Source organism: Entelurus aequoreus, linkage group LG13, assembly GCF_033978785.1.
Source record: "Entelurus aequoreus isolate RoL-2023_Sb linkage group LG13, RoL_Eaeq_v1.1, whole genome shotgun sequence".
NCBI classification, from domain to species: Eukaryota; Metazoa; Chordata; class Actinopteri; order Syngnathiformes; family Syngnathidae; genus Entelurus; species Entelurus aequoreus.
In genome coordinates this window covers 23992444-24064532 of record NC_084743.1, presented here as the reverse complement: position 1 = coordinate 24064532, position 72089 = coordinate 23992444, and the positions used below count along the sequence as shown (strand labels likewise).

The following is a 72089-nucleotide window of genomic DNA, read 5'->3' as shown; positions in this document are numbered from 1 at the left end:
ACTGTAAGAGGTTACAGGTCGACACGTTTCTCCTCAATTAAGCCAAATTGAATCCTGTCTCTGTTTATTTCCTTGCTTTTTGTGTGTTTTAACAGATGTCATCGATGTTTGAACCTGACATCTTCTTTCTTCAGCATTGTCCACATGTTTAAGTCAGGACTTTGGGAAGGCCATTCTAAAACCTTAATTCTAGCCTGATTTAGCCATTCTTTTACCACTTTTGACGTGTGTTTTGGGGTCATTGTCCTATTGGAACAATCAACTGCGCCCAAGACCCAACCTCCGGGCTGATGATTTTAGGTTGTCTTGAAGAATTTGGAGGTAATCGTCCTTTTTCATTGTCCCATTTACTCTCTGTAAAGCACCAGTTCCATTGGCAGCAAAACAGGCCCAGGGAATAATACTACCATCACCTTTTCTCCTCCAAACATATCGCTGGGTATTGTGGCCAAACAGCTCCATTTTTGTTTCATCTGACATCACATGGACAAAGATAAGACCTTATGGAGGAAAGTTCTGTGGTCCGTGTCAGAAAACCAACACATTTAGCTGAACTGCACCAATTTTGTCAAGAGGAGTGGTCAAAAATTCAAGCAGAAGCTTGCCAGAAGCTTGTGGATGGCTACCAAAAGCGCCTTATTGCAGTGAAACTTGCCAAGGGACATGTAACCAAATATTAACATCGCTGTATGTATACTTTTGACCCAGCAGATTCATAAAATACCCAAACTTCATGAATGTTTTTTGTGACTAATAAGTATGTGCTCCAATCACTCTATCACAAAAAAATATTGGAAACTCAAGACAGCCATGACACAAATATATGTAAACTTTTGATCACAACTGTATATATATAACTAAGTGCTTGACAAGTGTGCATGCTAACTTTATTTTTGTAATTTTGCAGCCATATGGCTTAGATATACAGCTTGTTAACTGTTAGCATGCTATCTTTAGCGTTTCAGTTCGGCTTGGGCATTTAAGCGTTCACACACAATTTCTACTGAAACCATGTATTCTACTTTTTTAATATACAGTACCTCTCAAACCAGGTGTTCTTTAATGATGCAATATTTTCATGGTTTGCCTGTAGATTCCAGGATGGCCACCAATTAAACGAGGGCATTATAGCTTTACCGAACGCATTTTTCTTTAGTGAATTGGGTTTTTTTCATCCAGTGAAGGAAAAAAAAGATCACCATTCAACAGCTATGTTTTATAAAGGTCTCTAAGAAATCCATAACATTGTAAATAGTTGTCTGACTAATTACAAGGCTTTCGATAAGATCAACCAACAAAAACAAACACATTTTATATCTGCAATTAAAGCCTTTCGTGGTAAACAAGGCGGTTTCTTGAACCTACATTGGCGGATGGATAAAATAAAACAGAAGGAGCTGTGTCCCTGTTGGAGAAGCAGCTGGAGGACAAACTCGAGACAATATGACAAGAAGCAACCCCTGCAGGGCTGAAAGCTGTTTACGCTGCAGCCACATAGGGAGATATGAGTTTCATGTCTGATTTGTATCCACATATGACATGATTTGACTGATTAAATACAATTGTATATCCACTGAAATGGACCATACAGGAAATAGAGACGGCAAACATTGGTTCTTTAAAGGGAGCCCAATCTTGAGGAGCCGTTCCTAGAGACTGACTTGTCATTAGTTTTTTGTTACTGTTTAAAGGCCTACTGAAATGCGATTTTCTTATTTAAACGGGGATAGCAGGTCCATTCTATGTGTCATACTTGATCATTTCGCGATATTGCCATATTTTTGCTGAAAGGATTTAGTAGAAAACATCGACGATAAAGTTCGTAACTTTTGGTCGCTGATAAAAAAAGCCTTGCCTGTACCGGAAGTAGCAGACGATATGCGCGTGACGTCACAGGTTGTGGAGCTCTTCACATCTGCACATTGTTTACAATCATGGCCACCTGCAGCGAGAGCGATTCGGACCGAGAAAGTGACGATTTCCCCATTAATTTGAGCGAGGATGAAAGATTTGTGGATGAGGAAAGTGAGAGTGAAGGATTAGAGGGCAGTGGAAGCAATTCAGATAGGGAAGATGCTGTGAGAGGCGGGTGGGACCTGATATTCAGCTGGGCATGACTAAAACAGTAAATAAACACAAGACATACGCATATATACTCTATTAGCCACAACACAACCAGGCTTATATTTAATATGCCACAAATTAATCCCGCATAACAAACACCTCCCCCCTCCCGTCCATATAACCCACCAATACAACTCGAAAAACCCGCACAACACACTCAATCCCACAGCCCAAAGTACCGTTCACCTCCGTAAAGTTCATACAGCACATATATTTCCCCAAAGTTACGTACGTGACATGCACATAGCGGCATGCACGTACGGGCAAGCGATCAAATATTTGGAAGCCAAAGCTGCGTACTCACGGTAGCGCGTCTGCAATCCAACCCAAAGTCCTCCTGGTAGTGTTGCTGCACCCGGCCGCTAATACACCGATCCCACCTACAGCTTTCTTCTTTGCTGTCTTCATTGTTCATTAAACAAATTGCAAAAGATTTACCAACACAGATGTCCAGAATACTGTGGAATTTTGCGATGAAAACAAACGACTTAATAGCTGGCCACAATGGTGTCCCAAAATGTCCGCTACAATCCGTGACGTCACGCGCAAACGTCATCATACCGAGACGTTTTCAGCAGAATATTCCGTGGGAAATTTAAAATTGCACTTTACTAATCTAACCCGGCCGTATTGGCATGTGTTGCAATGTTAAGATTTCATCATTGATATATAAACTATTAGACTGCGTGGTCGGTAGTAGTGGGTTTCAGTAGGCCTTTAACGGAATGAAGCGAGCGTTGTTGGCAATAGCCAATTTGCTAACATGATGACGAGTGTCTGTGTTAGTATTATTAACTTACAATGGCTTTATTTTTGTATTGTTTCAGTTTTACAAATTCCTCAGTAAATTCATCAAAATGTCACTATGAAGTTATTGAGTCTGTTCAGCTGATTGGAGAGCAACTTCCGCAGCTAGTGGGTCCATGAGGATGACTTCTGTTTTGTTTGATCAGCCGTTTTACTGCCTTGTTACAGGCACTGTTTGGAAACAATCGAGTAATTAAAATTTACATTTACAAAATATTTGTTTGTAAATAACTCATTTCACAACCTATATATCTGTGGCTTCTAATATGCGGACAAATATGTTTTTTCCCTAAAATTAAATTGATGCAGCTTGTATCCGTCACAGGGAATGTTTGGGGTTTCTGGCTCAGAGTTTTTTCTTGCCTGTGTCACGAACAAGCTTGCTTGTGCAGGTTTTTTTGCTTTATTCAATTGACCAGTTTTGTTCTCGACCTGATCCGTATGTGAAGTGCCTTGTGACAAAGTCTGGGTCTAGGTGTTTAGAACAACATGACTCAGGTAAAACAAAGTACTCATCCAAATATTTTTCTAAGTACTCATCCAAATATTTTTCTTTAAGAGCCTTAACATCAAATAGACCAAACTATGGAATACGAACATACAAATTCAGATATCATCAAACAGTATCACTTTAACTGAAACTCTAAATTAAATATTAATAACATAAAATATTACCTTAATTTCCTGGCTACGGAGCGCACTTAATTATAATCTGCACCCACCTAATTTTTGGACAGATTTGCACATAGTGTATATTGTAGATTGTCACTGAAGGCATCACAACTATGAATGAACACATGTGGAGTTAAGTTCTTAACAAAAGAAGGTGAAATAACTGAAAAAAATGTTTATTTTCTAGTTTTTTTCAAAATAGCCACCCTTTGCTGTTATTACTGCTTTGCACACTCTTGGCATTCTCTCAATGAGCTTCAAGCACACCTGTGAAGTGAAAACCATTTCAGGTGACTACCTCTTGAAGTTCATCGAGAGAATGCCAAAAGTGTGCGAAAAAGTTATGAAAATAAAGAAAACGCATTGAATGAGAAGGTGTGTCCAAAATGTTGGCCTGTACTGTGCTTTGAAGTGGAACACACTCTACTTCCGGCTTTTTCTTTCGCTCCACGCCCCCCACATTGCGACCCGCGCTGCGCAGAGGATTCTGGGAGATATTGTTTATTTTCAGACCTGCCAAAGTAAAAGAGTCAGAAAAAACATACAAACCAATATTTTCTTTGATACCGTCACACGTTTAAGCATTATTTAGAACATCTTGAATTTTTTTGCGGTATTTACAAAACTGTTACATCCATAACATATTAAATATTGTTATGAACGCGTCTGTAACTACTGTATTTTTCGGACTATATGGCGCACTTAAAATCTTTTCAGTTTCTCAAAAATCAACAGTGCGCCTTATAACCCGGTGCACCTAATGTACGGAATAGTTTTGGTTGTGCTTGCCGACCTCGAAGCTATTTTATTTGGAACATGGTGAAATGATGCGTGTGACCAGTAGATGGCAGTCACATATAAGAGATACGTGTAGAGTGCAATATGACTCTAGGAAACACCAACATTTTATATGTTGCATTGAAAATTTAGAACTCAAAACTCGATAGTGCGCTTTATAACCCCGGTGCGTTTAATGTACGGAATAATTCTGGTTTTGCTGACCAACGACCTCGAAGCAATTTTATTTGGTACATGGTGTGATTATAAGTGTGACCAGTAGATGGCAGTCAAACATAGGAGATATGTGTAGACTGCAATATGATGGCAATATGACTCAAGTATACAACACCAACATTTTATATGTTCCATTGAAAATATAGAACATTACACACGGCGCTCTAAAATCTATCAAAATGTTTTATTACGACTTTGGTAAGCTATGAAGCCGCACCGCTTGGTGGATTGTTCTGTGCTTCAACATACGAGTATTATTATGGTGTGTGTATAAGGTAAGTCATATTATCTGCTGTTTTGTTTCGCAATATTATGCAAACGCAACGTTTTTTACCTTCTGGTACCTGCTGATCTGTATTTGGGATCTGCATAATTCCTGAAAATTTGCGCGCCTCCACCTTTGTAGTCCGTGGCAACTTTTTCTTTATCTTCTTGTTATGGGACATTCATCCTCCGCTGTTGCCATTTCTAATATAAAGTAGTGTAAAGTTCTTACCTATATCTGTCAGTAAACTCGCCATGAAAGCGCTAAAATATACCGGTGTTGTGAGTTTACATTATTCACCCAAGGAACTTTAGTTATTAGAGAGTTCCGGTCGGACGGTTTTTCAAGATGATCTGTAAAACATAATCTATGCAACATTTTGACCAAAGAACCACCATTAAATGTTATGAAGACCACGAGGTAGTATTTTCAATCTACAAAAAAATAAAATAAAATGACCCCTTTTATGCGCCTTATAATTCGGTGTGCCTTTTGTATGAGAAAAAAACTGAATAGACCCACTCATCGGCAGTGCACCTTATAATCCGGTGCGCCCTATGGTCCGGAAAATACGGCATTTGCGTGTACATAAAACAAAATACAGTGACGTTCACAATCATGCCCACTAGAAGAGTCATTAAACGTGATCTTCATATTTCTCTTCCTCACTGAAACCTCAGAAGTCTTCTTGCTCGGTGTCGGTGACCCCAAATTGCTTCATCCGTCAGCGTCGTTTCCACTTTCACTTCCATCTCGAGGCAAATCTGCCTCTGAGCTTGTTCCCTCTTCAACACGCCGCGGTCCAGCCTTTCGAAACCCGTTAATGAGTTTTTTGACATTGCCCACGCGGGCAGGATCCATCGGCAGACGTGCGCAAAAGTTTTACCGCGCATTTGGACAGTTTTGTGAATGCCTTCATCTGCTTGTCATCTATGCATCCCACTCTACATTAAAGGCCTACTGAAATGATTTTTTTTTTATTCGAACGGGGATAGCAGATCCATTCTATGTGTCATACTTGATCATTTCGCGATATTGCCATATTTTTGCTGAAAGGATTTAGTAGAGAACAACGACGATAAAGTTCGCAACTTTTGGTCGCTGATAAAAAAAGCCTTGCCTTTACCGGAAGTAGCGTGACGTCAGAGGTTGAAAGGCTCCTCACATTTCCCTATCGTTTACAATGCAGCTAGAGCGATTCGGACCGAGAAAGCGACGATTACCCCATTAATTTGAGCGAAGATGAAAGATTTGTGGATAAGGAACGTGAGAGTGAAGGACTAGAGTGTAGTGCAGGACGTATCTTTTTTCGCTCTGAACGTAACTTAGGTACGAGGGTTCATTGGATTCCACACTTTCTCCTTTTTCTATTGTGGATCACGGATTTGTATTTTAAACCACCTCGGATACTATATCCTCTTGAAAATGAGAGTCGAGAACGCAAAATGGACATTCACTGTGACGTTTATCTCCACGACAATACATCGGCGAAGCTCTTTAGCTACTGAGCTAAAGTGATAGCATCGGGCTCAAATGCAGATAGAAACAAGATAAATAAACCCCTGACAACAATACTATTAAACCATGGACATGTAAATACACGGTTAATAATTTCCAGCTTGGCAAAGCTTAACAATGCTGTTGCTAACGACGCCATTGAAGCTAATTTAGCTACGGGACGGCGGTGGTGGCGGGCGTTGTAGCTTTCGACGACACCCTGGCCGCCATCAGAGTCGGCAAGAAACATATATTTCCCCAAAGTTACGTACGTGACATGCACATAGCGAGACGCACGTACGGGCGAGCGATCAAATGTTTGGAAGCCAAAGCTGTACTCACGGTAGTGCGTCTGCTATCCAACTCAAAGTCCTCCTGGTTGTGTTGCTGTAGTCCGCCGCTAATACACCGATCACACTTACAGCTTTCTTTTTTGCAGTCTCCTTTGTAATTAAACAAATTGTAAAAGATTCACCAACACAGATGTCCAGAATACTGTGGAATTTTGGGATGAAAACAGAGCTTTTTTGTATTGGATTCAATGGGTCTGAATACTTCCGTATCAACCATTGACGTCACGCGCATACGTCATCATATCTAGACGTTTTCAACCGGAAGTGTGGCGGGAAATTTAAAATTGCACTTTATAAGTTAACCCGGCCGTATTGGCATGTGTTGCAATGTTAAGATTTCATCATTGATATATAAACTATCAGCCTGTGCGGTCGGTAGTAGTGGCTTTCAGTAGGCCTTTAAGTGCAACTCTTTGCATGATTCACACTGATGTCAAGTGGCTCTAGATCAGGGGTGTCAAACTAATTTCCATTGAGGGCCACATCGCAGTAATGGCCGATTTCAGAGGGCCGTTTTTTAAAATTAACCTGTGATTAATCATGATTAATCGAAATGCGTATGCATTTGATTATTAGAGGGTTTTTTTTAATGTATAATTTGCTTTGAAATCATAAAAAATTAGTTTTTTTATCTCACAAAAATAGTTTTACAATACAGTATATAATATAATTGGCATGATCAGATAATATTAAACTTTAAAATATGCATTTTTTTTCTGTCAAAATTGAAAGAACGAATGCTTTTAGTAAAAAAAAAAAAATAGATGTATTTTGAAACCCATTAATACATAACATGTAATGGTGGTTATTTGGTCAAAATGTTGTATAGATCAGTGGTTCTCAACTTTTTTTGAGTGATGTACCCCTTGCGAACATTTTTTTAATTCAAGTACCCCCTAATCAGAGCAAAGCATTTTTGGTTGAAAAAAAGAGATAAAGAAGTAAAATACAGCACTATGTCATCAGTTTCTGATTTATTAAATTGTGCAAAACATTGCAAAATATTGCTCATTTGTAGTGGTCTTCCTTGAACAATTTGGAAAAAAAGATATAAAAATAACAAAAAAATTGTTGAAAAATAAACAAGTGATTCAAGTATAAATAAATATTTGTACACATAGAAGTAATCATCAACTTAAAGTGCCCTCTTTGGGGATTGTAATAGAGATCCATCTGGATTCATGAATTTCATTCTAAACATTTTTTAACAAAAAAATAAATCTTTGACATCAATATTTATGGAACATGTCCACACAAATCTAGCTGTCAACACTGAATATTGCATTGTTGCATTTCTTTTCACAGTTCTTTTTGACAGACATTTTAGTGAGGGTCAAACCATCATGGCATGGGGGAAACTCTGGGTTTATGGTAATGAAGTATTATTCAATAAATATATTTATAAAGGATTTTTGAATTCTTGCTATTTTTAGAATATTTAAAAAAAAATCTCCCGTACCCCTTGGCATACCTTCAAGTACCCCCAGGGGTACGCGTACCCCCATTTGAGAACCACTGGCATAGATTATGTTTTACAGATCATCTTCAAGCCGCTTTCTGACAGTCGCTTCAGTATGAGCCGTTTTGTGGGTGGTCTTATATACGTGGCTCACCTTCGGCAGCGTCTTCTCCCCGTCATCTTTGTTGTAGCGGTGTAGCGTGCAAGGACGGGAGTGGAAGAAGTGTGAAAACATGGAGCTAACTGTTTTAATGACATTCAATCAATAAAGGAGCAGCGTCTCCTCATCCGGAAACAACAAGACCGGCAATGTGTCCTGTGAAAAAAACGTCTAAAGTTCCTTGGGTGAATAATGTAAACTCACTGCACCAGTATGTTTTAGCGCTTCCATGGTTTACCGACAGATATAAGTAATAACTTAACACTACTTTATATCAGAAAAGGCAACATCGGAGGATGAATGTCCCATAACAAGAAGATAGAGAAAAATAAGAAGCTTATCGACTACGGACTACAAAGGCGGATACGCACACATTTTCAGGATTCCTACAGAAACCAAATACAGATCAGCAGGTACCAGAAGGTAAGAAAAGTTGCTTTTGCATAATATTGCGAAAGAAAACGGCAGATAATATGTCTTACCTTATACACACACACCATAATAATACTCGTATGTTTAATGCGCCGACAATCCATCAAAGTGGTGCGGCTTCATAGCTTACCAAAGTCGTACTAAAACATTTTGATAGATTTTGGAGCGTCGTGTGTAATGTTCTATATTTTCAATGGAACATATAAAATGTTGGTGTTGTTTACTTGAGTCATATTGCCATCATATTGCAGTCTACACGTATCTCCTATGTTTGACTGCCATCTACTGGTCACACTTATCATCACACCACGTACCAAATAAAATTGCTTCGAGGTCTGTTATGATCCGCTACCGGGATCATGTTCACTTTGGTTTTTGGAGTCCCTCAGTTCCTGTTTTTGTGCACCCCTGGGGTTGTTTTCTGTTTCCATGGGTGCTTATTGTTTCCACCTGTCTCTGATTGGTTTGGGAAGCTCACCTGTTCCCGAGCACTAATCAGTAGCACTATTTATTACTGCCTTTTCCGGTCAATCAGTCTGGCTTCCTAATTTGCTACACACAACAGTTGACGACTTTTGATTCCTGCTACCTATATACTAGCTTCCACGCTAGGCTCTGTTTGTTGCTAGCTTCCACGTTAGCCCCTTTGGTTTTTGCCTTCTGTGCTTTGGGCACGTTTTTGTTTGTTCCAGTCTAATTTATTTCTTAAATATATCATTTCCTACCTGCACGCTCTGTCCGAAGTCCGTCTGCATCCTGGGAGAACAAACCCTGCATCACCATGCGACCCGGTCATCACAAGGTTGGCGGTAAGCAAAACCAGAATTATTCCGTACATTAAACGCACCATGGTTATAAGGCGCACTGTCGGGTTTTGAGTAAAAAAATGATTTTAAGAGCGCCTTATAGTCCGGAAAATACAGTAATAATATCTTGCTGTTTTGTTGTATCACTATGTCGGCTGATATTTTTGCACACCTGTAAATAACTCTGAACATAAACTGTAGTAGCATTGGAGGAGCAGAGGAAGCACTATCATATCCTAGCTCTATTTCATCCACATCTGACCAGCGGTTTTATCGGACAGTAACATTTGTCTTGTGTGATGATGCAGGATCTTTCTCATGAGTTTTGTCTAAGAGGACTTCTGTCTGTGTGACTGAAAGTAGAGAGGCTACACACTCAGGGTATGCAAGGTGTAGAGTATAATGGTTGGCCACGAGGTGTAGAGCATCCTCTGTATCCTTGTCTTTTGGAAAGGTAGTTATCAGCACATCTCCTACTGCGAGGAGGAAGTTGGACAGAATCAATCAGGACTGGACAGAAGAGAAGGTGCTTCTTCATGTAGCGATTAGGGTTTTCTTTTTCCTTTAACACATAACATCACCATTCAACAGGATCATTTACCGTATTTTAGGGACCGAAGGGCGCACCGGATTATATAGGCGCACTGCCGATGAGCGTGTCTATTACACGCGCACATTTTTAAGATTTATGCAGATCTCAAATACACATCAGGAGGTACCAATAGGTAAGAAAAGTCGGTTTTGCATGTAAAGTCGGTATTGTGGCCAAACAGCTACATTTTTGTTTCATCTGACCACAGAACTTTCCTCCAGAAGGTCTTATCTTCGTCCATGTGATGTCAGATGAAACAAAAATTGAGCTGTTTGGCCACAATACCCAGAAATATTTTTGGAGGAGAAATGGTGAGGCCTTTAATCCCAGGAACACCATTCCTACCGTGAAGCATGGTGGTGGTAGTATTATGCTCTGGGCCTGTTTTTTCTACCAATGGAACTAGTGCTTTACAGAGAGTAAATGGGACAATGAAAAAGGAGGATTACCTCCAAATTCTTCAGGACAACTTAAAATCATCAGCCCGAAGGTTGGGTCTTGGGCGCAGTTGGGTGTTCCAACAGGACAATGACCCAAACACACGTCAAAAGTGGTAAAGGAATCAGTTTAGAATTAAGGTTTTAGAATGGCCTTCCCAAAGTCCTGACTTAAACGTGTGGACAATGCTGAAGAAACAAGTCCATGTCAGAAAACCAACAAATTTAGCTGAACTGCACCAATTTTGTCAAGAGGAGTGGTCAAAAATTCAACCAGAAGCTTGTGGATGGCTACTGTTGCGTTTGACCAGATGTTCCTCCAAGTGGGATGTAAAACGCTGGTCAGTCCCAAGTTCCTTAATGACATGTCAACTGAACTCAAAAGGTACCACCAAGCACAGAATAGGTATTTTGTATTTTTACTGTCAAATATTTGAGAATAGAGACCAGCCTCGAAAAACACATACGAATGCGCAGCCCAAGTTGATCTGGCATTCCACAGGCAAAAAGCAACTCTTTTCACACAAAGAAAGCCCCCATTCCCCCCCCCGCCCCCCTCCTCCCAACACTGATAAGAAGAGAGACTTGGGGGTTGTGTTCACATTCCTGATGGTTTACGACCCTGCTAACCAGGCAATCTGAAGACAAAGAGAAACTAGTATACAGAGTAAAATTAAGGAAAAAAATATGAGCTGATTCAAACATGATTATGAATAAAGAAATAGCTCTTAAACATATGCATTATCCACACTACCAAAAGCTCCTTATTGCAGTGCAACTTGCCAAGTTACATGTAACCAAATATTAACATTGCTGTATGTATATTTTTGACCCAGCAGATTTGGTCACATTTTCAGTAGACCCATAAAAAATTCATAAAAGAACCAAACTTCATGAATGTTTTTTGTGACCAACAAGTATGTGCTCCAATCACTCTATCACAAAAAAATAAGAGATGTAGAAACTCAAGACAGCCATGACATTTTGTTCTTTACAAGTGTATGTAAACGTTTGACCACGACTGAATAAACAGTTTTAAACTTAGGATATATATGTATATGTATAATACATATATAACAAAACATGCAAAATATTGGGTTTTTTTTCTATTTACCGTATTTTTCGGAGTATAAGTCGCACCGGAGTATAAGTCGCACCTGCCGAGAATGCATAATAAAGAAGGAAAAAAACATATATAAGTCGCACTGGAGTATAAGTCGCATTTTTTGGGGACATTTATTTGATAAAACCCAACACCAAGAATAGACATTTGAAAGGCAATTTAAAATAAATAAAGAATAGTGAACAACAGGCTGAATAAGTGTACGTTATATGACGCATAAATAACCAACTGAGAACGTGCCTGGTATGTTAATGTTACATATTATGGTAATTGTCATTCAAATAACTATAACATATAGAACATGCTATATGTTTACCAAACAATCTGTCACTCCTAATCGCTAAATCCGATGAAATCTTATACGTCTAGTCTCTTACGTGAATGAGTTAAATAATATTATTTGATATTTTACGGTAATGTGTTAATAATTTCACACATAAGTCGCTACTGAGTATAAGTCGCACCCCCGGCCAAACTATGAAAAAAACTGCTACATATAGTCTGAAAATGACGGTATATTTTTTATTTTTTTTAAATCTTGGTCCAAACAGTGCAGTGTGTATATAAGAACTTTTTTTTTTAAACACATTCAACGATACCGGGATTATTATGATAACCGCAATAATATTGGTCACAATTAGCGCGATATGAAATTCTCATCAGGTATATAGCTGTGTTTTACGAACCAGGCACTTAATGTTAGACCAATTTATTAACAAGTATTATACACTGACACCTGAGATATATTTCTTAAAATAAGACAACTACTCTGCAATACCCGCACATGTTGTTTCTCGTAGTAAGTAATATACCTCTAGTATCAGTTATATTCAAAAATAATAAAATACAAAAAAACGTCAATATTTCAACAAAAGTATGATGCATTAAAAGGCCTACTGAAACCCACTACTACCAACCACGCAGTCTGATAGTTTATATATCAATGATGAAATCTTAACATTGCAACACATGCCAATACGGCCGGGTTAACTTATAAAGTGCAATTTTAAATTTCCCGCTAAACTTCCGGTTGAAAATGTCTATGTATGATGACGTATGCGCGTGACGTCACTAGATAAACGGAAGTATTGATACACCATTGAATCCAATACAAAAAAGCTTTGTTTTCATATCAAAATTCCACAGTATTCTGGACATCTGTGTTGGTGAATCTTTTGCAATTTGTTTAATGAACAATGAAGACTGCAAAGAAGAAAGTTGTAGGTGGGATCAGTGTATTAGCGGCTGGCTGCAGCAACACAACCAGGATGACTTTGACTTGGATAACAGACGCGCTAGCCGACACTGGCCGCCGACCGCACGGATGATCGGGTGAAGTCCTTCGTCCTTCCGTCGATCGCTGGAACGCAGGTGAGCACGGGTGTTGATGAGCAGATGAGGGCTGGCTGGCGTAGGTGGAGCGCTAATGTTTTTATAATAGCTCTGTGAGGTCCCGTTGCTAAGTTAGCTTCCATGGCGTCGTTAGCAACAGCATTTTTAAGCTTCGCCAAGCTGGAAATTATTAACCGTGTAATTACATGTCCACGGTTTAATAGTATTGTTGATCTTCTGTCTATCCTTCCAGTCAGTGGTTTATTTATTTTGTTTCTATCTGCATTTGAGCCCAATGCTATCACGTTAGCTCAGTAGCTAAAGAGCTTCACCGATGTATTGTCGTGGAGATAAAAGTCACTGTGAATGTCCATTTCGTGTTCTCGACTCTCATTTTCCAGAGGATATAGTATCCGAGGTGGTTTAAAATACAAATCCGTGAACCACAATAGAAAAATGAGAAAGTGTGGAATCCAATGAACCCTTGTACCTAAGTTACGGTCAGAGCGAAAAAAATATACGTCCTGCACTGCATTCTAGTCCTTCACTCTTACGTGACTCATCCACAAATCTTTCATCCTCGCTCAAATTAATGGGGTAATCGTCGCTTTCTCGGTCCGAATCTCTCTCGCTGCATTGTAAACAATGGGGAAATGTGAGCAGCCCTCCAGCCTGTGACGTCACGCTACTTCCGGTAGGGGCAAGACTTTTTTTTTTCAGCGACCAAAAGTTGCAAACTTTATCGTCGCCGTTCTCTACTAAATCCTTTCAGCAAAAATATGGCAATATCGCGAAATTATCAAGTATGACACATAGAATGGATCTGCTATCCCCGTTTAAATAAAAAAAATTCATTTCAGTAGGCCTGCATTAAAACTACTCTGACGAGTACAAGTTATCTAAAAAGTTGCTTCAGTAAATGTAACAATGTTAATTTAGCGCACTACTAAGTAATTCTGGTGTTATGTTATACTGACGTTCATTTTTTGCATGGTAGAGCTATATTTGTAAAGTTTAGACCAAAAACGAACGGAGGACATAAACAAAATTACTATAATTACTGCAGTCTTCTTAGTCATGATAAAGTCAATTGTGAATTGCAGACCCGAGTTGTTTTTCTTTCATTTTATAATTGCGACATATTGTGGCTTTAAAGAGTTAAATGAAAACAGATGATAAAATGTAAACAGCCACAGGTTAAGCTCCAGCTTACCCCAGCTTTTCCCTAAATCTGGCCTTTGATCTTTTTAATGTAACATATTTATGCATGCCGCTGTGGAAGGTTAGTTCTGGGAGCAGTACACAGCTTATTAGACTTTCCATAAGCAAGCACTTTTAGTCTGGAAAAAATTAGGAAAGTTAATCATACAGAAAAAGCGAGGCGGAATTGCCCTGTCGACTGGTGTTGTTAAACTGCCAACAGTACTTTGTGTTCCTCCCACAAAGCCCGGGATATAACAATGGAGGGGTCCCTGATGGGCATAAGCTAATGTGGCTTCTTGCAAACGTCTGATCTGAATTGCATCATGTACTTTAAATGAGGCTACTCTTTGCTTTGGTTGAGTATTTCAGAGCAACTGTAGGAATTACACAAGCTGAATTCACTGAAAACATAGTTGTGGATGTAATGAAGATGTAAACTTTAGAATATGATATGATTTGTTACTGTTTAGTCATGGCTTGTGTTCTGTAAGGCTCACGACAATGGTTAACTTTTGTTTAATCAACTGAGCCGTGAGTTGCACAGTGGTACCTCAACTTAAGATCAATCAATCAATCAATCAATCAAAGTTTATTTATATAGCCCTTAATCACAAGTGTCTCAAAGGGCTGCACAAGCCACAACGACATCCTCGGCTCAGAAAACAGAGAGTTTTGAGAAAACATCTGTCTCTTGGCTAATTGGTATGCTTTTATTTGCAAACAAAAATTTCACGTACAGATACCCGCGCCATAGAAAATATCTGGTCTTACTCGCAAGCATTTGTTTAAAGCCATGATCGATAATTATCAATCGACCTGTCAGAATAATTGTATCTAAGCTATCACAATACTTTGTGTTTCAATGAGTTCCCGGCGAGAAGACAAAAGCTGTCTTTGAACCTACCAAGACTTGTAAAACTCCACTGTGTAGAGGGGTAAGCAACATGAAGGTGTTCTGTTTCTTTCATGTATTGTAATCAACAGAAAAATATTGTTTGACCCAAGAACTACACAAGCGGAGAGGAAGCAGGGCCTGACTCCCCTCAAGGCGACCTTTTCTGTGAACTGTTTTACGACCTCTTCTTTAAACTGTTTCACGGCCTTTTCTTTTGAACTGTTGTAATCAAAGGCGATGGCTGTTTACGACCAATGTCCCTTAGAAACAGCTGTTGCCATGTAATCAGGGAAAGTCCAAATAAAAGAGGTGGTGTAAAATCTTTCGCCAGAGCGTGTTGAGACTTGTACAGTGTCCAGGCGTCTCTCCACAATTTGAGCCAAATGTAATTCTGTCTTTGTTTAATTCTTTGCTTCTTGTCTTGTTTAATGGATGTCATCAGTGTTTGAACTTAACAGACCTAACTTTGTTTTTCAACCCTTGAAAGGAAGACATTGAGTGTGAAGGTGATAGTGATTTAAGATACAAGTGTTTTGAGTTAAGAGCTCACTTCTATTCGATTCACCAAATTATTTCAAACACAACAAACCATCTACACCAGTGGTTTTCAAACTTTTCTCACCGGTTACCATCTCAGAAAACACTTGGCTCTCCAAGTACCACCATAATGACCGACATTTAAAGACAAAAAGACGAGGCATAGGTATATTTTATATTTTTGGCCACCGTAACATTACACACAGTTAGATCAGTAACACTGGGTTTGAATATAAGAAAATAAAACATTGTACCTAAATGATGCATCAAATAAAATTAATTGCACATAAAAGTTAAGAGGAATTGTCCTAAAATAAATATCCAATTACAGTTTTTAAAGATTAAATGAAAATGTATATTACAAGTTGAATACAAATATACTGTACTTAAATTTTAGGTTAAAAAAATAAAGTACCGTATTTTCCGGACTGTAAGGCGGACTTAAAATCTTTTTTTTTCTCTCAAAACTCGACAGTGCGCCTTATAACCCCGGTGCCCCTAATGTACGGAATAATTCTGGTTTTGCTTACCAACCTTAAAGCAATTTTATTTGGTACATGGTGTAGTGATAATTCTGACCAGTAGATTGCAGTCACACATAAGAGACACATGTAGACTGCACTATTATGGCAATATGCAATATGACTCAAGTAAACAACACCAACATTTTATATGTTCCATTGAAAATATAGAACATTACCCACGCTCAAAAATATATCAAAATGTTTTAGTACGACTTTGGTAAGCTATGAAGCCGTACCACTTGATGTGCTTCAACATACGAGTATTATTATGGTGTGTGTATAAGGTAAGACATTATCTGGCGTTTTGTTTCGCAATTTTATGCAAAAGCAACTTTTTTTACCTTCTGGTGCCTGCTGATCTGTAGTTGGGATCTGCATAAGTCCTGAAAAATTACACGCGTCCGCCTTTGTAGTCCGTGCCGACACCGTAGTCGATAAGCTTCTTCTTTTTCTCTATCTTCTTGTTATGGGACATTCATCCTCCACTGCTGCCATTTCTTATATAAAGTAGTGTAAAGTTTGTACGTATATCTGTCAGTAAACTCGCCATGAAAGTGCTAAAACATACCGGTCTAGTGAGTTTACATTATTCACCCAAGGAACTTTAGTTATTAGAGAGTTCCGGTCGGACAGTTTTTCACGGGACACATTTCCGGTGTTGTTGTTTCCGGATGAGGAGATCGTGTTCCGTTATTGATTGAAGTAAAGTCTCAATGTCATTAAAACAGTTAGCTCCATCTTTTGACACTTCTTCCACTCCCGTCCTCGCACGCTACACAGCTACAACAAAGATGACGGGGAAAAGACGTTGCCGAAGGTGGGCCACGTAAATAATCCGGAAGCGACTGTCAAAAAGCGGCTTGAAGATGATCTGTAAAACATAATCGATGCAAAATTTTGACCAAAGAACCACCATTACATGTTATGTAGACCAGTGGTCCCCAACCACCGGGCCGTGGCCCGGTACCGGTCCGCGGACCAATTGGTACCGGGCCGCGCAGGAAATAAAAAAAATAAAAAATAAAAAAAATATATATATTTTTTTATTAAATCAACATAAAAAACACAATATATTACATATATTATACATTATATATCAATATAGATCAATACAGTCTGCAGGGATACAGTCCGTAAGCACACATGATTGTATTTCTTTATGAAAAATAAATAAATAAAATAAAATAAAAATTCCCCCCACCCCCGCCCGGTCCGTGGGACAAATTTTCAAGCGTTGACCGGTCCCTAGCTACAAAAAGGTTGGGGACCACTGATGTAGACCACAAGGAAGAAAAAATATGACTCCTTTAATGCGCCCTATAATCTGGTGCACTTTATATATGGGTGCGCCCTATGGTCCGGAAAATACGGGTACTGTACTGTAGAGTTTTTGCTACATTTAACCCATTTTTCCCCCCACATCTTACAAGGCAAAGATGTCATCTCTATCCAAATACAACATTAATTCTAACCTTAGTGGTGCACTGCATTCCATTTTTTTTTTTTTTTAAAGTCCAACATCAATGACTACAGCTACTTTATTTACTCCGACTGAACACATAATCTGGCATCATTTAGCCTGTTTAGACTGACACATGGTTGGACATTTAGTGTGCCAAGAGTGGGTTATTCATTCCGTTGAAGGATTTATGCTTGAAGCTTTTTGGCATCCCTCTGCGTTGAGGATAACAAATTGGTTGCTGGAGGGAATGTGATCAGCAAACAAAACCAGACCATCAATGTGTAACATCGTCTAAAACACCCCCATTCGGTATTTCCATGCAACTTTAAAAGCTTCTCTGCATAGCATTTTGTGCAAACTGCTCATTTGCATGTACGTAGGGGTCTGTGGGTGTGCACGCCTGAAACCAGGGTATTTGTTTGCAGAAAATTTTACACGCTGAAATATGCTGCTACACCTCCTCATCTCACGTTACATAATTAGCAAAGATGTCTTCCATCCTGTAGCCAAGTGCAGTTAGGGATTCAGTAAAGTGATAATGATTGGACTGAAAATACATTCGAATTAGTGGAACCGCCATTACCAGAGACACGCACCAGCACGGATTAGCAAAGCCTGTGAAACATAGGCAAAGAATGTTTTGACGGAAATAAATGTTGTGATGTCACACGGCTATAATTGTGAGCCACCCACTCGGAGACACTGAAAGTCCAGGCATATGTGTGCCATGTATGTTCCGCCATACCTGCCAAATACAATTTCCTTGGTTTGGAATGCAGAATAAGCCGTTGCGACTGCGCACACGGCAGAGATTTAGAATAAACACAGCCTTGTCCGAGGCTCAGGACTTAGAGCTGAAGGAGCAATTTTAGTATACTTTGGCAAAAATGTCTCTAAAGTACCCAGGAGGTAGTCTGTTACCGACCTCCAACGTGGCTGTGGAGGAACAGACTGTGGACTGGATGTCAGAGCAGTGCTCGTTATTTGTACACCATTTAGTAAATCCATCTGTTCATTTATTTTCCACCGTTCATCCTGTTATCCACGGGGAGTTGGAGCCTATCCCAGCCCGACTGGACCAAAGTTGAATTGGTGTCCATCTTAAACCTGTCCGCCAGTCAATCACAGGGCACGCGTTGGCAACCGTCCACGCTCACATTCAGGCTGTCTTGTGTGGAAAACTGAACACAAGCCGGGTCAACCACTACATCTTTGTCCATTAAGGGGGTCAGATCTTGAAAACCCATTTTTTCTTACCTGTTGTGAACCGTATTTTCCGGACTATAAGGCGCACTTAAAATCATTTTTTTTCCTCAAAACTCGACAGTCCACCTTATAACCCGGTGCGCCTAATGTACGGAATAATTCTGGTTTTGCTTACCGACCTTGAATCAATTTTATTTGGTACATGGTGACCAGTAGATGGCAGTCAAACATAAGAGATAAGTGAAGACTGCACTATGATGGCAATATGACTCAAGTAAACAACACCAACAGTTGTATTGTTTATATGTTCCATTGAAAATATAGAACATTACACACGGCGCTCAACAATCTATTACAATGTTTTAGTACGACTTTGGTAAAGCATGAAGCTGCTTGATATGCTTCAACATACGAGTATTATTATGGTGTGTGCATACAGTAAGACATATTATCTGGCGTTTTGTATCGCAATATTATGCAAAAGCAACTTTTCTTATCTTCTGGTACCTGCTGATCTGTATTTGGGATCTGCATAAGTCCTGAAAAATTGTGCGCATCTGCCTTTGTTAGTCCGTGCCGAGGCCGTAGTTGATAAACTTCTTCTTTTTCTCTATCTTCTTGTTATGGGAAATTCATCCTCCGCTGTTGCCATTTCTAATATAAAGTACTGTAAAGTTCTTACTTATATCTGTCAGTAAACTCGCCATGAAAGCGCTAAAACATACCGGTGTAGTGAGTTTACATTATTCACCCAAAGAACTTTCGTTATTAAAGAGTTCCGGTCGGACGGTTTTTCACGGGACACATTTCCGGTGTTGTTGTTTCCGGATGAGAAGATGCTGCTCCGTTATTTATTTAAGTAAAGTCTGAATGTCATTAAAACAGTTAGCTCCATCTTTTGACACTTCTTCCACTCCCGTCCTTGCACGCTACAACAAAGATGACGGGGAGAAAACGCTGCCGAAGGTGAGCCACGTAAATAAGAACGCCCACAAAACGGCGCATCCGGAAGCGACTGGCAGAAAGCGGCTTGAAGATGGTCTGTAAAACATAATCCATGCAACATTTTGACCAAAGAACCACCATTACATGTTTTGTAGACCACAAGGAAGTGTTTTACATTTAGAAAAAAATCATAATAATATGACTCCTTTAATGCGCCCTATAACCTGGGTGGCCTTATACTGTATATGACAAATATCAAAAATAGACCATTCATCGGCAGTGCGCCCTATGGTCTGGAAAATACGGTATTTGAACCCCTGAAAACTTGAATTCAAACCATGGAGGCGTGGCAGAGATATTAAAGATGCCTCTACTTCAACAATTTTCTAAAATTATTGAAAAATGAAACACTCACAGACAACCGGTACGGATACACAGCCAACATTTCAACATCAATGGCATTAATTGAAATAACGGTAGATATAACCAATGCATTAGATAGCATAGTGTTTATGGATTTAACAAAAAGCATTGACCTAATATGTTAAACAAATTAGAGCGGTATGGCATCATAGGATTGGTCTTGAACTGGGTGAGAAGCTTCTTAACCAACAGAAAGCAATACGTGAAGATAGGAGACAAACATCGATAGAGCTGAAAAATATCTTGTGGCGTACCACTGTGATCAATACTGGGACCAAAATTGTTCAATCTTTACATAAACGAAATTTGTAAAGTTACAAAGGACTTAAAGGCCTACTGAAACCCACTACTACCGACCACGCAGTCTGATAATTTATATATCAATGATGAAATCTTAACATTGCAACACATGCCAATACGGCCGGGTTAACTTATAAAGTGACATTTAAAACTTCCCGGGAAATATCCGGCTGAAACGTCGCGGTATGATGACGTATACGCGTGACGAAGTCAGAGTAACGGAAGTTATGGTACCCGTAGAATCCTATACAAAAAGCTCTGTTTTCATTTCATAATTCCACAGTATTCTGGACATCTTTTGCAATTTGTTTAATGAACAATGAAGGCTGCAAAGAAGACAGTTGTAGGTGGGATTGGTGTATTAGCAGCGGACTACAGCAACACAACCAGGAGGACTTTGTTGGAGCGCTAGCCGCGCTAGCCGTGCTAGCCGCCGACCTCACCTTGACTTCCTACGTCTCCGGGCCGCCAAACGCATCGGGTAAAGTCCTTCGTCCTTCTGCCGATCGCTGGAACGCAGGTGAGCACGGGTGTTGATGAGTAGATGAGGGCTGGCTGGCGTAGGTGGAGAGCTAATGTTTTTAGCATAGCTCTGTGAGGTCCCGTTGCTAAGTTGCTAAGTTAGCTTCAATGGCGTCGTTAGCACAGCATTGTTAACCTTCGCCAGCCTGGAAAGCATTAACCGTGTATTTACATGTCCACGGTTTAATAGTATTGTTGATTTTCTATCTATCCTTCCAGTCAGGGGTTTATTTTTTTGTTTCTATATGCAGTTAAAGCACGATGCTATCACGTTAGCTCGTAGCTAAAGCATTTCGCCGATGTATTGTCGTGGAGATAAAAGGCACTGAAGGCATTGTAAACAATGGGGAATTGTGAGGAATACTAGCTCCTGTGACGTCACGCTACTTCCGGTACAGGCAAGGCTTTTTTTTTATCAGCGAGCAAAAGTTGCGAACTTTATCGTCAATTTTCTCTACTAAATCCTTTCAGCAAAAATATGGCAATATCGCAAAATGATCAAGTATGACACATAGAATGGATCTGCTATTCCCGTTTGAATAAAAAAAAAATCATTTCAGTAGGCCTTTAAAGTTAGTATTATTTGCAGATGATACAAGTGTGTTTTGTTCAGGAGAGAACAGACAGAAGCTACTAAAAATAATAACAGAATAAATCAACTACTTAAACAGACTCTTTGAATCTCAGTTAAACTAAAACAACTATTCAGTAACAGTGGAAGAGAAAGTTAAACACAAATACAAATAGACAGAGTATGCATTGAATGAGTAAAATAAAACACAATTTTGGGTGTAATAATAGGTAATGAAATGAACTGGAAATCTCATGTAAAAAAACCCATAAAGAAACAAGAAACACGTCAATAATGAATACAGCAAAATATGTACTGGACCAAAAATCACTCCATATTCTCTACTGCTCCCTAGTGTTACCATATCTGAGTTATTGTGTAGAAATATGGGGAAGCAACTACAAATGTGCACTTCATCACGACAAAATCCATTTAATGACTTTCAATGCTTTTTAATGAACTGCAGAAACCCTAGAAATCAGGCATTTTAGGTTGGACAATAGTAAATAAACCCCCTGAAGGGACTGATAAGGCTGCGGAGTCACGACGGTGTGATGTGTTGTGTCATAAAGTTGTCTCGTAAGCACAGCCTTGCCACTCACAACTGTTGTCTGTGCATTCTTTTACTTTTGTGCAACGCCCATATATGCTGTTATTGTCCATTTTCCAACATAGTGTTGCAGAGTTGTCCACAGCGCTTCAATATTTTCCCACTCCTATATAGAACGGTAATGTTGGCAGCAAGATAACAGCCAGATATCACTGGCTCAATGGCAGTTACAGCCACTAAACAAAGACACCCACAGCTTATCAAAAGGTCGCTGAGGTTTTGTTGTTATTGGGAACGCTGTCAATATCCTGTCACCTTGAGCCACTTTGAAAGTATTGGGATATGGAGCCTCTCTCAGTTTTGGTGTGAGATGGTTCCTGAAAGAGACCTCGGGCTCTCCAGCTGAAAGTGTCTGTGTAATATGTGGACCCTGCAGCTTTGCAAGATAGTTGAATCTGGGGCATTTTGTTGGAATTGTAAAGGGACACAATCAACAGAGACCACTGACTTTTTCTGATTTAGTTTTTGGATGGATGGATTGTTTCTCTTGCAGCAAAATACACCCAGCTTTGACAAATATAAGAATTTGACATTGAACATGGGCTTAAAATGTTATGGATTAAAAGGGAAGACTGACACGCCAGTCAAAATTAGGGCAATAATAGGGAGGGGAATTAAAAAACAGTACTTGTTCAGAACCTGCTAAATTGAGTTCATACGGAGCCCCTAAAGCAGTGGTTCTTAACCTGTCTCCGATCGAACCCTAGGGGTTCGGTGAGTCGGCCTCAGGGGTTTGGCGGAGGTCAAGACAGACCCGACTCATCGTGTAAATAAAAACTTCTCCCTATCGGCGTATTACGGATACAGCAACAGTAGAAGTCACACTGATTTGCAGGTGTGTAATTTGTTGTGAGTTTACGCACTGTGTTGGTTTTGTTGTTTGAACAAGGTGATGTTCATGCACGGTTCATTTTGTGCACCAGTAAAAAAAAAACATGGTAACACTTTAGTATGGGAAACATATTCATCATTAATTATTTGCTTATTAACATGCAAATTAGTAACATATTGACTCTTAACTAGTCATTATTAAGTACTTATTAATGCCTTATTCAACATGGCGTTATTAAAACCCTAACCCTCTAACCCTAACCCTAACCAAATAACTCTAAATTAAGTCTTTGTTACTTAGAATATGTTCCCCATACTAAAGTGTTACCAAAAACATATAACTTTGTCTTGAATTTGAAACAGAAAAAACATTTTATTTTTCACTAAAGAAGGGTTCGGTGAATGCGCATATGAAACTGGTGGGGTTCGGTACCTAAAACAAGGTTAAGAACCACAGGGACATGGATGTTTTGCGAGATCTCGCAATACTTTTTGCGAAATCTCGCAAAAGTTTTTTTTCCTATGTCAGTGAACCGGAAGTAAAACAGACACAGCAATGGTGAACCGGAACTGAAACAGACACAGCGATGGAGGAGCGGGAGCCTACCCGTCATCTGGGCTCTGTTGTGGGACCATAATATGATACTAAAATATAAATCAATAAACTTCTCCCATGGACGATGGGTAGGCTCCTCCATCGCTTTGTCTGTTTCACTTCCGGTTCACCATCGCTGTGTCTGTTTTACTTCCGGTTCTGAGTGAGTAACAATCTCTAAAGTGTAAATTATAAACATGTATTTAGACAGCGAGTTTACTAAGGTTTGTGAATGTTGTTAGTGTGCCTCAGAAACTGCTGCTAAAAGCTAATAGACGTGCTCAGGACTTGGCGCAGGCATGTGATTTTTCCGTCGAGAGTCGAAAATCCGTCTTTTTTATCTCTGTAAAAATATAAACAATTCTTTTTCGTTTTTTCCGTGGGTTAAAATCTCGATCTGTCTCCTTGCCATACCTGCCAACAACTACGATGTTCCCGTAATGAGTACGTTTTTTGATAATCCAGAGGTAAAAACTACGGTTTTTCATTAAAAAAATTATTAACTTAAAAATCGAAGCTACGTAGCGAAGCAACTCCATGGCAGGGGACAAAATTGGTGTGTTTACGTATAAGAAAATCCATGATTGGTTGGTTGGTTTACTGTGATGACTCAGGATTGGTTAAGATTAGGGAAAAACATTACAGACAGGCCAATCAGAGACATAATAGGGCGGGTCATGGAACCAGGAAAGGAAATAACAACAGACGCACACATCCCAAATGATGGTGAGAAAGACGGAGAAGACGGGCGATTTACTGTATATGTTAAAAAAACTAGTGGAAGATGGCGGAGGGATTTTCTTCCTTAGATTTTTCTTTTAGCGATGTAGACGACGTCCAGGAAACCCACCATGCGTCTACTTGGCCGCATTTGGACAAATGTATGCGTCTGGATAAAACAATGCCCAAAACATTCATTTTAGTTGTTTACATGTAAGCCCAAATCAAAACTGCTCTCGACATGGAAGACGTGGAATACACATTTAGGAACACATGATTGTGGCAGACGTGATGACTTTTGCTACAGTATAGCCTGTCTAAATGCTAGTATAAAATTCCATTGGTGTTTTAGAACAAGACAGGAGCTGACATTTTGTTCACTATTTCTACTGTTTATATTTTGACATTGAATAGTTGAATCATTTTGAAACATAAACAACGTGACTGCAATATATTTGTTATTTCTTGCTATGAATCACAAATGGCTATTCAGATAAAGGAAGTTGGCTAAGAGAATAAACACTGTTAGTAGTCTATGATTTTTGCATTTGGAGCAGTTAAAAGTGGAGAGGGAGTCAAAGAGACAGAAGTTGGCTCAAAAATCCAAGGCAGAATCCACTAAAGCAGAAACAAAAAGGAAAATGCAAGCTGCTCAGAAATTTGCCAGGAAGGCTAATGTAAGGGCAAAAATGCCAAAATAATGTGTGAATGAAGCAAAGTATTGTGCAAATAATGTAAATAACTAGATGAACCATCTGGGGCTGTGAAGGGAACACTAGTACGGTTGTAAATACTGTATAGAATAGGCTAACCCATGTGGTTCCTGTGGATGTGAACACAAGTTGTAATTACTGTAGTGACTAAATAACTTGCATTGCATTTCATTTCCCTGAGGGAACTCTCCTGAAGGAATCAATAAAGTACTATCTATCTGTCTATCTATCTATAACATAGTGACTGAAACAGACATATTGATTCATTTGGATGAATGGGGTATGTATTTATGTGAACTCTGTTGATAATTTTTCAATTCTTTAAACACTAAACCATGTTTAAATGTTGCTTTTTTTTTGCAAATTTTTGCATGTTCAATTGCTGAAAAACCAGGAGCCTCTGTGGGGGGGCGGCTCAGCTGCCTCAGCTGACTGATCAACAGCAGGTTAAAAGTGATCGTTACTGAAAACTGTTTTTCTGGACAACAGTGAGTACACAACATTTTCCTTGAGGATCACAATTGAGCTCCAACAGCGTGCCAACGTGTGGTACCACAACTTGAACTTTAAAACCCTGGGGTATGTGTTATATTTTACTGCATAAAGGTTGTGATAAATGTTACAAACTATAATTTCCTAAATTGGTATGTAATTCATTTCAATACTCCAAGTGTACAGTGACTCTGAGGTGTGTTGATACATGTTAACATGGGGCTACAAGAGCTTACAGATTCGGCATGGGAGTTAAATTTATAATAACAGTACACCACTATGGATTTAGTTTACCAGGCCTCCTTGCAACCAAGCTTTGAGTCATGAACTAGTGTTGGTAAACAATGTACAGTATATTTTAGTAGCACTCACCAATTCACCTCCCATACAAAATTAGTTTTAGCAACAAAGGTGTGTGTCAGAACGTTCTACTTACAAACTCAATTGAGTGGGTGGGCTACACGTGGGGGCTCGTCCGGGATCTCCATGGCATTCTGCAGCTCCAGCTTCTTCTTCTTCACGATGCTGGACTAAGCCCAGTTGTCCCTGATGAGGATGCGACGCAGGATGTGATTGTTGAACTTCATGAACTCTTCCTTCCAGTAGAAGTGACTCCACTGTCGACACAAGTCCTCAATTCCAGCGATGGTGTTCTCAATCAGCCTGCAATAGACCTCCACATTGATGGTCTCCAGATTGCGGTTGGTTCTGCACACGTTGATAAACTCGATCAAAGGTCGGATGCCCAGCACCTTTACCACTTGGCGGAGGATGGTGCACGAGCGCTGAGACACGTTCTCCTCCACGTAGTACTTCATGGTCAGGGCGCACGTCACGATGGCCATGATGGACGAGATGGCGAAGAGCTCGGCCACCAGGTAGGCAAGGTACACTGCAAATTTTGTTTTTTGGAATAAACTCCATGTGAGTCAGAAACAACTCAATTTTAGTGTACATGCATGACCAACGCATATACTCTAGAGCTGAGTAAAAATAACTATTTTTTTAGTTGATCTTGAACTCCTTTTTCTGAGTAAAAATTTTACTCCTCAGGTGTTAAAGTTCTAATCTGTTATAGAGTATAGGTAACACTAAAAGATGAGTTATTTTAAGAATTAACTCATTACCAGAGTTAGGAGGAACACTTAAAATGTATTTAAATCAACCCTTTTTTTGAGTTAACAATTCTATATTACTCCTATATTATTACAATTATTATTATTGAAAATGACTGTGGCGCAATGTACTGTTTACAACACAGTTTTTATTTTACATTCAAACCACCTTCAAGGTCATAACAGTGCAGCTCAAGTTGTATACAACAGTCAATAACATACACAATGCGTTACATTTTGTCATCAGAACCGTAAATACATAAAAGCATTGTTTAGTGCAACATTGTGTATGTAACATGAGGTAAACCATGGAATTTACTCCTGTTGAAGTACACACGTACATAAAACAAGTTCACATGGATTCCATTGTGGTAAATCAGATAATACAATTTTCTGACACAACATACAATTGGGAATCACATCCATATGACATTTGGGCATCAAAACACTTGAAATGCGTTAACTGCTCCCTTTCTATAACCAGCATCTTCCTAGGCATGTGTTCACTCACTTGAAAAGCATGGAAAATGGTCATGAAAAAAAAGTTTCATGCTCAATCACAACAAAAACAACTTGATCATTGTCCCAAATGATTGAGGCTGTTTTGCTGAAAAGTGGTGAGTTTTCCTCAGTGCCTGTGCAAACAAAGAGTCCAACACAATACTCAATGCCACAGTATTTTACCCACCTTGTGAGGTTGACAGTGGCTTGTGCATCAACATTAAGATATGCTTTTACATCTCCTGTAAATTCTAGTGTTTCAAGTAAACACATTTTGACTGGATCAGATTCGGCTGATTTTGAAGCCAAGCATTCCCAATGGTATGCTACTGCAAACTGGTGTTTATTTGCAAGTGTTTCAGTCAAATTTTTGAAGTTCTTCACACAATCTTTAAAAAAATGTGTGTTTTGCTTTAAACCTCATGGTCCATATATGTGAATGAGTGGTGCAATCTTTCAAGTGCAACTTGGGTAGTGCACCATGAAATTATGTTTTGGAAGCACGTTTTTTGATGGGTACAACTCTTTGAAGAGTTGATGATGTTCAACAACAAGGTGCTTTGAATACATGGTCATTCCCTCAGTGATTGAGTAAGAAAACACAATGTTCATAATATTCAGCAACAAGAGCAACGCGCGCCAGTGTAAATCATCCTCTGATACCAGGTCGCCAAATATCAAAGTTATGTTTTTGAGCAGACTCAGTGTTTGTGAAGCGTTTAATCCTATTCCATGTCCTCCACAGTCAATGTTAATATGTGTTGGCTTGTTTTTACTTTCCAAATAGCCATAGTTAAAAGCATATATCCTGTTTAACAAGCTTTCTCTAAGGATAAAATGTTCAATCAAACGTTCAAAAAGAAGTCCGACCTCATACTGACCAACTCCTTCCAAAATGTCATGCGTGATGTCAACAGCATAGTTCTCAGCAGTATTGCAAAGTATTAAGTATGCTTTTTCTCTTGATGCCAAAAGAAGAAGTTAATGTCGGATCATCTACCAAACTGGCATAGTGTTGTTCATTCAAATCAGGTGACCTTAAAGGCCTACTGAAATGCGATGTTCTTATTTAAACGGGGATAGCAGGTCCATTCTGTGTCATACTTGATCATTCCGCGATATTGCCATATTTTTGCTGAAAGGATTTAGTAGAGAACATCGACGATAAAGTTCGCAACTTTTGGTCGCTGATAAAAAAGCCTTGCCTGTACCGGAAGTAGCAGACGATATGCGCGTGAGGTCACCGGTTGTGGAGCTCCTCACATCTGCACATTGTTTACAATCATGGCCACCAGCAGCGAGAGGGATTCGGACCGAGAAAGCGACGATTTCCCCATTAATTTGAGCGAGAATGAAAGATTTGTGGATGAGGAAAGTGAGAGTGAAGGACTAGAGGGCAGTGGAAGCGATTCAGATAGGGAAGATGCTGTGAGAGGCGGGTGAGACCTGATATTCAGCTGGGAATGACTAAAACAGTAAATAAACACAATACTCTATTAGCCACAACACAACCAGGCTTATATTTAATATGCCACAAATTAATCGCGCATAACAAACACCTCCCCCCTCCCGTCCATATAACCCACCAATACAAATCAAACACCCGCACAACACACTCAATCCCACAGCCCAAAGTACCGTTCACTTCCGCAAAGTTCATACAGCACATATATTTCCCCAAAGTTACGTACGTGACATACACAGCGGCACGCACGGACAGGCAAGCGATCAAATGTTTGGAAGAAAGCTGCATACTCACGGTAGCGCGTCTGCATGTCCAATTCAAAGTCCTCCTGGTAAGAGTCTCTGTTCAATCAATCAATCAATGTTTATTTATATAGCCCTAAATCACAAGTGTCTCAAAGGGCTGTACAAGCCACAACGACATCCTCGGTACAGAGCCCACATACGGGCAAGGAAAAACTCACCCCAGTGGGACGTCGGTGAATGACTATGAGAAACCTTGGAGAGGACCGCATATGTGGGTAACCCCCCCCCCTCTAGGGGAGACCGAAAGCAACGGATGTCGAGTGGGTCCGACATAACATTGTGAAAGTCCAGTCCACAGTGGATCCAACACATCAGCGGGAGTCCAGTCCACAGCGGGGCCAACAGGAAACCATCCCGAGCGGAGACGGGTCAGCAGCGCAGAGATGTCCCCAACCGATGCACAGGCTAGTGGTCCACCCGGGGTCCCGGCTCTGGACAGCCAGCACTTCATCCATGGCCACCGGACCTATGCAACTCCCCCTCGCAAGGGACAGGGGAGAAGAGGAGAGAAGAAAAGAAACGGCAGATCAACTGGTCTAAAAAAGGGGGGGTCTATTTAAAGGCTAGATTATACAAATGAGTTTTAAGATGGGACTTAAATGCTTCTACTGAGGTAGCATCTCTAACTGTTACCGGGAGGGCATTCCAGAGTACTGGAGCTCGAATAGAAAACGCTCTATAGCCCGCAGACTTTTTTTTGGCTCTGGGAATCACTAATAAGCCGGAGTTCTTTGAACGCAGATTTCTTGTCGGGACATATGGTACAATACAATCGGCGAGATAGGCTGGAGCTAAACCGTGTAATATTTTATACGTAAGTAGTAAAACCTTAAAGTCGCATCTTAAGTGCACAGGAAGCCAGTGCAAGTGAGCCAGTATAGGCATAATATGATCAAACTTTCTTGTTTTTGTCAAAAGCCTTGCAGCCGCATTTTGTACCAACTGTAATCTTTTAATGCTAGACATAGGGAGGCCCGAAAATAATACGTTACAGTAATCGAGACGAGACGTAACGAACGCATGAATAATGATCTCAGCGTCGCTAGTGGACAAGATGGAACGAATTTTAGCGATATTACGGAGATGAAAGAAGGCCGTTTTAGTAACACTCTTAATGTGTGACTCAAACGAGAGAGTTGGGTCGAAGATAATACCCAGATTCTTTACCGAGTCTCCTTGTTTAATTGTTTGGTTGTCAAATGTTAAGGTGGTATTATTAAATAGATGTTGGTGTCTAGCAGGACCGATAATCAGCATTTCCGTTTTCTTAGCGTTGAGTTGCAAAAAGTTAGCGGACATCCATTGTTTAATTTCATTAAGACACGCCTCCAGCTGACTACAGTCCGGCGTGTTGGTCAGCTTTAGGGGCATGTAGAGTTGAGTGTCATCAGCATAACAGTGAAAGCTAACACCGTATTTGCGTATGATGTCACCTAGCGGCAGCATGTAAATACTAAAGAGTGCAGGGCCAAGAACCGAACCCTGGGGAACTCCGCACGTTACCTTGACATAGTCCGAGGTCACATTGTTATGGGAGACGCACTGCATCCTGTCAGTAAGATAAGAGTTAAACCAAGACAAGGCTAAGTCTGACATACCAATACGTGTTTTGATACGCTCTAATAAAATATTATGATCGACGGTATCGAAAGCGGCGCTAAGATCAAGAAGCAGCAGCATAGATGACGCATCAGAATCCATCGTTAGCAATAGATCATTAGTCATTTTTGCGAGGGCTGTCTCCGTAGAGTGATTTGCCCTGAAACCGGATTGAAAAGGTTCACAGAGATTGTTAGTCACTAAGTGTTCATTTAGCTGCTGTGCAACAGTTTTTTCGAGAATTTTGGAAATAAACGGAAGGTGGGAGACCGGTCGGTAGTTTACCATGAGGTCAGGATCGAGGTTAGGTCTTTTGAGCAGAGGATGAATAACCGCTTTTTTGAATGCTAGGTGAACAGTGCCGGAGGAAAGTGATAAGTTTATAATATTTAACACTGATGGACCTAATAATACAAACAGTTCCTTGATAAGTTTCCCAGGAAGTGGGTCAAGTAAACATGTTGTTTGTTTTATCCCACTTACACGCTGTAATAATTCCTCTAATGTTATTTCATCAAAAATAGAGAGACTATTTTGGAGGGCAGTGTCCGTCGTATATACAGTCGTATTTGTGTTAATAGAACCCAGTTGTAGCTGGGATGCGTTGTCTTTAATCTCCTTTCTAATGAGTTCAATTTTCTTATTAAAGAAATTCATAAAATCATCTGCCGAGTGGGTGGAGCTACTGGGAGGAGTCCCTTGTTGGGTTAGCGATGCTACTGTACTAAACAGAAATTTAGGATCGTTTTTGTTGAGGCGGATGAGATTTGAGTAGTATTTAGTTTTAGCTAAGGTAAGCATGCGTTTATAAGTTATTAAACTATCACTCCATGCTTGATGGAAAACCTCAAGTTTAGTCGCGCGCCATTTGCGTTCCAGTTTTCTACATGATAATTTCTGAGCTCTAATTTCTTCTGTAAACCATGGGGTGCGCCTTTTAGGGGCCCTTTTTTGCTTTAGCGGTGCTATACTATCAATAATTTCGCGCAAGGCATCGTCAAAGTTGTTAGTGAGTTTATCAATAGAGCCGACATAATTTGGGAATGGTGCTATTACCGAAGGCAGTAGGTCAGCAAGAGTCATCGTTGTGGCAGCATTAATGTTGCGGCCGCTATAGCAGTTATTATTATTATTAGCTTGTTGACAAAGAGTCAAAACTTCAAATTTTATAAGGTAATGATCGGACATTACTTTAGTATATGGAAGTATCATAACTTTGGAGGTGGTGACACCCCTGACAAGCACTAGATCTATTGTATTACCGTTGCGATGCGTGGGTTCATGTATTATTTGTGTAAGACCACAGCTATCAATTATGGTTTGGAGCGCCACGCACTGAGGGTCCGATGGGGTATTCATATGGATATTAAAGTCCCCCATTATGATTATATTGTCGGCGTGCGTCACTAGATCAGCAACGAACTCTGAGAATTCACTGATAAAGTCCGAATAGGGCCCAGGGGGGCGGTAGATAACAGCCAGGTCGAGAGGTAGCGGTGTGACAGACCTCATAATAAGCACCTCAAACGATTTATATTTATTATTTAGGTTAGGGGTAAGGTTGAAATTTTCATTGTATATTAGTGCGACACCCCCTCCCCTTTTAAGAGGGCGGGCAACATGCGCATTCGTATAGTTAGGAGGAGATGCCTCATTGAGCGCAAAAAATTCGTCCGGTTTGAGCCAGGTTTCGCTAAGACCAATGACGTTAAGATTGTTGTCTCTAATGACCTCATTAACCAATAACGCCTTGGGAGACAATGATCTTATGTTTAAAAAGCCCATATTATAGGTATTGGGCTGTTTTGACGAGTTTTTGTTAAGATTATCCGTAGTGGCAATATTAACAATGTTGCGTTTATTATGCGTAGTGCACTTTAAATAGTTTCGACCATATCTAGGAATTGATATGACGGGAATTTTCCGATTGTTTGCTTGGTGCTGCAATAGACTGGACATATCATAATTTGCCACCTCAGTAGAATGCATGTCCACCCCTGACACAGACACAACAGAAAAAACATTATGTGAATTGTGTATTATTCTAAGAGAATTGCTATGCGTACATGGATTATCCAGCCTGGCGCTGGCTAGTTCTAGCTTAACTGACTCCTCACCCGGACTAACAGACATTGTAATTGCCTGTGACCGGGCTTGCTCTAGTGTAGTCAGTCAAGTGAGACTTAAATAGTAGTCTATGTTTCTAGACAGGATGATGGCGCCTTCCTGGTTAGGGTGAAGGCCGTCTCTCATCAGCAAGCCTGGTTTGCCCCAGAAAGAGGGCCAGTTATCAATAAACGTTAGTCCCTTCTGCCTACAGTAGCTAGCCAACCACTTGTTAAGCGAGACTAATCTGCTATATCTCTCATCATTGCCTCTCGCAGGCAGGGGGCCAGAGACAATTACTCGATGCCTGGACATCTTTCTGGCGAGATCACAAGTCCTGGCTATGTTTCTCTTTGTAATCTCTGACTGTCTCATTCTAGTGTCATTGGAGCCAACGTGTACAACTATATTCGCATAATTAGTGGTGCGATTAGCCTGTCGTACGTGTTTACTAGGCCTGTTGCGAGTTAGCTCCCTAAGATTAGCTTCAATGTCAGGTGCTCTGGCCCCGGGGATACACTTTATTGTGGCTGGTTTGCTAAGCTTTATGTTTCGGGTGATGGAGTCCCCTATAACTAAGGTGTGGTGCCCGGTAGACTGGGGTGTAGGACTAGCTAAAGAGCTAAATCTATTATGCGTCTCAACCGGTACACCGTAGCTTGTAGGCCGCTTAGGACTGCTACAAGCTGGGCTAGTTAGCTCGCTACAGCTAACGCTAGCAGATGTGTCCGCAACATCTAAAGTTACGACATTACTCTGCTCTAACTGGCGGACACGGCCCTCTAGCAGAGCCAACCTCTCCGTGAGTATGGTGCAAGACGCGCAGGAAGCCATTACTCACAGTGTTTTCTGTCACCGAGTGAAGTTCCTGCTGTCCTCAGGGAAGTGGTCGCGGTCTGTAGGAGTAGCTTCTTACTGACCGGCGCTGCCTTTCTCCGCGCTAGCTTAGCAGCTAGCTAGCTGAGGAAAGGGTGGTGGGACAGAGATCGGGTGATTTGCAAGTTAAATAGTACCACTAAAAATGTTTGAGAAGTGATAAAGAAAGCTGTAGAACAATTAAAAGCACACAGATAGAGCGCTACTTAGCTTTTTCGCAACAGCGAACAGACGGCGAGCAGTCACGCACGGTGAACCGGAACCGGAAGTGCAGATACAATGTAATCTGTTGTCCCAGTTCTCCACAGGCCAATGGTAAAGCTTGACTGTCATCTTTCGGGAATGTAAACAATGAAACATCGGCTGTGTTTGTGTTGCTGCAGTCGGCCGAAATACACCGCTTCCCACCTACAGCTTTCTTCTTTGCTGTCTCCATTGTTCATTGAACAAATTGCAAAAGATTCACCAACACAGATGTCCAGAATACTGTGGAATTTTGCGATGAAAACAGACGACTTAATAGCTGGCCATAATGGTGTCCCAAAATGTCCTCTACAATCCGTGACGTCACGCGCAGGCGTCATCATACCGAGACGTTTTCAGCAGGATATTTCGCGCAAAATTTAAAATTGCACTTTAGGAATCTAACCCGGCCGTACTGGCATGTGTTGCAATGTTAAGATTTCATCATTGATATATAAACTATCAGACTGCGTGGTCGGTAGTAGTGGGTTTCAGTAGGCCTTTAAAGTCAAACTTGGGTCATCCTGAGAAAATTTACTTCAGTAATCACTGGTTTTCATGAATCACTGTGCAATTGCTAAGTTGCAGGCGATTGTAGGTTAGAGGTTATTTACGCTAGAGCCAAACACTACCGTCTACACATCACCAGAGCTCCAAGGCGTACAACCAGCAACCTGAGGAACCTGACTCTCCTCTGGTATACTGAAAAACACTTTATCAGCAGATATATATGTTTGCATTGTTAAATAAAGTCACAATCCAGAGTTATTTTATTCAATTGCAGTGTTAGCTCATCACATTAGCGTTCGTCAGGCATGTGATTTTTCCGTCTAAAGTCGGAATTCCGTCCTTTTTAATCTCGGGAAAAAAAAAATTATCTCCCTTTTTTCCGTTTTTTTTCCCGACCCTAAATCAAGATTCAAAACGTAGTTTATATTACGCTGTAGTTGATTGGTCGATATGTTCCTCGTGACCAATCAGGACATCTGTTATGAATGATGACGTCATCATTCATAATGGTTACTACGGCCATTTTCCATATGTAAACGATGTCGGTTCTCGAGAGAAAGGACGCTTTACGAGTAAAATAAATTGATAAACATGTCAAAAATAAGTTTCGATGGGACTGGATGGAAAGGGAAATCACTGATACTGTTGGGAAGAAGAAAGTTACGACTTTGTTCTGTGATTTTATTCGGAAAATTGATCGTCCCGGAAAGGTTTTGTGCACGTGGTGTCATGATAATATTGACTATGTATCACGAGGTTTCAAGGCTTTGGAAGTACATGCGAAACGCCAAAAACATATGAAACAACTTGAAGCAAGGAAAACAAACTTTTCACTAGCTGGTACTTTTGGATGTCAACCGAAAGTGAGCAAACCTTACGGACTTCATCTTTTGTTTACATCGACAACTGCCGTAGACATCGAGAGGAAAGATCCACCCACTTCAGTTGCAGACAGGGTTGTTAATAATGAGGTAAGCTAAAAACTATTTGCTTGCGAAATACGCATGTTTGTTTTAAATATTAACCAATTATTGCTTAGCGAAATATAAATGGGTTTTTCTAAAAATAAAAAGCCACGTGAAAATACATTATGAAATTACAGAAATTCAAAGAGTCGCATTTTTGATTCCAGTTAACAATTTATTTGAAATAAATTTGCATATAATACTATTTTGTAATATTAAGTTCTTTTGTAGTCTGTTGAAACTATTGTCAGTGGTGTAACAATCTTGAAGGTAAATATTTTCACACTTGTTTCATGCAATATGTCAGTGTCCTCACATTATTATTATATCCTATTTTCAAATATGAGTAAACAATACTAAACATGTTTAATTATTTTCATAAATGCATATCCTATTTTGGCGAAAAGAATGAAATGTTTACATTACATTACATTACATGAACTGAAGTAATGTGGTAACACTGTAAATACACTGTAGATAATAACACTGATCAATGTGACACCTGTGGATGTGAAATTAACACAAGATGTAAATATTAGTGACTAAATACTGTTGGGACTGAACCATATACAGTGATTCATTAGGATAATTGGGTTATGTATGTTCTATTAATGATGTTTTCATGTCCTTAAACACTAAAATATTTTCTTCAAATGGTGCTGTCTTTGTTAATTGTGAAAAACCAGGAGCTTCGGGGGGCGTTGCCCTCCTTGTCCCCCCACCAGGGCACCTGGACCTGCCTTCGTCCCCCAGACCCCCGGAAATGTTTTCAGTCTTTTTCATTGTGGTCAAATCACATGCCTGGTTCGTGTTACCTCATTAACACTCCTTTAGCTACTGAAGCTCCGTGTCTTGTGACTTTATCTCTTTTACAGCAGAGCGAGCAAAATGTCAAAGACCAATCGCAGTAAATGTACCAACTTCAGCAAAAATGCTGTGTAAGCTGTACCAACCAAATATTTCATAATAAAGTTAAAGGAAGAAGTGAAAAATAGGCTCAATCTTACCTCACGACGAAGTCCAGTTACGGCTTGCTGTGCGCGGATGAAGTCGTGGAGCAACCGTTGAACATGAACTCCAGGAGAGGGGTTAAAATACGCTCCTCATCACTTACTGAATGAACTCCAAAATATTACTCTGACAATTAGTATCCCTAAAAACAAACCGAGTTAGAGGTAAGGAATAAACTCCACAAATGTAACACATTCACTGATTTTTGGTTAACTACCAGATTTTTCACTCCAGAAGTTTGCTGTGTAGCTGTTGATGGAACAAGATATTTTCCATATATCCATATTTAAGTGTTACTTCTTTCTAAAAACTCCTATAGTCATATTTACATCAGCTAATGTCTCGTGTGGTACAAAGTGCTTGGATTCGAGTGTCCTTGAGTAGACAGGCAGAGCGCTGTTGAGACTGCCATAACATTCCTAAGATAACGAGCACAGGGGAGTGCTGAGCTTGGGGGGGACCGAGCTAGACCGATCTGGACCGGGCTAGGGAACGCTTGGGTGCTGGATTGGTCTCATTATTGCCAAAGCTTTGACAATAAACAACGAAATACCAACTACTGCTTTTGGTGGTCAATTTAACATCAGCTTATTTGCCATTAAAAGAACTTGGGAGTGGACAGCAGACCTTGACTTCCTTGGGAGGAAGAGCTGTCGACGCAATACTGTACATGAAGATGAATAGCGGCTCGATCTCCCGCACCTTGGAGGTGAACCTGGTGGTGAAGGCCGCCACAAAGCCGAAGAGGACGCCGAAGCCCATTCCACCAAGGCCCACTATGAAGAAGCGCGCCACGCCCAGGAAGACGTCCACCTGCTCCACCACCGACTCCACCACCGGCATCTCCCCCACAAATGTGAACATGTACAAAACCACAGTGACGGCGTCGTTGAAGAGACAGTCTCCGAACACGATGCTGGACTCGGCCCAGTTGTCCCGGAAGAGGATGCGATGCAGGGTGTGATAGTTGAACATTATGAACTTGTTCTTCCAGTAGAAGTGACTCCACTGTCCACACAAGTCCTCAAAGCCAGCGATGGTGTGCTCCATCAGCCTGCAATGGACCTCCACAGTGATGGTTCTTCAGGTTGTTCCACAGCCTCTGTCACACTTGCTCAGTCAGTTCCTGCACAGAAACCTGCCAAAAGTTTCTTGCCATAGAAAGCCTTAGGGAATAATTTCAATGGCTCAGAAATGATATTTGTCTGTTTTCTGCTAGTGTTGCTGCATCAGAAACTGCACCACAGCCCCCAGCTCTGAATTATAGGCAAAAAGCAAACAAAAACTTGTATAGACTTGAAAAGGAGAGGGAGTATAAACCCCCGTATCGTGCTGATGTTTTCTGCTCTCGGTGTGGGGAGGATGGTCATTTCCAGTGAGAATGTCCAAACCCAGAGAATTTCAGAAAAGTGAATAAGCACCTCCTGAAAACCAAACAGCTATCGGTAAACTTTGCAGAGGCTCAGTGGATACGTTCCACAAAGTGTGACACGCTACTAGAGAAGAGTGCTTTGGCCAAAGGGTCTGGTAGGACCTAGTTCTATTGTCTCAGTACAAATTGAGGGCATTTATGTTAAAGCTCTACTTGACGAGTCCTTTTTTTATGACAAGTATCTAAAGGCGTACTGAAATGATTTTTTTTTATTTAAACGGGGATAGCAGATCCATTCTATGTCATACTCGATCATTTTGCGATATTGCCATATTTTTGCTGAAAGGATTTAGTAGAGAACATCGACGATAAAGTTGCAACTTTTGGTTGCTGATAAAAAAAAGCTTTGCCTGTACCGGAAGTAGCGTGACGTCAACAGTTGAAAGGCTCCTCACATTTCCCCATTGTTTTCAATGCAGCTAGAGCGATTTGGACCGAGAAAGCGACGGTTACCCCATTAATTTGAGCGAGGATGAAAGATTCGTGGATGAGGAACGTTAGAGTGAAGGACTAGAATGCAGTGCAAGACATATCTTTTATCGCTCTGACCGTAACTTAGGTACAAGCTGGCTCACTGGATTCCACACTCTCTCCTTTTACTATTGTGGATCACGGATTTGTATTTTAAACCACCTCAGATACTATATCCTCTTGAAAATGAGAGTCGAGAACGCGAAATGGACATTCACAGTGACTTTTATCTCCACGACAATACATCGGCAAAGCTCTTTAGCTACTGAGCTAACATGAGAGCAACGTGCTTAACTGCATATAGAAACAAAAGAAATAAACCCCTGACTGGAAGGATAGATAGAAAATCAACAATACTATTAAACCATGGACCTGTAACTACACGGTTAATGCTTTCCAGGCTGGCGAAGGTTAACAATGCTGTTGCTAACGACGCCATTGAAGCTAAATTAGCAACCGGACCTCACAGAGCTATGCTAAAAACATTAGCTATCCACCTACGCCAGCCAGCCCTCATCTGCTCATCAACACCCGTGCTCACCTGCGTTCCAGCGATCGACGGTGCGATGAAGGACTTCACCCGACCACAGATGCGTTCGGCGGCCCGGAGACGGAGGAAGTTAAGGTGAGTTCGTCGGCTAGCGCGTCTGCTATCCACCTCTCAGTCCTCCTGGTTGTGTTGCTGCAGTCCGCCGCTTATACATCGATCCCACCTACAACTTTCTTCTTTGCAGTCTCCATTGTTCATTAAACACATTTCAAAAGATTCACCAACACAGATGTCCAGAATACTGTGGAATTTTGAGATGAAAACAGAGTTTTTTGTATAGGATTCAACGTGTCCGCATACTTCCCGTTTCACCGATTGACGTCACGCGCATACGTCATCATACATAGACATTTTCCACCGGAAGTTTTGCGGGACATTTAAAATTGCTCTTTATAAGTTAACCCGGCCGTATTGGCATGTGTTGCAATGTTAAGATTTCATCATTGATATACAAACTATCAGACTGCGTGGTCGGTAGTAGTGGGTTTCATTTGGCCTTTAAAGCCCCTTCCATTGACTCCCATTGAATGCCTAGAGATTTGGGGCCTCAGTAAGAAAAAGTACCCCTATGATGGATATTTGTGGTTGACGCTTGCGTTTACTGGATATATATTTGGAGTAGCTGACACCATTGAAACACTTATACTTGTGTGTCCTGATCAGGCAGTGAAGAGTGTGGTTTCCATTGTGGTTGGCACAGATACCTCCATAGTGGAGAGATTATTCCACTCTTGCAGAGCACTTGGCGGAGACCACTTTCTCAACACCCTCACAGTGCACCCAGTCATTAGAGATGCTTATGAAAAGTTTCAAGAAAGCCCTGATGTCATGGCTGACACAAACCTTTTACTTTGCCACCTGGTGGAGTCGCTACAGTCTTTGGCAATCAAAAATGTCCCCGCAATCTTTGATGCCGCAATGTGCTTGTCGACCAACCGGAGGAGGGGTGTTTCCCTGAAGATGTTCTTGTAATGCCTGTTGTGGAGAAGTCAACTGCTGTCCACTGCCAGCACCATGGGAAGCGAGACTGTGTGAAAAGATGGAGAGGAAAGATGTTTTCTCTAAGTTTGTGGTCAAAAGTTTGCAACCATTTGCCAAAGTAGACTCTCATAATTTCCGGTCAGTGATTGTTAATTGTAGTCAGAGAAAACTTGCATGTTTTCCTCCCACCAGATTCCCACAGTCATTTCCATCATATTGGCAAAACTTACAAAAATGTAATATTGTGCAGAAGTCCATGTCAGCAATTCAACTTCAAATGTGAAACTAAAATGTGATATTAACTCATTACATGCAAAGTGAGAAATGTTCAGCCATTATTTTTTATACTTTGAAATGATCATAGCTTACAGTATTTGAAAACCCCACATTTTTTTAGATGTTTAATTCAAGGTTTTCACATGCTGTAAACCATAATCATGAAATTATATCAACCAAAGGCTTGAAATATCTTGAGTTGCTTGTTATGAGGCTATGTTATATTTCTAAACAAACCTTTGCACCTTTTTGAGTTCCACTTGTATATTTTCTAGGGAGATTCTTAAAAGTTTTGAAAATGTAACATTTTTGTGTAATTTCCATATATGTTTTATTTTGTTACAATCTAAAAAATAATATTTCTTATAATTATTTTCGAAAAAGTCTTTTTTTCTATGCTACATATGAGCCTCTTAAGACATCACTGTAGGCTTTGTAAGGTCATGTCACCCTTAAACTAAACAAAAAAGATGCTAATCCACTTTTTTGTTCTCTTTTTTTCCAAATAAGAATCGATATGAAAACTGATAACAGAATCGTAAAGCAGAATCAAAAGTGGAATCGGAACCGGAACCGGAAAAATCTTAGCAATTCCCATCCCAAGACAATAATCATTCCCTTTATGCTGGGAGCTTGTGGTTATGTTCTGATAGTAGTGGTTTGTACTATTAGTGTGGGGAAGTCTAAACAAAGCAACTTCCATGCTTCAATGTGGACTATAGAATCAAAATCCAGGCTTTAAGACTCAACACTGGCCGGCAAGAAAGTCAAGCATTACCAGCATCTCTAGCATCTCTTTGCACTTCGATATCTTCCCAAATAGGTAAAGCTGGGGATATCTCAAAGAGGACGGTCAAAACTGCGTTGTTAACTTTGAAACAAGTTGTTTTCTTCAAATCATTGGGGAACAGAACATAGTGAAGCCCCTCAGTTGCTCTGTCTGCTAAACTAGAAACAGAGGATTTCTCACATTTCAACACCAGAACCAAACTTTGCAACAGTAGGAAGGGAATTCACATGGCCCCATTCATCGCGGTTTACCTGACACATGAATCGTGACGAATTGGGGGTTGCACTATCCACTTAAGTTGCCAGATAGCAGTAGATTGTTGAATATGTTAAAATGTGTTTTGGCGCAATTCCAACTTTGACCACAGCATCAGTTGCTATGTAGAGTGGCACTTTCCATCATTTTGAGCAGACTGCATTGCAAAATTATTAACCCTCCCTCTTCCTCTCACTTGAGATCCACCCAGTAATGGGGCCATATAAATCCCTTTTCTAATGTATTTACAGAAATGACCGCGAAGGAAAAACTATGTTTTTAGATAAAAACATATTAATCAATGATTATCTGGTCTGTGCAATATCAATTTTTTCCCTACAGGCCAGGTCTCATCGTTAAATATCAACTTCTGGTTATGGTGTCAGCATATTAAAAAAAACAAAAAAACATTTGTTTTTTAGACTGTTTTGTTTCAGCTTTCGATTGTTATTATATGAAATACAAAATGAAAATCAAACCATTTTTTGGATATAGTTACTGATTTTCGACACTAAAAATTTCTGTTTTTAAATTTTGTTTAATGTATTTTAAAATTGAATTCAAAGAAACCAACAGTTTTTTTTGTATTTCAATTATAATTTGTGAAAAGAAAATCCTATGACCAAAACATACACTGACCCAATTGATACGTCACACTCAATGTTCCCTCTAAGGTGCGCGCCTGTGCAATTGCGCACTGCTCAAGGGTCCTCTGCGCACGGCAAATCCATGCCACGCACAAAATCAAATAAAAAAATAAGCGCACAACAATTTTCGACACACGGACACGACAGACAAAAACAGTTTTCGTCATCATTGTTCAAATATTGTAACGTCTGTCGAGACGCTTTGAGGACATGAATTCCATCCATCACTTTACTGAGCAAAACTCTTTATTGTCGGCCATAAACACATCACCAAAACATTAGTAAAAAAAAATATATCTAGCAAAAGTGGTCATTTTCTGCAGTACAAACCAGACCAAAAGCAACTTTGTTATATCAACAGCAGCCGCTCGCTCTTTCTCACTTGCGCCAACACATGCACATATGGCACTTAGCCAGTGACGTGTTTACAGCCACACAAAAAGTCGGACAACTCCAACACCACACATAAAGTGTAATTCCAGGTCGTTACACTATGATTTACCAATCAAATGTGTGCTTATTCTAGTGTCATTTATTAGGAATCTTAATTTATAAATATTAATAATCATGAAATGCTGTTAGTATATTAAATAAATACTAATACAAATATATTTTTTATAAACAGGAAGTTGCAGGAATGTACACATGATCCCCTGCTTACATCTCATTGTGCAACATGTGAATGTTTTAATGGGAACTAAATGTAATGTCTGAAAGGGCTACACATTATTTCCAAAGCAGGACCTCCACCCAGACAAACAATACAAGTACACAGTTCATGAAAAACAATATTTTTTGTTATTTGTCATTGTAAGTGGGCCTAAACACTTATATTAGAAAATAACCTCATGGAAATGACTGCTGTCATTTGATTATAATAATAAGAGAATGCTGTCTGTCTATCTGTGTTGGCCCTGCGGTGAGGTGGGGACTTGTCCAGGGTGTACCCCGCCTTCCGCCCGAATGCAGCTGAGATAGGCTCCAGCACCCCCCGCGACCCCGAAAGGGACAAGCGGTAGAAAATGGATGGATGGATGGAGATTGAACTTGTTATTTAGTCAGGTTTGGGACAGGTGTGCTGCTGGTGTAGCCACAGTCTGATGTTGCTCACATGGGCTCCACTGAATGCTCAGGGAGTTTTTGCGTTTGCTCACACACATGAAAAATTAGAGGGAACATTGGTCACACTATATATTATCGTGTGTTGGGAATTGTACTGTATTTACATTTTGCTTTGCGTTTGGAATTATTATTATTTTTCGCTAAACTGCACAATAGGTTTGAGATTCATCTTAAATTAGTATTAGCATTCATTTTGCATATCTGCACTTACCCCCCCCCCGTCTGACTTGATTTGCATGAACATCATCTCAATTGGGAGGAGAGGGAACTCTCAGTGGGTAAGTCACTTCACTACATGATTACTGTGACTTCTTGTAAGTTACCTCTTTCCAGGCATGAAGGGCACAGAATCCTGGCTCTGACAACATTAAGTATGTGTACGTGCTGATATATATAGTATAGCAATGCTATTTTGGGGTCATTATGCCTATATACATAATAAATATATAGGAAATCCAATTTTGCCCCTGCTGTTTGGCATAACTATTTTATAACAACACACACCACAAATAGCTGTCATCTTATAAGACAGTAGTCAAAGACAGTGCTGACATAGTCATGCATTAATGCATTTTTTTCCACCCGGAAACACCACTACTGCCTATTTTTATGTTTTACTGTGGATGAACTTGAAAATGACGTCCATTAAACTTGGTCTCCACCTACCTGAAAATGTTCGACACGGCTGTCAAATTAAAGTTAAAGTTGCATTACTAATGCTACCCATTTTATAACACGTGTAAACGACGCCTTTGGTGTGATATCATCTGCTTTCTGGTATGTATATTTTTGTTGCACACTGGGAAATTCCATTAGAAGTGAATAAATTTAATGTGGCAATTCAGAAATCTCATAAACCAGTCACAGTGTTTCGTTTTTTATGACCGCTCCAGATTTTGTTGTACCATAGTATTAGTACATCCCTTCCTGTTACAGAATACTTACTTGTGCAATTGTATTCACGGGAATGAAAAATATGTTGGTTTAAGAAATTGCTTTTAATTTGTTTATGTCATCGTGACGTGGCCATAGTGGCGCACCCGATTCATTTCTGCGAGATGGTATGCTGAGAGCTGTGGGGCTAGGTCTCTCAAAGTCTGGTTTGTGATGTACCTGCTACAGGTGTGGTATTTAAATACTTCTGAGAGCTCTGGTATCAAAATCATCGAGTCTGCCAGGCCAATCTGTTATTCACCGGCCATGTTTTGGAGCCGTACAGGAGGACAAAGATGACTAATGACTAATTGTAGACCCTAAGCTTTGTCTCCTGGGATATGCGCTGGTGTCATTCGGACTGCATGGCAGAGGCTGCTAGGTCATGGCGTTGGTCAATCTCTGCTATGAGGTCACTGGTGTTGGACATTGATGAGCCTAGGTACTTAAAAGTGGAGACAAAGTGGACGGCCGTACCATAACAAAGGAGGGTTGATGGGTCAGGCCCTTCGCCTGAAGAGCTCCTCCCAGCAGATAAGGACGTTGCCAGCCCTGTCCTTTACCTGGAAGAAGCACTAACAGGGGCCTGATTTCTTTGGCGGAGAAGATTGAAAAGCTGCCGCAGGTTATTATTTTGGCAAACTGATTCCATGGGTGTGGCCTGATTGCTCTAGAATGTTACTCTGTTGCGTTGAATTAAGACGTTTCGTTGGCTGTTGAGGCGCCAATACTGGACCATGTCCCCTCGCAGCCAGGACACTCGTCGGTTGTTAACGATATCCAATGTAGATTGGGATATCCAGGGCTTCTTGGGGGCAGGCCTTGTTCGCCCATTGGTTGCCTTGGAAGCTATGATTACCTCATTTTAAAAGTCCTGAGCTGTGCCGCAGGTGAAAGCACCAAATCTGTTAGCGGTGGTGCGTTTGTATGGCTCTATGATAGCCGGGTCGAGTAGACAGTAGGAGTCCAGCTTTGAGTAGGCATTGGCTGATGCCTCTGGCTTGAGCTTCAGCCGTAGGTCAGCAATCAGCAATCGATGGTCTGTAGTACCGAGCTGTGCACCTGTGAAGACACGGCAGTTTGTGACCGATGTCTTCCAGCGGCGGCATGTGAGGTTGTGGTCAATGGCTTTTTTAGTTTTTCCATCGAGGCTGTACCAGGTCCACTGATGGAACCGCTTCCGGGGTTGTGTCGGCAATGCAGAAATTGGTGGCTCTACATAGATTGAGTAAATGTTGGCCATTATCATCAGTGGTGGTATCAATGGAGACTGGTCCTGTTACAGCTGGGAAGGTGGGATCCTGTGTGGAGATTGTGATGAAAAATTTAAATGTTTGGGGTAGGTTTGCCGCGATACCAATAACTTGGTACCCCTACCAAAATGCATATCGATACTTTTCCAAATAAAGTGAACTATGGAAAATGGCAACATTGGCTTTATTTGAACAGAAATCTACAATACAATAAACATATGCATCCTATTGCACTCAAATAACAATTTTAAATGTTCCATATTACATATAGTCTGCCATAATGAAGGAATAGAATATAATAAAAAGCTTTATTGACATTATATTAAATGCTTTATGATTTATGGTTGCCACTCCTGGTCTGTGCTTTAAGAAAATTACAAATATTAGTAAGTACTAAAAACAAAACTATGAATAAATGTACACAGATAAGCCATGTAGCAGGTAAACACACATTGTGATAAAATACAAATTGTAGCAATTTGTTACACAATTCAGTCATTTGATTTGCATTAGTTGACGCTCGATGGGCGGTCTTACCTTTGCTAATATTTAGCATCAAGCCAAGTTTTTGAAGCGTCTACGTAACTACAGTCGTGGTCAAAAGTTTACATACACTTGTAGAGAACATAATGTCATGGCTGTCTTGAGTGTCCAATAATTTCTACAACTCTTTATTTTTTTGTGATAGAGTGATTGTATACATACAGCAATGTTAATATTTTGCTACATGTCCCTCGGCAAGTTTCACTGCAATAAGGCGCTTTTGGGAGCCATCCACAAGCTTCTGGTTGAATTTTTGACCACTCCTCTTGACAAAATTGGTGCAGTTCAGCTAAATTTGTTGGTTTTCTGACATGGACTTGTTTCTTCAGCATTGTCCACATTTTCTCAATGGGGTTTAAGTCAGGACTTTGGGAAGGCCATTCTAAAACCTTAATTGTAGCCTGATTTAGGCATTCCTTTACCACTTTTGATATGTGTTTGGGGTCATTGTCCTGTTGGAACACCCAACTGCGCCCAAGACCCAACCTCCGGGCTGATGATTTTAGGTTGTCCTGAAGAATTTGGAGGTAATCCTCCTTTTTAATTGTCCCATTTACTCTCTGTTAAGCACCAGTTCCATTGGCAGCAAAACAGGCCCAGACTGTAATACTACCACCATCATGCTTGACGGTGTTTCTGGGATTAAAAGCCTCACCTTTTCTCCTCCAAACATATTGCTGGGTATTGTGGCCAAACAGCTCAATTTTTGTTTCATCTGACCACAGAACTTTCCTCAAAAAGGTCTTATGTGTGTCCATGTGATCAGCAGCAAACTTTAAGGTGTTGCTTCTGGAGCAAGGGCTTCCTTCTTGCCTGGTAGCCTCTCAGTCCATGGCGATGCAAAACATGCTTGACTGTGGACACTGACACCTGTGTTCCAGCAGCTTCCAATTCATTGCAGACCTGCTTTTTGGTGGTTCTCGGTTGACTCTTGATCATCCTGGCCAATTTTCTCTCAGCAGCAGGTGATAGCTTGCGTTTTCTTCCTGACCGCGGCAGTGACAAAACTGTGCCATGCACTTTATACGTATGAACAATTGTCTGCATGGTTGCTCTTGGAACCTTAAGCTGCTTTGAAATGGCTCCAAGTGACTTTCCTGACTTTTTTCAGATCTGTGCTGAGTTCCTTTGACTTTGCCATTGTCGCGTTTGTAACCGAGTCTAATGAATAGAATATAGAATAGAATAGAAAGTACTTTATTGATCCCTGGGGGAAATTCAGCACATCATGACCGCATCACATGAGCCCTATTTAAATGGGCTCAGAGAAATCAACAGGTGTCGTCAATCGTAATCACTCACATGAAGTTAAGAGGCCATGCCATGAAGCTAATTTGATTTGAATGCAACAAATCAAAATTATATCATACATTTCCATTTTTGGGGGAATTTAAACAAAAACATTGACGTTTGACTTATGATTTCAAAGCAAGTTATCCATCAAATTGTACACTGTAGAAATGACAATAGATTTTATAGTAAAAAATTGACAGCTCAGTTGCCAGAATTTTACTGTAAAAAACAATAATACCGTTTTTACATTTAAACAAATATGTCTGTAAAAACCAACAAAAATTTTACGGTAAAATCGAGGCGACGAAGCTGCCAGGTTTTTACTGCAATTTTTTTTTTTTTTACAGTATACATAAAAAAATAATAAGCAAATGCATAGGCAAAAAGCTAATTGGTGCCATAAATGCTGAAATAATGAATACAATATCACCTCACTATGATTGTCAGCCAACAGTCCACTGACTGCCAGCTCCTCTCTGTCTTTGCTTGTTCGTCCTTCCCAGGACAAACAGCCATTTTAACCCATTGCTGAGTTTGCTTCTAAGGGATTACAACAACAAACATCCCAACATATCTCTCCAGCTGACACACACCTTAGGGAAAGTGGTCAACTAGGGTAGAGTCACATGAACACCCTTTGCCAGTGGTTCTCAAACTTTTTTCACCAAGTACCACTTCAGAAAAAACTTACCTCTCCAACTAGCACCATAAAAACCACCATTAAAATATAGTAGCGTAGTAAGCCTAAGTATTCATTAAAACACAAGGCGGAGGTTTTATCTAACAAGTATATTTAATATTTTACACACAGTTTCAAAAGTAACACTGATTGAATATAAAAAAAAAAACCCCACTGTACATTAATCAAGTAATTATTTGGCATACCACTAGAAGGAGCCCGCTTACCACTAGTGGTACACCTACCACAGTTTGGGAATCTTTACTCTATGCGGTTGTTTAGGGCCACACCCATTAGAGGGCCACATGATCATGGCCTGGGCTTTTTGTAAAATACATCGAAAAAGTTAAGATAAACTACATTTTATTTTCAAAGTTCAATATTACATTTGTTTGAATAAAATTAGGAATGTCTAACACAACCTACACCCCTTGAAAAAAATGCAAAATGGTTAATTCCACCTGGTATTGGCAAACCTAGCATGGAACACTATTTACTCAACACAGACGTCATAAAGTCATCAGAGCTCCCCTTTCGTACGTTCACACAGCGCCAACTTTTGGGAATTAAGATGAGCTGATATAAGAAAAGTAAAGATACAATAACTCTATTTGTGGCAGCATTGGAGTCATGTTTAAGTTTCACTTTTGTATCTTGTAGCACATAACTGTGATGTATTCAAGGACCCTTGGTTAAAGTTCGAAACCGAGCATCACTAGTTAATAAAGACAGGTGATGCTTAACTTTCAGTATATGCACTAATAATAATAATATAATAGTATGTATTATGATCATTAGTATCATTATCCACTAATGATAATTCGACATGAATTAAATAATCTCTACTTTACACAAGGAATTAAAGGAAAATCTCACAGATTTATAATCAGATTTAAATGAATAATGACAAATTGTAAATAAATAAATTCACATTTTGGCAAATTTATAGCAAATGTGTCAGTACTATTTTGTAAAAAAAAAAAAAAAAAATTCCCAAAACAGAACATTTGAAAAAAATTAAATCTAATAGTTTAGAGCAGACCTGGGCAATTTAAGGCCCGGGGGCCACATGCAAGCTTTTCAGTCTGGCCCGCTGGACATTTTTTTTAGATCTTTAAGATGGAAACTGTAGCTGCCATTATGATGTTCACTTGTGTTTTAGATGACCGTAAGTCTTGAATTATACAAAGTATTTCAATGGTTGGAATCTGCGCTTTTGCATGATATGCTAGTTAGTATGGTAATCTACAGACGAGGTACCAAGCAGTGTGGGTAGGGAGAGTTTCCACAGAGTGTTTCCAGGGTTGGCCAGCCTGAAATGCGGGTGTCAGGGACAAACGCGGAAGGGGATTTTTACAACAAATTTGTAAAGCTCAGTGATGTATCAGATATATCAGATTGTAGGTGGGTTTTTTTTGTACGCTTTGCGTTCATATTTCGCTGTGTTTGTTGAGAGGGGGTGTGACGTTCTTATGTTGTCATGTTAGTTGTTTTATCGTTCATAGTTAATATTGTAAATCCCACATTCTTTATTTTCATGTAAATTCTGGTTGTCTCATTCAGTAAAAAAAAAAAAAAAAATCCTTTCCATTTTTTCAGGCGGTCTGTCATGACGTTTTTAGCATTTAATCAGACATTATTTTGAGGTTTTGTACTAGTGTTCCTAAAAATAGGTATACCGGCCCTAGACCCATTGTTTTCTCAAAATTTGGTCCCCGAGTCAAAATAATTGCCCAGGCCTGATTTAGAGGGCTTTCAGGAAAAAAATTCCTAAAGATGGCACCGGTTTGAAAGTTTGATGGAAGAGACAAACATGTAATTACTGTGGGCTTTGTGAATATATATACACATATATACATATATCACATAATCAAAATCATCTTTAAAAAGTCAAAAATTATATTACATTTTTATTTATTTTTTTTTTACATTTTTGGGACATTACAAGCTGCATGCAAATACCTAAAAATATTTTTACATATGTTTTAACAAGCTAGATTTAACCGAATTAGGTCAATAATTAGGTTTTTATTGTAATTTTAGCCATATTGAGTATGTGCAAAGTATTTGGGGCGGTGACGTTAGGTGGGTAGGGGCCCTTCAGGAGTCTAATAATAGATAAGTATTATTAAAGACCAAAATGAGGGCACAAACAAAATCATTTTTAGGGCCACCAAAAGCCTAAGGCGTACTAACACTTGGCCAGTAGTATCCCGCTGGACTCGGCTGCTATTACCCTTCCCTTTCTTGTCTGCCTTTTACTTGTTCCGTCACCTTTAGTCTGCTGTTTTACTACAATTTCTCTGACTTTAGGAACTATTTCCATGCTCATTTGGCGTTGTTCTGATTATGTATCTTTTGCAAGGTTGCTGCTGTCATTAATTACAGTGGAACCTCAATTTACGAACATACAGTCGTGGTCAAAAGTTTACATACACTTGTGAAGGACATAATGTCATGGCTGTCTTGAGTTTCCAATAATTTCTACAACTCTTATTTTTTTGCGATAGAGTGATTGAAGCATGTGGGAGGAGGTGTAGCGAGCGCTGCCTGTAGGAGTAAAAGTCACTGCCGCTGTCCGTGGTGCTGAGGACGAGCACCATCGGGCAGACGGTGAGACACAGCTGGCAGGTGATTAGATTTCACAGGTGGTACGTGTTAATCTAATCATCTATTGTCTTTAAGAGTGAGCGGCTGGGTGCAGGAGGGGGATGACGTTTGGAGAGTAACTGAAAAGTCACGTTCTGAGAGAGAAAACTGCATAAAAACTAACAATCATTAAAAACCTTGTTAAACCTGCACGCTGGACTCCTGTGCCGTGTCTGACAGTGGGACTGCGAGGAAGCGACTTCCACAGAGCACATACTTGTTCGTCACAAAAAACATTCATAAAGTTTGGTTCCTTAATGAATTTATTATGGGTCTACTGAAAATGTGACCAAATCTGCTGGGTCAAAAGTATACATACAGTAATGTTAATATTTGGTTACATGTCCCTTGGCAAATTTCCCTGCAATAAGGCGCTTCTGGTAGCCATCCACAAGCTTCTGGCAAGCTTCTGGTTGAATTTTTGACCACTCCTCTTGACAAAATTGGTGTAGGTTTTCTGACATGGACTTGTTTCTTCAGCATTGTCCACATGTTTAAGTCAGGACTTTGGAATGGCCATTCTAAAACCTTAATTCTAGTCTGATTTAGCTATTCCTTTCCCACTTTTGACATGTGATTGCGGTCATTGTCCTGTTGGAACACCCAACTGCGCCCAAGACCCAACTTCCGGGCTGATGATTTTAGGTTGTCCTGAAGAATTTGGAGGTAATCCTCCTTTTTCATTGTCCCATTTACTCTCTGCAAATCACCAGTTCCATTGGCAGCAAAACAGGCCCAGAGCATAATACTACCACCACCATGCTTGACAGTAGGAATTGTGTTCCTGGGATTAAAGGTCTCACCTTTTCTCCTTTAAACATATCGCTGGGTATTGTGGCCAAACAGCTTAATTTTTGTTTCATCCGACCACAGAACTTTCCTCCAGAAGGTCTTATCTTTGTCCATGTGATGTCAGAATAAACAAAAATTGAGGAAAAACAAAAAAAATAGCACAACTTTTCAGTGTCTGTCTTTATTGAAAACTATTTGTTGAATACAAAAAATAATGTCTGTTAGCAAAAAAATCCAAAAATGGCTTATAGTCCGTAAAATACGATTATTATCTTTCAGCTGGTTCACATACACAAACTTTGTTTACGGCTTTTACTGCCAATATTTAGTCAAGTTTGATGTTATTATGGCGCTACGTGCAAACGCCATAAAATCAAGTGTTGGTTGACGATGGGCAAAATCTAACCAATCAGATTCTATGATGGAAATATTTTGCCGAAAACAGTCCTAGCTCTCGGTTTGTACAGTGTTTATGTGTGTGTGTGTGAAAATGTGTGATCACATTAGTTAGTATATGCATATTTACCTCAACAACTTTTATTCCAATGCATAAAACTAGTATCTATCACATTTGCTGTGAAAGAGAAGAGTGGAGCCATCTCACTCCTTCACCATTTTACCTGTGTTTTCCAGGTTAGTAATCCTAGGGGAGCCCAAAGCGTTTCTGGGTCAGATGAGCAATTGAATCCCGCTAGCATGTTGTGGGTCCACCCTGGAGTGCCTTGCCAGTTTGACATGATGGAACATTGCCACTGAGCGGCACCCAGAGGGCATCATCAAAAGGACACAAAGATAACTTTCTGATGGTGAGAAGCAGTGGCACTTGTACTTGAACCACTTTGATATTCAGTTTCATGCCTCAGTGCTTGGACTTTTGTCTGTCCAAAGTGCCAGAGAATGCTTTTTGCGTGATTGAAAGCCTCTACTCTTTCTGCTTAATGACATGTCCCATATGAGGTTCTATACAGGGTGACCCAAAAAATAGACACCATAAATATGTTTTTAAATCCTACAACAATTTCAAGAAATTAGCTGACCTTAAACTTCAGTCTTTGTGGGATCCTTCCCCAAAGTTTGTTATCGTGGTCGCTTTGCAAAAGGTCATGTTCTTTTCTAAATACGCTCCAAATGGGTTCTGTTGTGTTGGAAGCACGGTAGACATCATATGTTGTAATGTATGCGCCTGTAACTACATTACATACATACAGTACTTAAAGGCCTACTGAAATGATTTTTTTTTTATTTAAACGGGGATAGCAGATCCATTCTATGTGTCATACTTGATTATTTCGCGATATTGCCATATTTTTTCTGAAAGGATTTAGTAGGGAACATCGGCGATAAAGTTCGCAACTTTTGGTCGCTGATAAAAAAAAGCCTTGCCTGCACCGGAAGTAGCGTGACGTCACAGGTTGAAAGACTCCTCACATTTCCCCATTGTTTACACCAGCAGCGAGAGCAATTCGGACCGAAAAAGGGAAAATTACCACATTAATTTGAGCCAGGATGAAATATTTGTGGATGAGGAACCTGAGAGTGAAGGACTAGAGTGCAGTGCAGGACGTATCTTTTTTCGCTCTGACCGTAACTTAGGTACAATGGCTCATTGGATTCCACACTTTCTCCTTTTTCTATTGTGGATCACGGATTTGTATTTTAAACCACCTCGGATACTATATCCTCTTGAAAATGAGAGTCGAGAACGCAAAATGGACATTCACAGTGACTTTTATCTCCACAACAATACATCGGCGAAGCACTTTAGCTACGGAGCTAACGTGATAGCATCGGGCTTAACTGCAGATAGAAACAAAATAAATAAACCCCTGACTGGAAGGATAGACAGAAAATCAACAATACTATTGAACCATGGACCTGTAACTACACGGTTAATGCTTTCCAGCCTGGCGAAGCTTAACAATGCTGTTGCTAACGGCGCCATTGAAGCTAACTTAGCTACGGGACCTCGTCAGAGCTACGATAAAAACATTAGCGCTCCACCTACGCCAGCCCTCATCTGCTCATCAACACCCGTGCTCACCTGCGTTCCAGCGATCGACGGAGCGACGAAGGACTTCACCCGATCATCGATGCGGTCGGCGGCTAGCGTCGGATAGCGCGTCTGCTATCCGACGCTAGCCTGGTTGTGTTGCTGCAGCCAGCCGCTAATACACCGATCCCACCTACAGCTTTCTTCTTTGCAGTCTTCATTGTTCATTAAAAAAATTGCAAAAGATTCACCAACACAGATGTCCAGAATACTGTGGAATTTTGCGATGAAAACAGAGCTTTTTGTATTGGATACAATGGTGTCCGAATACTTCCGTTTCAACGATTGACGTCACTCGCATACGTCATCATACATAGACGTTTTCAACCGGAAGTTTAGCGGAAAATTTAAAATTTCACTTTATAAGTTAACCCGGCCGTATTGGCATGTGTTGCAATGTTAAGATTTCCTCATTGATATATAAACTATCAGACTGCGTGGTCGGTAGTAGTGGGTTTCAGTAGGCCTTTAAAGCATGAATATAAAACGATAGAGGTTTTTGGATGTTTTTAAAGGGCTTTATAGGTGGAATGAATCAAATCCTATTACCTGCATTGTTATCCTCTTCTTACTAGCAGTTTGTTTATGATTTAGACTGCTTACAATAGAGAAAAACATAAATCCCTACAGTCGTGGTCAAACGTTTACATACACTTGTGAAGGACTTAATGTCATGGCTGTCTTGAGTTTCCAATAATTTCTACAACTCTTATTTTTTTGTGCTAGAGTGATCGGAGCACATACTTGTTGGTCACAAAAAACATTCATGAAGTTTGGTTCTTTTATGAATTTATTATGGGCCTACTGAAAATGTGACCAAATCTGCTGGGTCAAAAGTATACATACAGCAATGTTAATATTTGGTTACATTTTTGTTTCATCTGACATCACATGGACAAAGATAAGACCTTCTGGAGGAAGGTTCTGTGGTCAGATGAAACAAAAATTGAGCTGTTTGGCCACAATACCCAGCAATATATTTGGAGGAGAAATGGTGAGGCCTTTAATCCCAGGAACACCAGGCTCTGGGCCTGTTTTTCCAATGGAACTGGTGCTTTACAGAGAGTAAATGGGACAATGAAAAAGGAGGATTACCTCCAAATTCTTCAGGACAACCTAAAATCATCAGCCCGCAGGTTGGGTCTTGGGCGCAGTTGGGTGTTCCAACAGGACAATGACCCCAAACACACGTCAAAAGTGGTAAAGGAATGGCTAAATCAGGCTACAATTAAGGTTTTAGAATGGCCTTCCCAAATTCCTGACTTAAACATGTGGACAATGCTGAAGAAACAAGTCCATGTCAGAAAACCAACAAATTGAGCTGAATTGCACCAATTTTGTCAAGAGGAGTGGTCAAAAATTCCACCAGAAGCTTGCCAGAAGCTTGTGGATGGCTACCAAAATTATTGCAGTGAAACTTGCCAAGGGACATGTAACCAAATATTAACATTGCTGTGTGTATACTTTTGACCCAGCAGATTTGGTCACATTTTTAGTAGACCCATAATAAATGAATTAAAGAACCAAACTTCATTAATGTTTTTTGTGACAAACAAGTATGTGCTCCAATCACTCTATCACAAAAAAATAAGAGTTGTAGAAATTATTGGACACTCAAAACAGCCATGACATTATTTTCTTTACAAGTGTATGTAAACTTTTGACCACGACTCTATGTGTGCTTGTTTCACATGGCGATATGAATGATAGGCAAAATTCCAACAGAAAGCGCAGTTCTCATTTGAGGCTTGCGCCACCCAAAGAGCGCATCTTGTAAGAAGAAGGGCAGTGAGAGACTTAGGTCGACGGGGAGAATGCGCAGCCAGAATCTACGCAGTTGTGCACATTTTTTTTCATTTTAACGCATGGGAGAATCGAGCCCCATGTGCACTGCCGTAGCTGCTGGCGACGTCAAACTCGAGTGGCTTCAGGTGATGACAGGGACGTGATGTGTAACGAATGCCAGCTAGTGTGGCTGTACACACCTCACTCTCTGACACCTAAGTTCGTTCACTCCATCTCCCCATGGGTCCACTTACTTCTCCACATGACTGTGACAGCTGTCTTCAAAAGTCCCAGAAGAGCGCGGAGCCGCAGCGGATTATTTCCGACTGCCACTGGATCAGAAATGTAGAATATCTCCTTGGCTCCTTTGTTGCCATTGGTGCTGGTCTTCCTGGCAACCCTGAGGATCTGGACTCCACCGTCCCAGTCCTGGCTCCCATGTTTTAAATCGACGAGGCAGCTGCCAGAGCAACATCCTCGGCCTCAGCTGTAAATGTCAATGAAAACTTGCGTATTTATTGAAGATGTAATGATGTCAGGTTCAAACACTGATGACATCTATTAAACAGACAACAAAGCAAGGAATTAAACAGAGACAGAATTCAATTTAGCTCAATTGAGGAGAAACGTCTGGGCTGTACTCTTCAACAGTCTCCCACCACGCTCTGACGAAAGATTGTACGCTTCCTCTTTTATTTGGACTTTCCCTGATTACATGGCAACAGTTGTTTCTAAGGGAAGAGGGTCATAAACAGCCATCACCTTTGATTAAAAACAGTTAAAAAAAAGGTCGTAAAACAGTTCAAAGAAAAGGTGCCTGGAGGGGAATCAGGCCCTGCTTCCTCTCCGCTTTGTAGATCTCGGGCCAAGACAATATCTTTCTGTGGATTACAATACATCAAAGAAACTGACGCCTTCACGTTGCTTCCCATCGTACACAGTGGAGTTTTACAAGCCTACTGATGGGTAGGATCAAAGACAGCTTTTGTCCTCTCGCAGGGCGAGCTGAACTTAATGTAACACAACGTTTTGTGATAACTTAGATACAATTATTCTATTACATGGCAACAGCTGTTTCTAAAGGAAGGGGGTCGTAAACAGCCACTGCCTTTGGTCACAAAACAGTTCAAATAAAAGGTGCCTGGAGGGGAGTCAGGTCCTGCTTCCTCTCCGCTTTGTAGATCTCGGGTCAAGACACAATCTTCCTGTGGATTACATACATGAAGGAAACTGACACCTTCGTGTCGCTTCCCATCCTACACAGTGGAGTTTTACAAGCCTTTTGATTGGTAAGACCAAAGACAGCTTTTGTCTGCTCGCCGGGAACTCATAGCAACACAAAGTTTTGTGATAACTTAGATACAATTATTCTGACAAATGACAGCCATCTCTCCAGTGCCTTTACCTGACATGCAGCCCCACATAATCAGTGACTATAAAAGTTGGTCTACTTCAGGCAGTTGTCTTCATAAATCTCATTGGATCGGCACCAAACAAAAAATTCCAGCATCATCATCTTGCCCAAAATAGAGATTTGCAATTAATCACTGAATATGACTCTCACTCAGTCATCCACAGTCCACAATTGCTTTTCTTTAGCCCATTAGAACCTTGTTTTTTTGTGTTTAAGTATTAATGACAGCTTTTGTTTAGCTTTTCTGGAATGAAATCTCACCCGCATTTCGGTCCCAGACAATGAATCCACTTTCCGCCCATTTGTCTTTCAGTTGTTTTGCTGTGCATTGTCTGTTTTCAAGACATTTTGATTTAAAAAATAACTGCACTTATTTTTAAAATGTTGCCCATCATTCACAGTAAGACAATTCTAACCCGTAAATAAATGTTAGTCAAAGTCAGGTAACAATTGAGGTATTGGGAGTCATGACGTCATTGCATCTATTGCGCCCATAATGCTCCCCCCCAAAAAATGCAAAAACCGCCATCAATACTCTATTTACAAAACCCAAAACCAGTTAAAGGCCTACTGAAATGAAATATTCTTATTCAAACGGGGATAGCAGGTGCATTCTATGTGTCATACTTGATCATTTCGCGATATTGCCATATTTTTGCTGAAAGGATTTAGTAGAGAACATCGACGATCAATTTTTGGTCGCTGATAAAAAAGCCTTGCCTGTACCGGAAGTAGTGTGACGTCACAGGTTGTGGAGCGCCTCACATCTGCACATTGTTTACAATCATGGCCACCAGCAGCGAGAGCGATTCGGACCGAGAAAGCGACAATTACCCCATTAATTTGAGCGAGGACGAAAGATTTGTGGAAGAGGAAAGTGAGAGTGAAGGATTAGAGGGCAGTGGAAGCGATTCAGATAGGGAAGATGCTGTGAGAGGCAGGTGGGACCTGATATTCAGCTTGGAATGACTAAAACAGTAAATAAACACAAGATATACAGTATATATACTCTATTAGCCACAACACAACCAGGCTTATATTTAATATGCCACAAATTAATCTGCATAACAAACACCTCCCCCCTCCCGTCCATATAACCCACCAATACAACTCAAACACCCGCACAACACACTCAATCCCACAGCCCAAAGTACCGTTCACCTCCGTAAAGTTCATACAGCACATACATTTCCCCAAAGTTACGTACGTGACATGCACATAGCGGCACGCACGTACAGGCAAGCGATCAAATGTTTGGAAGCCAAAGCTGCGTACTCACGGTAGCGCGTCTGCTATCCAACTCAAAGTCCTCCTGGTTGTGTTGCTGCAGCCGGCCGCTAATACACCGCTTCCCACCTACAGCTTTCTTCTTTGCTGTCTTCATTGTTCATTAAACAAATTGCGAAAGATTCACCAACACAGATGTCCAGAATACTGTGGAACAGACGACTTAATAGCTGGCCACAATGGTGTCCCAATATGTCAGCACAATCCGTGACATCACGCGCAAACGTCATCATACCGAGACGTTTTCAGAAGAATATTTTGCGGGAAATTTAAAATTGCACTTTACTAATCTAACCCGGCCGCATTGGCATGTGTTGCCATGTTAAGATTTCATCATTGATGTATAAACTATCAGACTGCGTGGTCGGTAGTAGTGGGTTTCAGTAGGCCTTTAAGTTAAATCGTAAATAAAAACAGAATACAATGATTTGCAAATCCTTTTCAACCTATATTCAGTTGAATACACTGCAGAGACAATATATTTAATGTTCGAACTGAGAAACAATGTGCCTTAACAGACTTGGCATTCTGAAATGATTCACCGGTATTAAAACTTGACTTCGTAGACGTAATACAGACAACTCTGGTGTTTCTGAAACTTTTTTTTGGCAAGGCTAAAGTGCAAGTTCAAGTCAGCGTCTGCAAAGGCTGATTACAGCTAAGCCAGGGTGCCTTGCCACGTTGACATGATGGAACATCACCAGTGAGAGGCTCCAAGTAAACAATCACGTTAAAAAGGTTAGAACAGGTGTGCCTGAAATGCGGCCAAATCTTTTTCGTTTGGCTGACCCAAGGACTTCTTCCCAAATGTATCACATTTCCATACTGACCTCTTTCAAGCTCACACAGTCATTGATTACATGTGTGCAAGGCGAACTTGTTATTAGATAAATAAATCCTCTATACGCTGCTCTACGCCTAAGATCACTGTTTGGCCGGCGGCCCATTGGCAAATTTTCCCTCTCGCCTGAGAGGCAAAAAGTTTGGCCACCTCAGACATTTGTCTCTTGCAAAGCTCAATAAAATGTTTTTGTGCAAATGAGGGTCACAATCCCCGACCTGCTTCTTCGATCTTACATATTATTCTAAGACAGGAATATTTAAAGTGTTTCGGGGCCACATTTCCAGAAAGCTAAGGACCAGGGGGCCGAGTTTCTCCTTTCAATATTTTTCTTACTTTATATCTCCTGTCAGGTGTGGGTTAGGGTTACCAACTCCATGAAAAGCAGGGACACCTTGTGGGGCCGGTAAACCTGATTTTTGTTGCCTTTTTTATGTGCGTAAAAGGTGTTTTATGCCATCTGCAAAGTCTGAATAGAGGCAGCTGGACTCTTATTCAGAAGAGTCCATTAGCATCAATTAAACCGGCCTTTTTGGATTATATGACCTGATGACTGACAATCTACACACACACATACACTCACTCACTCACTCGCTCATTCACTCACACATATTTCTTAAATGATTGGACTACAACCAGATCCAATTAGATGTATATGTTTTGGACTAATACAAACACATGGAAAAGTAAGTGTTCAATATTTCTGGGCAAAATAACAAAATTAATATACTACAATTGGTATCTTAGTCGGTAGATTCGTGTGAAAGTCGCGGGCAAACCATGTCACCGTCGGGATAGCTTCCGGTGTCGGCCGACTTTGTGTCACAAGATCGGAGTTTCTCTTGAAAATGGCCTTGCAAATATATATCTGCCACCAAATCAACATTTTGCTCTCCTCAGGTGAGTTTTTGTGGCTTTCTATTAGGGATGTCCGATAATATCGGACTGCCGATATTATCGGCCGATAAATGCTTTTAAATGTAATATTGGAAATTATCGGTATCGGTGTCAAAATTATCGGTATCGGTTTCAAAAAGTAAAATGTATGATTTTTTAAGAGCGCCAATAAACCTTAAAAGCACTGCCTTTGCGTGCCGGCCCAATCACATTATATCTGCGGCTTTTCACACGCACACAAGTGAATGCCTTGTATAATTGGTCAACAGCCATACAGGTCACACTGAGGGTAGCCGTATAAACAACTTCAACACTGTTACAAATATGCGCCACACCAAACAAGAATGACAAACACATTTCTTGAGAACATCCGCGTCGTAACACAACATAAACAGAACAGAACAAATACCCAGAACCCCTTGCAGCACTAACTCTTCCGGGATGCTACAATATACACCCCCCCACTACCCCCCCCCCCACCTCAACCCCACCCCCCTCAACATCCTCATGCTCTCTCAGGGAGAGCATGTCCCAAATTCCAAGCTGCTGTTTTGAGGCATGTTAAAAAAAATAATGCACTTTGTGACTTCAATAATAAATATGGCAGTGCCATGTTGGCATTTTTTCCCATAACTTGAGTTGATTTCTTTTGGAAAACCTTGTTACTTTGTTTAATGCATCCAGCGGGGCATCACAACAAAATTAGGCATAATGATGTGTTAATTCCACGACTGTATATATCGGTATCGGTTGATATCGGAATCGGTAATTAAGAGTTGGACAATATCGGATATCGGCAAAAAAGCCATTATCGGACATCTCTACTTTCTATTGCTCGTATGGCTCCGGTGCAACTTCCCGTTTTCGCAACTTGTGACTGGATACTCACTTTGGACTCCCAAGTGAGTATCCAATCACAGGACGCGTAAATGTCAGGTACCAGCTAGAAGGCCTTACTGACAACAACTTGTGATCTGATTGGCTATGGCAATTGTCTATCAACCGTATGTGTCCGTTCACTTTAACAGTGCACAGACGGCCGCGTTGTTGATTCTGAAGGCAGATTTCGTACAGCATGGCAACGTAAGCTAGCTGAATTCTGATTGGATACAAACTCTAACCTAAAAACAACAGCACTGGAAGGAACATATGTCATGATCCGTGGTCCAAATCATGTTTTGTGTTAGTTTTGGACTCCTTTAGTTCCTGTTTGTGCACTTTTGAATTTGTTACCATGGCTACTTATGATTTTCACCTGCCTCTGGTTTTCGGGACGCTCACCTGTTTCTAATCAAGAGACATTATTTAAGCCTCACTCGTCCTGGCTTCTTTGTTTGCTACACGCAACCGGTTACGTACGTTTTGCTTGTCTCCTAGCCCATGCTAAGTGTTAGCTTCGAGTGCAATTGGCACGTGTGTCTTTCGACTTGTTTTCTGTTTTTGGTGCTTCTTTGATTGTTCTGAGAATTAAATCATGTTCCTACCTGCAAGTCCTGTCCGGAGTCGTCCGTTTGCATCCCGGGAGAACGAACCGCGCAGTAAGCTGCAACCTCCAAACCGTGACAACATAGAGAAAATGAATAATTTTAGATATTTAGGGAAATTATATTAGAAATTACTTTTGTCTTTAATTATGATCATGATTTCTGGTTATGTTAGGCCAGCAGAGAAGGCCTTGCTGGCCCTGACGGCACACCACTGGTTGATTGGTTGTTGCATTTGCTGCCACAACACAATCCTTAGGCGCTGACTATTATGACTGTGCACGATGGTCGTTCCTTGGCTTTGACACAGTCAGACGTCACTGGCTGTGCAACCCCCGCCCATTTCTGGCCAGAATTGTTCGATCCTGAAATAGAAAATATTACACCGACTTGTCCCTCCTTGCTTTCAATCTCTTCCTCTCGCAACCATTTACTCCTCCACATAGGGCCGGCACGTGACATAGGCCGTACAGGCAAATGCTAAGGGCGCCGTCCATCAGGGGCCGCCACGCCAGTGCCACAAATGTTGGAGAAAAAATAAAAATAAAAAAAAAGTTGGTACTATTATTTCTAAATACAAAAAATAATCCCACGTTAATTAAAATGCAAAGTAAAGCCTATTTAATAGAAATATTATTTGTTACAACATTACAACCCCCCCCACGGCCAAAACTGTCAGGTGCCCAGGGAAGAAAAAATAGAGAAGAAGAGGAGGAGAAACGAGAAAAAGACAGAGGTAGCAGGTAGGTAACGTTAGCCTACATGAAATCATTTGTCTGTTACAGAATGTGATAGTAACCTGGCTTTTTTAGCATTAAGCTAATGTTACATGATTCGGCAATTGCTAATCAATAAATAGCTAGTTCTGTTTAAACGTCGGGTTAATATTGTGGAGGGGGCTAAATTGTTATGGAAAATAATAATGTAACGTTAGGTAATTACAGTACTCCCACCTTACATTCCTCAGGGACTTTTGTATTAGATCTTTTAAGCAGGTGTTTTTTGTTTACATTGTTGTCGCCTTCTGGTTAGCTAATGTTTGCCCTGCAGGTAATAGTCACTTTTCCACCGCTTTATATATTAGGTATAGTTGTAAGCCTAGTTGTTAAAGTGCACATCATTAATGTTAATTAAGCAATATCACATGAGAGGGAATGCTGTTTTTTTAATTTGAGCACTGCTGTGATTCGGTTAAAGATAATCATAAGAGAGACAAAAACAACAACAGCAAACACAACAACAACAACAACAGAGCAGCATCAGCAAATACGACATGTACAAATATGATGGTAAAAGTAATAGCAAATAAGCAGTTAGCGAAACATTTTTTAAAAAAAAAAATACAGAAATGACAATGAGCATTATTACACTTTTTGGCGGGGGGGGGGGGGGGGTGTTGGTGTCTCTTGTTTGCGTGTTGGCGTTTGGGCTTGCTGGCGGGCTGGCGCTGGCTGGTATCTGTGATCCTGTTGGCGTGTGGTTGCCGGTCGCGGTTTATTTTTTGATCGCTTTGATTTGATTGGGTGGTGCTGGCTGTCTGTGGGTGTTGTGGCTGCTGTTTCTGCTGCCGTTTGTTTGTGGTGTGGGCGCCCGTGGCTGCTGGGTCTGGTGCAGGGGGGTGGCTGATGTTGTGACTGGTGGCAGCGCGTGCGCGTGGTGGTTGTCGGGGCTGACAAACTGTGTATATGTATGTGTATGTGTGTGTGTGTATGTATGTATGTATGTATGTATGTATGTATGTATATATATGTGTATGTGTATGCATGTGTATGTGTGTGTATGTGTACATGTGTATGTTTATGTGTATGTATATATATATGTATGTATATTTCTGGGGGTACGTTCTGGGCCTGCCTGTCGGGTGGGGGTCGGCGCCTCAGGCTACTGCATCCGGACTGCGTGTCTGGAGCTCCTGGGTCCCGCCGTCCATCCCTTCCGGGTGGCCGTCTTGGTTGGGGCCTGCTGGGTCTGGTCCCTGCGTCTACTGTGGTGGCTTGGTGCTGCAGGGTATTCCGAGGTGCTGCGAGTCAGCCAGTTGTTGGGGTAGCGACCTTGTGTGTCAGCATGTCTGTGATCTTCTTTTAATTCTTTTTTTATTTATTTATTTATTTATTTATTTTTATAAATAGATTTAATTATTTATTTATTTATTTTTCCCCCCCTTTTTTAAAAAAATATATTTTATTAATATTATTATTATTATTATTATGTATTTATTTATTTATTTTATTTATTTATTCCCCTACCTCGGGGGGGGGGACTCGGCGGGGCGGTTGCTGGTTGTTCCATCTCCATCGTTGGGGTCCCTGCGGGTGGGGTGGGTGGTTCCTGTGGCCCCGTGCTGGGTGGTCCTGTGGCGGCCGGCTTGGGTGGGGTGGCCGTGGGCTGGCCTCGCTGCGCTCTCCGGGGGTGGGGGGGGCTCGTGGGGGCCCTGTTGCCGGTGGGGCGGGGGCGGTCTTCCCGTCCGGTTGCGGGGGGTCTCCGGGCCCCTCGGGCGGGGCGTCCCGCCTTTCTGTCCGTGTGGGGTGTGGTCTCTCGCTGGCTTGGGGTCTGGCTTCTCCCTGTTTTTCTCGTGCCTTGTCCTCTGCCGGGTGCGTCTGTCTGCGGCCTGCTGCTGGCCCTTGTGGGCGGCACGGTGGGCCAGGCTCTGGGGTTCCTGTCGCTGTCCGTCTTGGCTGCGTGGGGGCGGTGGCCCCTGGTTCCCTGGGCACCACACCTACTGTTTGTGAGATGGGTTCTCGGGGAGGCTGGGGCCGTACTCTGGCTCCCGCACACACTGGGAGTCAAATGTATTGTACATGCAAATTCACATATACTCACACACATACATACAGACATACATAGGTACCTACGCTCCCACATACATATACAAATAAATACAGTACATATTTACACACTCAAAGTTCGTACATCCACACGCACATTCATTATACAAACATACTGTATACACATACTGTACATATACATTCACTGTAAAAACATACATATACACATACTGTACATATACATTCACTGTACAAACACACACATACTACACATACATTCACTGTACAAACACACACATACATATACTGTACATATACATTCACTGTACAAACACACATTTACACATACTGTACATATACATTCACTGTTCAAACACACATACTGTATACACATACTGTACATATACATTCGCTGTACACACATATACACATACTGTACATATACATTCACTGTACAAGCACACATACACATACTGTACATATACAAGTACATATGCACACATACACTCATGCACATAATCACGTTTCATCAAACATATATTAACGTTGTTGCCCTAGGGTAAACTGGGTATAACACATGGCACACTGACAAAGCTTAACCTATTGTTACTATAACAATCTACAAGGTTAAGGTTGCTTCTCTTTCTTCCCCTCCATTTTTCTGCATTCTTTCGTATCTCAAGTTATCATTACGTATATGTATTGTTGCATTTGAACAATTGTATTGTTGATAATAAAGGTAAAGTACTGGTATTGTTTATTATCAATAGCACTATTTCTATTGGTATTCATATTGCTCCATTTTTAGTGTAATAATGCTCATTGTCATTTCTGTATTTTTTTTTTTTTAAATTTTTCGCTAACTGCTTATTTGCTATTACTTTTACCATCATATTTGTACATGTCGTATTTGCTGATGTTGCTCTGTTGTTGTTGTTGTTGTTGTGTTTGCTGTTGTTGTTTTTGTCTCTCTGTCTAATCCCCCTCTTGTCCCCACAATTCCCCCCTCTGTCTTCCTTTTTCTCTCTTTCTATCCCCTCCTGCTCCGGCCCGGCTGCACCAAATGATAATATAAATACATTTAATAAAGTCAAAATACAAGTAAGGCAACAAGAGAAGTATCCTACACTTCTCTTTTGTAAAGTAAATCTGAACAGCCGATATGGGCATCTACATCTGCTATATGATTTGCCCGAGAAGCTGGGCAGGACATTATAAAAAAAAAAAAAAAAAAAAAAAAAAAAAAGATAATCATAACATAACATTTTCATATAATATGTTGATTTGCTTTCTTTAAGTAAAAAAAAAGGTCAAAGACAAAGCTATTCGGTTTCTTGTGAGTATATACACTTCACTGCCGATGTGGGAGGGCGCCACCTAAAATCTTGCCTAGGGCGCCAGGTTGGTTAGGGCCAGGCCTGCCTCTACACACACAACTGTTATTCTGCAGCGTTCTCCCAACACTAGGCATAAATGTTTTTTTAGCATAGTAATTACTATAACAGTTATATGTACCAAGATATGCATTGTTTGTATTGTTCATTCCTTTTCTTTAAAGGTTAACCTGTTCTTTTATAATAATAATTGTGGTACTTTATCACTCATACATTGTTCATTTTCTTCTTTTTTTTTTTTAATACTGTCACAGCATTTAATCCCTATTGTTAAGCATTCTAATGCCTTTTTTTCATGGACAGACAGAAGCTTTTGTTTAAGAAACAATTATAAAAGCTCTTTCCACCATTTTTCGAATGTATTGTATTTTCATATATTCAACACATTGTAAACGTATGTACCGAATGCTATTGCATGCTGAACCAATTTATTAAATTCATTTTATTTTGGAGGTGCCGGCCTTCCCCATTTTGCAAAAACAACAACGTGGTTTTAAATGACAATAATGTGTCAGACTGATTTAAACACCTAGTTGTTAGGTTATAGTGAAGTGACTTGTCTATCTATACTTTCATTTCATTTTTTTTTATTCATTTATTAATTTATTTCAGGCAATGACATTTAAAAAAAAAAAAAAAAAAGTACAAGGTAGACGATACATAATAATATAAATTAATATAATGCAAAAGGTGATATACAGTATGTAATCCTAAATACCTTTTGCACCCTTCCCTTCTCAACATGACTCCACAGTATGCTTGCCAATCAGCTACACCAACAAACCTAATAATCTACAAAGGTAAACACAGAGAAAGGTCAGGGAGGCATTGACACAGCCTTGGTGACATTTAAGCCCCGGGGAGTAGGTTTTACTAAGTGTTCGATTAAGGATGAGCGATATGGCCTGAAATTAACGGTATTTAAAGGGGAACTGCACTTTTTTAGGGAATTTTGCCTATCGTTCACAATCATTATGAATGGATTTTTTTTAATGCATTCTAAATATGAAATAAAGTCGATCAAAGTCCGCTTACAATGGAGCCTATGGGAGCTGTTTAATTCAGCTTATAGAGCCCCTAAAAAAACATCCAAACACCTCCATTAAGGTTTTATATACATGATGTAAGTATATATGTAATGCAGTAACAGGCACATTTATAATAACATTTAATATTTACGTATTTTGATCGTTTTAAGTATACGCGGCGCATTAATTTCGAAAACATCACGTTAGTTAGGTTTTTTTGTGCTCACTGCAGACTTTATGAGAGCCAACAAACATAATAGAAAATCACTTACTGTACAAGGTCTGCTGTCATTAGGATGACCACTGCTAGGATGTTCATATATTCCCGTTTAGGTGAAGAATGTCTCATAATCCTGGCGAAGGAACAGGTGCTTTTCGTGTCGTTCTCGCCAGTTCCAGGTCCTAAATGGCTGTCAAAAGTGTCCCCATTTGTCTGATTATGGGCCTTGAATTCGACACCTGTGGTCTAAATGCCTTAAATTACCATTAGAGTAATAACAGGAAATTAATAATATTGCTTTTCACTCATTTTGATTTTTTCAGAATTTGTTGTGTAATTCTAATATGGTAACATCACGTTGTATGCAAAAACATTTTGCAAGTGCAACAATTTTGACTAAAAGAGGTTGTGCAAAGAAAATATACACTATATTGCCAAAAGTATTTGACCACCTGCCTTGACTCACATATGAACTTGAAGTGCCATCCCATTTCTAACCCATAGGGTTCAATATGATGTCGGTCCACCTTTTGCAACTATTACAGCTTCAAATCTTCTGGGTAGGCTGTCCACAAGGTTGCGGAGTGGGTTTATAGGAATTGTCCACCATTCTTCCAAAAGCGCATTGGTGAGGTCACACACTGATGTTGGTGGAGATGGCCACTGGTTCTAATTCATCCCAAAGGTGTTCTATAGGGTTCAGGTCAGGACTCTGTGCAGGCCAGTCAAGTTCATCCACACCAGACTCTCATCCATGTCTTTATGGACCTTGCTTTGTGCACTGGTGCACAGTCCACACTGGAAATCACTGAGCTCCTGAGAGCGGCCCATTCTTTCACAAATGTTTGTAGAGACAGTCTCCATGCCTTAGTGCTTGATTTTATACACCAAGTGATTAGGACACCTGATTCTAATCATTTGGATGGGTGGCCAAATACTTTTGGCAATGTAGTGTATCTTTGGGTGGACATCCAGCCTCTGTTTTCCAGGCAGGAAAGTTTCTTTCCACCAGAACCTCCTCTGTTTTCAGGTCAACTCTGTAGTGCTGTGCACGTTTCTTTACACTAGTAGTAGTATCATCTGTGCATAGTTTCCTTATTTGCAGGTTGCCTGCTGGCTTTTCCATGCACAGCCATCTCATGCTTACTAATGAGTGAATGTTTCTTATATTTCCACTTTCTACCATTTAGATGTTGTGGAGGGGGGCGTGGGCGGAACAGGGTGTGCCAGGACCGGCTTCGAAGACAGCGACAGGTGAATAGATGGCCCAGGTGGGCCTTGTTATCTAATCACCTGTTGCCTTTATTAGCAGCAGCCGGCATGAGACACACAGTTGGAGTTGGACTTGGAGTGGGAGCCAGAGAGAGAGAGAGAGACAGACGCAGATAAGCCATTTGGCTGGAAAGCAAAAACCTTGCACTCTGTAATGAAAATAAAACAGTGTTGTACCCTGAAAGCCCGGCTCTCGTGGCAGTGTGTGGTGGTCCGAGGGACCCACTAGAGGGCAACCTCTACAGATGTGCTCATTGTTGTGAGCGAAAAGATCTTGCAAGTGCAAAAATGTTGTGCTAGTGCACTTCGCGGCCTCAAATCAGGGAGTACTAAGCCCCCTCTGTTCTTCAAACCTAGTGACGCCCCTGCAAACAGGTAAGAAACGTTGTTCTTGCATAATGGAGCCCCTTCAAATACCAAATGTATGTATGCATGTCATTTGTTTTTAATGCAGCAAGTTCATTAAAAATATCAGGTGGCCAGAAGCAAGCCCGACAAATGAGCGGCGATGGGGACCGAAAAGGAAAGAGAATGTGTTTTTCCATCAGTCAACCTTGCCAAGAAATGTGGGCCCCATTTCAGTGGCCTAATGGGAGATGGACAGTGATGGACAGTGCGTGTGGGTTACTTATTATTCTGGGAGAGGCAACTGGAGAACCTTTATCGACCTGCAGTAAATTAAATAAGGCCTTTCTTGAAATGGCATTATTTTCCCCCAACTCACCCTCTGCTCTTCTTTTTTCCTGGCTTGCTCCAGCGGATTAGAGCCGACTATAAGTCACAGCGGAATCATGATGGATATTTGCCACACACAATGCCGGCCAATCTGTGGGGAAAAAGGAAAGGCACAAAGATACATCATCAGTCATTCGAAAAAAGTGATTAGTGCTTCTGGAAAACTACGCACCTACTGAACAAGATGCATTTGATCAACTAAAGCAGTAGAAAATAGATGGATGGATGGAATTCAACCAAATTAAATTTGTTAAGAAAATAAATGTAGGTAGTTGATTTGATAGAATTGTGTTCCAAGCAGTCCTGAGCCCATTTGTACATAAAACATGCACATATGTATGTTACGTGTGTACAGGGGAAGAAGACGTCACAGACAGGAGGGACGTTTTAGCTCTATTTATTATTTATATATATATTTACAAAAGTATGGAGTGTGAAACTAATCCAAATGTGTATGTGTGCGACTATGTGTGGAGATTAACTTAAGAGTGTTACCCGGAAGTGTTGAGGGAAGTCGGGGGCATTAGCGAGGCGTCAAAGTCCGTGTCCAGGCGGGAGGTAGAGATCCAAGATGCCGCCAGGGAACCAGAGGGAGCACGGGGAAACGAAACACACTGCTCGTGACGTGGGAACGAAGGTAGGTTGCAGGGAGGCGACAAGGAGGAACAAGAGACAAATGAACACGGAGGGGGAGAAACACAGAGAGAGGAAAAAGTGCATCGAGCTTGACCGGTTTGGCTTGCTGTACAGGACAGGTCGCTACGTTCTGGCACGGGATAGCAGGCTGCGCTGGCTTAAGGAGGCAGGAGAGCTCATCAGCAATAATATAACAGTTGGTTAGAAATGCGCCATTGATTTGTTAACAATGTTAGCTCGTGTTTGTTGTGTTGCTAGTTTAGCCTTCTACTGTAAGACAATGGCATCACCGTCCATCCATCCATATTCGCCTTTAGCCTCTATTGTTTACAACTGGAAGCAGCTGTGCAGCGGAGTTATGTACATTATATAAAAACCTTCTATTCAATATACACATGCATACATCCAGGGTCTAGCATTAGAAAGTAAGACTCTGTAAAGGTTGGACCTTAGCCAGCGTGTATAGTTCCTTCCTCGCTTTTATCAGCCTTGTTTCCGATAACAAAACATGGTGAGCCGCTGATCTCGCTGTATCTCCTGGGATGATCACAGTGCACAATAAAAGCAAGAAAGCTTAAAAAAAAACTACAAAAAAAGCTGACGGGCGGGGGGGGCAAAGGCTCATCGGAGTCGGGGGAAGTGGTGAGGAGAGGTTAATTTGCATCTAACAACTCCCTCCGCCTTGTGACTTGAAAATAAGTCTGTAAAACAAAGTCTGGGCGAATTAATCACAAAAAAAACACCATTACATGGTACACTATAGTATTTGGCCACCTGCCTTGACTCACATATGAACTTGAAGTACCATCCCATTCCTAACCCATAGGGTTCAATGTGATGTGGGTCCACCTTTTTCAGCTATTACAGCTTCAACTCTTCTGGGAAGGCTGTCCACAAGGTTGCGGAGTGTGTTTATAGGAATTTTCGACACATTCTTCCAAAAGCGCATTGGTGAGGTCACACACTGATTGTCAGGTTCTAACACTGATGACATCTATTAAACAGACAAAGAAGCAAGGAATTAAACAGAGACATAATTACATTTGGCTCAATTGAGGAGAAACGTCTGGGCTGTACTCTTGCACAGTCTCCACCACACTCTGACGAAAGATTGTACGCCTCCTCTTTTATTTGGACATTCCCTGATTACATGGCAAAATCTGTTTCTAAGGGAGGGGTGTCGTAAACAGCCATCGCCTTTGATTAAAAACAGTTGAAAAAAAAGGTCGTAAAACAGTTCAAAGAAAAGGTGCCTGGAGGGGAGTCAGGCCCTGCTTCCTCTCCGCTTTGTAGATCTCGGGTCAAGACAATATATTTCTGTGGATTACAATACACCAAAGAAACCGACGCCTTCATGTTGCTTCCCATCGTACACAGTGGAGTTTTACAAGCCTTCTGCTTGGTAGGATCGAAGATAGCTTGTTGTTACCAAGTGTGTGGTGACAACCAGCTCTGAGTTCTGTCCAGGGGGCTAATTGGCTCAGCCACATCAAGACTCCTGTTCGCATCAGCTAAATGCTGTGTAGCTCTGTTCTGTGCGTTATTCTGGGAACAATTGCATTTATTTGAAGTCCTACAATGTCATCCAAACATTCTGCATCTTCTAAGGCTTCTGGCACAGAATCTAAGCCCTTCGAGTAAGCTGCTTACCAACAGAGAATAGGTGGACCTTCTCATTGCTATGCTCAGGGAAGGTAGCTTTGCTACAAGCTACGATCTACTGGCTGCCAATACGAGATTTGCTCTCTACAATAGGAGGAGGAAAATAATATGAAGATGTGACCATAACTTTGTCTCTCACTCGGAAGAAGGAAATATTGAGTGAAACATTCACCGTCTCATCATCAGGAAGCTAATTCTTTAGCATTCTTTAGCATTTTTACCATTGTGTTACATGGCCTTTCCTTTCAACAACACTCAGTAAACGTTTAGGAACGCTAAGAAGACCAATTTTTGAAGCTTTTCAGGTAGAATTCTTTCCCATTCTTGCTTGATGTACAGCTTAAGTTGTTCAACAGTCCGGGGTCTCCGTTGTGGTATTTTACGCTTCATAATGCGCCACACATTTTCAATTGGACACAGGTCTGGACTACAGGCAGGCCAGTCTAGTACGTGCACTCTTTTCTACAAAGCCACGCTGTTGTAACACGTGCAGGATGTGGCTTGGCATTGTCTTGCTGAAATAAGCAGGGGCACCCATGAAAAAGACGTTGCTTGGATGGCAACATATGTTGCTCCAAAACCTGTATGTACCTTTCAGCATTAATGGTGCCTTCACAGATGTGTAAGTTACCCATGTCTTGGGCACTAATACACCCCTATATCATCACAGATGCTGGCTTTTGAACTTTGCGCGTGTAATAGTCCACAGTTTCGAAAAACTATTTGGAATGTGGACTTGTCAGACCATAGAACACTTTTCCACTTTGCATCAGTCTATCTTAGATGAGCTCGGGCCCAGCGAAGCCGGCGGCGTTTCTGGGTGTTGTTGATAAATAGCTTTCGCTTTGGATTGTAGAGTTTTAACTTGCACTTACAGATGTAGCGATGAAATGTAGTTACTGACAGTGGCTTTCTGAAATGTTCCTGAGCCCATGTGGTGATATCATTTACACACTGATGTCGGTTTTTGATGCAGTACTGCCTGAGGGATCGAATCTCACAGGCATTCAACGTTGGTTTTCAGCCTTGCCGCGTACGTGCAGTGATTTCTCCAGATTCTCGGACCCTTTTGATGATATTACGGATCGTAGATGGTGAATCCCCTAAATTCCATGCAATAACCTGTTGAGAAATGTTGTTCTTAAACTGTTCGACAATTTGCTCACGCATCTGTTCACAAAGTGGTGACCCTCGCCCCATCCTTGTTTGTGGAATGACTGAGCATTTCATGGAAGCTGCTTTTATACCCAATCATGGCACCCACCTGTTCCCAATTAGCCTGTTTACCTGTGGGATGTTCCAAATAAGTGTTCGATAAGGATTCCTCAACTTTCTCAGTCTTTTTTGCCACTTGTGCCAGATTTTTTGAAACATGCTGCAGGCATCAAATTCCAAATGAGCTAATATTTGCAAAAAATAACAAAGTTTACTAGTTCGAACGCAGTCTATTCAATTGAATATAAGTTAAAAAGGATTCGCGAATCATTGTATTCTGTTTTTATTTACGATTTACACAACGTGCCAACTTCACTGGTTTTGGGTTTTGTACTCACCGTTGAGTTTTACCATGGTTTATCATTATACGGTTTATCTTTATAGCCCTATTCCCATTCTAGAAAAACAATATAATTTTGA

The 72089-nt window shown here is 40.6% G+C and overlaps 1 protein-coding gene across 1 annotated transcript; it reads right to left on the bottom strand.

The window, feature by feature from the left end:
* Positions 1–26152: 26152 nt before the first annotated feature.
* LOC133662985 (sodium/hydrogen exchanger 2-like) lies at positions 26153–37368 on the bottom strand. The gene is made up of 2 exons (XM_062067175.1): positions 36984–37368; positions 26153–26514 (listed from the first exon to the last, which is right to left on the bottom strand). Exons 1-2 carry the CDS (start codon positions 37366–37368, stop codon positions 26153–26155), a joined length of 747 nt encoding a protein of 248 aa, XP_061923159.1.
* Between the last annotated feature and the right edge of the window lie 34721 nt (positions 37369–72089).

What these genes read in the sequence shown, in the direction of transcription:
- LOC133662985 (XM_062067175.1), bottom strand. Translation starts at nt 37,368, where the DNA reads ATGGAGCACACCATCGCTGGCTTTGAGGACTTGTGTGGACAGTGGAGT. An exon ending in GCTATTCATCTTCATGTACA is followed by an intron (nt 26,515 to 36,983) that starts GTATTGCGTCGA and finishes CAAAATTTGCAG; the next exon opens with TGTACCTTGCCTACCTGGTG.